Below are 60,948 nucleotides of genomic sequence, written 5' to 3'. Positions count from 1 at the left end.
CTAAAGGTCTTATCCTAAGAAAGCATTTGAAAGATGTATTTTATGCACAAATCATTAATAAACTATTCTATAAAATAAAACGTGACGAAACCTATAATATAATTAACACTGTTTTACCTAAAACAGTGTTTATTTTATTATCTACCCCAATTATTAAATATCTAATAATATACAGACAAATAGAATAATTTATAATAAAATTTAAAAACTAGCGATTGAACACCAAGACATATTACTATCTGTCCTTGAGTCTTTTAGAAGTGATACGCCGCAAGTTTCTGTCTTCGCGACAGGATCGAACCTGTGTCCTCTTGACTTCTTAACTGATGAAATCTTCCCGCAATAATTGCTGCTTTCGCCGAATCCAGAATTACTCCACAACATCTCACCGTTGATTCTTGAGAAATCAAATGACATCGAGTCAAACATCGGAGGCGCAGAGGACCCGTCATTAGAAGCCAAAAAAACAGGTGTTTGTAGATCGCTTTGATCTTGGTCTCTTTTTAAGGTGTTCATCATATTATCACTAGGTAAAGAGTCGAGATTTTGGCTGGCTTCGCTAACCAAATTATTTTCAAGATTGTTGGATATTTCTAAATTGCTTTGAGTGCACGTCCACTTTTCTAATGGAGATGCGATGGGCGTCAGGTAAGTGGTACTGTCAAACTTCTCGTGAATATCTCCAAATACCTTGCTGCTTTGTCCACTAGTGCCAAATTCTTGCTCTGACTTATTATATTGATATTCTGCTACGGAAGGTGGTAACGATTCAAATTCTTCCCCAGTCATAATGTTTACTGATTTGGTAAACTTCTTGTGCCGCTTTGGTTTGGACAATGCAACGCGTTTATTCTTGGACAGTAGTTTCTCTTTCATTCGGTTATAATAATCTTCGTCAGTTTCTCCCATTTGAATGATGCTCGAGTCAAGTGAATTCACAATGTCGAATGTATTTGAAGACATGTGGTCTTGGTTGTTACTCATTACAGAGGCATCCAAGTCTTCAACGATGGCATCGTCCACAAATCTGAGAGATTTCTTGAAACTTGTTCTGGATGAGTTAGATTTTTTTAATATACTGGATAAGTTTAATGTCGCGTCAATATTTTCAAAATTAAGACTAGTTGTTTTGGTAGATGTAAATTTCCCAAACGTCCCTTGGCGATCAGGAGAGGCTCTACGTTTTTGCCGACTGCTTCCGATTTTGAAAGAATCCACCCTCATGAAGGAGAATTTTGATTTCATGGATTTCTTAAAAGAGTTTTTGTCGTCAGTGTTTTCTGTGAGGAAGGGAGTGGCTTTTCTTTTTTCACTTTGTTTTGAATTGTTGCCAAATATGTTCCGGATCATTCCGACGAACTCCTTCTTGGAATCCCTAGAAAAATACAAAAAATGTCATCAATATAAAGCGGAAAACTTGAATGCTGAAACGGGAAATATTCTCGAAGGTAGCTGAGATAAAAGCGTAAATTGTGAGTAAATCGTTTGTTTTCATATTGAGCCCCCAAATTATCTAACACCAGATGCAATATTCCAAATTTTCAATTTTTTAATAAGAATAAAGATTTTTTTTCAACTTTAAAACTCGAGGAGATAACTAATAATGAAAGAATATTTTTTTTTTGTTTAGTAGCAATCGTTTTCTGTTCTCACCTAATTCTGAAATCTTTTTTGTTATTACGGTACATACAGATGATGATCCGATGCTCTGTATGGAACCCGCTTGAACAGCACAGACTTACGGAATTCAATACTTAGTTTATGTAAAAGCAATAGGTATGAAACAATACATGTTTATTATTTCAATGGTGAAAAACAGAGATCAACAATAGTTTTAAACTGTAATATTTTTCCTTTGAACGAATGCAAAATAAAATCAAAATTAAGTTTAAAAATGGGTATTCCAGCAATTTTGTTGAACCTCAACAGTCATTAAATGAATATACTTAAGTCGTCACACAGAAGGATTTTAACTGACTTGGTACATTTATAAAATATTTTAAATGATGCATTTGATAGTCAGGAATTGCTTGCATTGATAATCTTTCGATTCCACTACGTAATACTAGAATCCGGGATTTATATCAGTGCAGAACTTATGGTACTAACTACCATATGTATTCCTCATTTCCCAGAATACTTATGAAAAGAAATAATTATAGCGAGTCAATGGACATCTTGAATTTATTATTAAAGGCGATGCACTACATCGTGTAATATTTTAAATTGAGCCGCTATCAATAATACCCCTTACGTAGATGGCAATAAGGTTTAAATTTCCGATTAACACTATCCGTCTGTTTTGATTTATGCAATAAAAAAAACATGGCCAAAAAGTGCCTTTTATTTTATTTTGTGGATGTTCGGGCATAAACTTTTTTTTTCCGATCATTTTATAAATAACTTAATTTTCCACATTATGCAATAAAATCATAACCGAAAATGGGTTCGTAAGTAGGAGATTTTGAACTTTAAAGCAGTTTTCATAGGCTTTATACATTATTTTTTTCTGGGCTTATAAAAAGACTTATCTAAAAAATACTCGAATATTTCAAAGGCCAAGATGTATTCTACTCGCCGTATTTAATTAAAGCATCTGAAACATTCCTAGGCGACCAAATTTTCGAACCAAAAACACGTGATTTTGCATTACTACGTAGTGCATCGCCTTAAAAAAGGTATTTTAAAATTAGTTTGAAGACATATCACAATGCATCTAACGAGAATAGGGCGTAAACAAAAACGTATTTTTTTCTCATTCAATTTTTTATTGGTTTTAAGAATATATTTCACCATAAATCTAAAGCTTATTATAAATTTATAATAAAAGATGAACTCAATAAAATACAGGTATTAATGTCACTGAATCAATCTAATGTTAGATAAATTTATTAAATTAGGGTGAACTTGTAAAATTCTGTTGCATAAAAAAGATCTTTAAAAAAACAACCTTGATTTCAACTGGAAATCTTAACAACATATGTGATGAAGTGTAAAAAAAATATTCGGTGCACGGCCCGGCGTAATTGACGGACCTACGGTCGACTTTGCCCCAGCAGACCTTGAAAATCGAACTTTCCGTGGGGTTTATTTCAATTATTTCTGATGAACGAATTGCTTAAATCTCAATTGTTTCTTGAGAGATCCCTCGGGAAGTTACTAATTCATCGTCTAAAAAAATAAAATCTAGAGCTTACGACTAATTTTATAATTGAAAAACGTTTTACATAAAATATTGTATTGGGAAGGTTTGTTTTTATTCATCTTAAATATAACTTGAATCCGTAGGGATCCCTTCAGAAATATTAGAGAATTCATCAAAAATAATTAAAATGTGAGCGCCGAGCAAATTAAATTATTAAATATCTAGTTGCGACATTTCGAGTCGAGGGTAGTAAACATGCACAAAATAGGTTTCTAGTAAGCTTGAGTTATTTTTACATTTTATGGATATTTTCTGAAACTTCTTAATTATTTTTAATTAAGAAAAATGGAACTTTCATGCATCTTTTACCATCTCCCAAGACATAAATAGATGTTTTTTGTATTAATTAAATTGAAACCAAATACTATTTATATTTTTTGCGTATTAAACGTGCAACGGAATCCGATAAGTAGATCTGAATTAGAAGGTTCCACGATAACTCAACACAGTGACAATTCAACAGACTTTAAAAAAGTGATATAAAGTCATTAGAAAAGATGAAAACCAAACCTAACCTAACCTACTTAACCCTGTTAATAAAGTTTTTGTTTCATCACTTTCATGACTTTTTAAAGATGTGATTAATTATCATTTTGATGATTTATCCGGTCACCGAATTAGAATAACACCTATCTTTGTAAAATCAAAACATACAATTTTTAATCAATCTACAAAGCACGATTTTTTGCATATTTTATTTCCACAGTTCTGTGATTTAACTAAAACTTAATGTGTGATGTGACCGTTTCCTTTTCTGATTTTTCTGTTTCAGATTTTCGTTTAGAAATCACTAATATTGTCTTCAAGATTTAAAACTTAAATGTTAACATATAGTTTTTTATGTAATTTTGAAGCGTTGTAAAAATTTTTACTTTGTGCAAATATTACAAGTATTGAGAAATAAAAATAAATTAATATTTTCTTACCTTTGTTTTGAAAACATTGTAGATCCTTTAATTTTGTTATAATATCACTTCACAGCATCAGTACGATATTTAATTAATTATAATGTACGAATCAACATTGTCAAAACTTTTATAAGTGTTTTGGAAAAGTAATAATTCAAAGGTTTATTTAATTTTATTTTGTGAACGCGTTTGAACGAAGTAGAGTCGTTCAAGTTATTGTGACAAAATTATTTGTATTAATTGCTGGAAGGCCGATTTAATTTTGGCCGTAGGTAACCATAGGTAACATTAATTTATTTCGTTAATAAAGGTACATTTAACTGGAGACGATTAAGGCGATGCCATACGTAGTAATGCAAAATCATGTGTTTTTGGTTTGAAAATTTGGTCGCCTAGAAATGTTTCAGATGCTTTAATTAAATACTGCGAGTAGAATAAATCTTGAAATAAAAGAATATTTTTTAGATAAGTCTTTTTATAAGCCCAGAAAAAAATAATGTATAAGGCCTATGAAAACTGCTTTAAAGTTCAAAATCTCCTACTTACGAACCCATTTTCGGTTATAATTTTATTGTATAATGTGGCATATTAAGTTATTTATAAAATGATCGGAAAAAAAATATTTATGCCTTAACATCCACAAAATAAAATAAAAGGCACTTTTTGGCCATGTTTTTTTCTTGCATAAATCAAAACAGGCGGATTGTGTTAAACGGGAATTTAAACCTTATCGCCATCTACGTAAGGGTTGTTATTGATAGCGGCTCAATTTAAAATATTACACGACGTAGTGCATCGCCTTAATATCAATGCCTCCGTAGTCGCTGGTTCAAATTCTGGCGTGCGCAAGTAAATTGCATTTGAATTTGTGTTATTTCACAATGAATTGATTTAAATTAAATTAGGTACACGTTTAATATGCGCCCTTTGTTTTATTATTCCATAGTAGTAGATAATAATGAGAAGTGAGTATTTTATTTTCCAAAAATGGAAAATAATTCATTAACAGATATTTTGTTAAAATTAAAATATTTTTTTATTTGGCGGCCATTGTTGTTGATGTAAATGTTTCTAGGTTAGTTATTTTCTTCTTTCTTCTTTATGTGCCGTGTCAGGTCCCCCCGACGTTGGCGATCACTCTGGAAAATGTCTCTTGTTCAATCCAAAATATGAACCTCTGACCCAAAAGCTGGTTTGCATTTTGGTGTTTACTAAAACATAAATAAAGAAGTAGCAAAAAAAATTTTTTTTAATGTTTTTCTCAAAAAATGGCGTGAAGAAAAACGTCAAATTATCAGTTTTTTTAACTTTGAAATACTTACTTCTCATTATTATATAACTATATTTAAAAATATATTACGTGGTATACTTGTGGCACGTTCCAGAGTGGAAGATACTCTCAGTATCGCCCTGGTCTAAGACCAACATTCAGAATTCAAACGTCGCTTAAAATGGTTTTAGCCATGTTTGGTGACTGGATCGGAATAGCCAGGTTCCTCTTCGCCGTATTTTTCTCCTCCCCACTACCTTCAGCCTCACAACAATTGGTATGCCATAGTCTCACTGGCTCCAGACGGTTGGTAGCTGTGTCATAGATGTGTCATATTAAAAAAAAAAACAACTGTTTTTTTTATGAATTAGAATGAATTTATGTGTAACTTCCCGCAATCATCTATATAATCGCTTATAATGTCTTTAATATCTAGCTTTATTGAGCTTCTATCGAATAAAAAGAGATGTCGCTAATGTTCTCTGCGTGTGGACATAATTTTAAATTATTTTCTAAAAATTGAACATTTTTTTATATGATGAAAATTCATAAAATAAAAAAGCCCTGGTCAGATCATCGGTGCGATTTCGTATGAATGGCATTGAAGCCAAATCTAGTGTGAGGGGAAATCACCTTTCAGCCATCTTGTATGACTACTTTTGAACTGATTTTTATGCAAAGTGGTGCATAACGAACTATTATTAAAATATTTAAGACAATATTAGTGATTTCTAAACGAAAATCTGAAACAGAAAAATCAGAAAAGGAAACGGTCACATCTGGGACTCGAACCCAGGACCCTTGTCTTTCCGTGACAGTGCTCTACCAACTGAGCTAATGGGACCCTATTCCCCTCGGTCACTTTTAACTGTATCATACTTCGAATAAGAACTACAAAAATTCGTCATTTTTTCACCGCACATTTTTATTGGCAACTATCTTTATGTATGATCGCAAGATTCAACCCGAACTAAATGCAATCCAGACAGCGTCTTATGGATTGTGTACAACGTCTTATCCATTCTGTCTGGATTGCATTTAGTTCGGGTTGAATCTTGCGATCATACATACACTTGTTGCATGCAATAGATTTTAGATAATTTCGTAATATTCTTCGTAACTTTGTTTCCAAATAAATGATATATGTTAGTAGCCTATTCCAAGTACTCAGATAGAGGTGTATATATTGTTTATATGCGTGAGGATGCGTCATATGGGTGTATGTATACATGTGCTGTTATATGTATATAGGTATGTCTGCTGCTATATACACATGTGTGCTTGCATGCACACATATTAAAAATTATATATATAATTATGTACATTTTTACAATCTAATGCTAATTTACTTCTTTCTCCTTTCTAATTTCTATCTTCTACTTTTTATTACAATTTTTCCAAAATTTTAGCTTCATCTATAGTTATTAATTTCATATGTTTACACTAGATTTCATATTTCATACAAATTAATTACACTCAATTGGTCACCATGAAACAGGCAGCCGCCTAGTATGGTGATTCATTATATCTACTTTATGTAAATTTCGAAACAATGTAACATGTATTAAATAAATAAATAAATAAATAAAAATATCAGTAAAACTGTATAAAGTGTTTTAATTTTGATGATCCATTGAGAGATACCTGAACTAGCGATCCCTGGGATAGTAACAAATATGGCTAGCGTGTTATATATTCTTTATAACACCCTATCTAACTAGAGTGACGAACTACACTGCGCCTCGTAAAAAACGATCAACTGTTAGGTACAACCAAATGGTAATTGCAAAAGGTTCAAAGTGGTGTTAGAACCTTTAATAAAATTGAAAATTGAATAACTTGATGTTAGAACTTCATAATACAAGTATCTACGAAATACAACACAGATGGAACTGAATGTTATTTTGGTTATAGAAATGAGCAAATGAAATGAATTAAATAGAATTTTTCGTTCAAAGGTCACTTTAAAAAGTAATTTTATTTAGAACCTAATTTAACTATGGTGGTGATTTTACATTTAATAATATGTGTACGTATTTACGTTTACAGAAAAAAATACAAATAAGTACAAGTTGGGGCAATTTGGGTAACTAACAAATAGAATACACGCGTTTATAAATTTAATGACATTAAAAAAAAATCGATTAACGGTGCCATAATAAGTTGTTCATTGGCTTTAAGCCCGCAGTAAACACTTAATATGATAAATATTTCGTTTGCGTATATTCGGAAGCGGAGGTTTGGTTTTTGGAATGAGCGCGGCCGAAGCCCTATCGTAAATAAGATACATTACACTTGTCTTTCCAATCCAATGAAGTTGATAGAATTGTGGACTCCAGTTTCTGGATAGGAATGTTCGATTCTCAGTCAAAACTAAAACAACAAAAAATGTAAAAAAAATTTCTATATTTATTATATTATAACAACACAAAACAAAATGAACCTTTGTCTGTCCAACTGGGAAGGATTCCTGTTTTAGGACAGCCAAATTGTGTATTTAGTACATTATATTCTTACAATGAATGGCGATGCTGTCAAAACAAATTTTGAGAAGATTGTTGATTGCATTCGAAGTGACAGGATGGTTTCTTTATCCTTGAAAGAATCGCAAAGATGTAATTTATTACCAGGGTCAATTTGGATAACATTAGTAATTGCATTCAGAACAGATGAATGGTTTCTTTCGGGACATCACAAGTGTGAGATTCTTTCCAGGGCATTTAAAAAAAAAAACATATTCAAACATATGAATAATAGTAAAAAAAAACACTTTTTATATACTAAATACATAACAATATTATTAAATATACTTGAAAACAATACGTAAATGGATGTGTCTGTATAAGTGTATTATGGATTTTTGTTGTACTAAAACACTTATTGCAGTTTTTTGTATTTATTATACGTAAGTCTTATAAACAAAATAATGTCTACACCAGAAGCGTAGTGTTATTCGAACTGATATTATATATATTGTGTCTAGTTAGAATCCCGTAATGTTACTCCAACTGATATTATATTTATTGTATCTAATTGGAATCCCTTTTTATAGGAGACTTGAAGTTAAATCTGGTATAATAATCAATGCTTACAAAGTACATCGATATCAGTTGGTGGAAAGTTTCACATTTCAATATTCTTAGTTGCAAATATATTAAGTAAATAGTTCGCCATTTGAACATGATTACAGTTAAATAAATAGACATTACTGAAAGTAGAAGATTATTAGAATAACAATTTTAATCATATATTGTGTACACATTGGTGCGATGGGCAAATATGAAGATAGTGAACCAAATAATTAGGTTCGGAGTATTATTTACAGCAAGATGAATAGGTACATAACGATTTTGTCTAAATAAAATATAGGTAGGGACTGATAGAAGTCAGTTTTTTGTAGAAACCATCGTAGTTGTAAAAAACCCGGAAACAAACAAAGAATTAAAATTGCAATAAAATAAATCGACAAATAGTCAAGTATTGCCTTAAAATTAAACATTTTAGCATAAATATTTTATTTATTTTTCGGAATAACTTATTGAGTAAAACCTCAAATTTTAATATTTAATTATTGAAGACAATATTAGCGATTTCTAAACGAAAATCTGAAACAGAAAAATCAGAAAAGGATACGTTCACATCTAGGACTCGAACCCAGTTGGTAGAGCGGTGTCCCGGAAAGACAAGGGTCCTTGGTTAAAAAAAAATAGCATCTACTACAACGGTATGTGTGTGAAATTCAAAATATATGGAAATTAAACGCCCATACGTGCTTTTATAAATATTTGACACGTACAAAATAATGTATTTAAATTAGCAAAATTTGCTAATTGAATAACAAAATTGCATTTAAAATTATAAAACACCCATGCCAAAAATAGTATTTATTATTATTATTGAGGTATGTTATTATTGCCTTTTCGTAACTATATTCTGTGCAGTTGAACACAAGCGAAAGATTTGCCAAATGCATGCAAGCGAGTATTTAATGACTCAGTCCTGATATTGTTGTTGCAATTAAAAATAATTTTTGATCCAGTCGTTCTAGTTCGTATTTTGAAGGTTTCAATAAATCAGGGTTGTCAAAAATAAAGTTCAAGTCGGAAACAAATATTCTATCTGATAGTTATTATTATATAATTTTAATTCTTTCATCAGGTGGTTGTAATTTATATTTTCTACAGGGTTTTCCAATAAAAGGTGTTATTTTGATATTTAAAGAAACTTTTCCAGTAAAATATCAATGGTTTCGTTGCTTGTGTGGCACGTAGCGCCGTCTTGTTGAAAGTAAACGTTGTCCAGGTCAATACCATCCAATTCCAGCCATAAAAATCATTAATCATCTCTTGATAGCGCAATCCATTTACCGTTACTGTTGCTCCAGCCTCATTTTCGAAAAAGTACGGTCCAATGACTCCGCCGGACCATAAACCGCACCAAACAGTCACACGTTGAGGATAAAGAGGCTTTTCAACAATAACTCTTGGGTTTTCCAAGCCCCATATGCGACAATTTTGCTTGTTGACGAAGCCACCGAGGTGGAAATGGGCCTCATCACTCAAGACGATTTTTCGATTGAATTCTAAAAATTAATAATAGTTAATTTTAATAATTTCAATGCGTTGTTAAAGCGTGTATCGTTCCATTTTTATTAATAGCGTAGTTTTTACTTGTCAAATGTTAAAAAATGACAGCTTCAAAAGTAACATCTACCGAAATAGCGGGCTAATCAAAATAACACCTTTTATTGGAAACCCTGTACTTGAGTTGGTGATACATAAAAATGATCAGAGCCAAAATTAGTTTCGGAATATGATTTATTAAAACTAAAAAAATAATTGCAACATTTGAGAACCCTGGCATACATTAATTCGAAAAAATTCACAGTCCTGCGAGGCTGTCCAAAACATCATCTCAAATGTAGGAAAAATCAAACAACACAAGAAATCCTGATAATCCGTGATGAAAAACCAATAACCCCAAGAAATGTAATTAAAGAAGAAAGAAGGCGAAATTCTTCACTCATTTTCGGTCTGTAAACAATTTCAATAGAAGTAAAGAAATATTGAGCTTACGAACACGCACCAACACATTTCTATTGGATGAGCTCTTCGGTGAAAAGAAACTACGAGTATTGACAGTTAAGAGCTGTTGGAAAAATACCAGAGCGGCTTCAATCAAATCAGTCCCATATCAATGAATGTTTGGCAGACCCCCGTCATGCGGATGGTGAAACGACTGGCTGATTCCTTGTTGACGAATTGGATGTCTTCCATTTCGAGCGTCTCTTTCTGTAGTAAAGCATCCACATCTGCAACATCCTCAGCCTCTCCGAGTACCGCCGGAAGAAGCAGGAAGGACATCAATAGCCCGTAGGGTAACAGCTTCTTCAGGTGTTCATCAAATATTTCTTTGGGGTAGGCATCCTTCACATCACAGTCCATGTGGTTAAGTTTCTGGCCTAGGCATTGGTGGTAGTAGTCCATCAAGTATTTGAAGTGGTCCTTCCTGGTTTCGTAGTCGGTGCTGGTAAAGATCAGGTAGGCTATGTCTGTTATCGGGGAACAGTGGCGGCCAATCTGCCAGTCTAATAGCCTCACGTCGACAGGCTCGTCTTCCTGGAAGCAAAAATAATGTTTGTTAATTTGGGTAGGATGGTTGAATCTGTGAACAGTTTTTAATGGAAGATGCCAGCATTCCCAAAGTTTACATAGGCCCTCCTGTGTGGTATTAATATATTTTAAAATTATAACTAAACACTGAATTTCTTATTTTTTATTGGCGTTATTTCTGTTGTTGTTGTTGTTATAACGGACATATGAATAATCCCTAAAACTGCGGCGCAAGGCGATTGGTCAAGAGACCAGTTGAAGAGGTCAGAATCTCCTAAAACCAGAATCTCCCGATCTGGCACGTCACGAAGCTGGTGGGCAGTCGCATCCTAACACACCTCACCCGATGAAACTGGGCTAAATCACCAAACGTACATATGGAGTGACCGATTGGTTATCCAATAAATGGTTCCCGGGGCGTCGCATCGGTACCCAAACCCACCTTCCATTTTGCGGGTATTTCCCGTCTTAACCTAAAACAAAAATGAGAACGTCTGAAATGGTAGTATTTATTTCAACACGGCGACTGAGAGTATATGTTTCGTTTGTATAAGTGCTGATATTTGTATACCAACGGCCAAACTTGGTTCTGGGAAAACTGCTTCTAAAATAGTAAACAATGTGCTTGATTTATATATAAACATAATAGCCTAGGATCCCGATGCAACAAAACCTACGTCATAGATGAAACTACTTTGTCGTGAGAATACACAGTGTACTCAATGACGTAGGATTTGTTGCATTAGGATCCCAGTCTATAATATCTTACATATTTGCGTTTCTACGGCCGTTGAGCATACTAAATCAACACCAATGCTCGTTTGAGGCACAGTCAAGGTTATGATAACACTTTTAGCAAACCAAGTTTTTTTATGGTCGGATGCAATGAACAGGTATTACATAGACGCGTTATCCATACCGATTTGAAAGAAAACTTACATCGCCAAAAACCCATTTCCTCCAAAAACCCTCCAAGCAATTTTTTTCGCTTTTGGGAATAACTCATATTATGGTCTCTCAGAAATCATTTTTTCTTCCTTACTAGTATGGTACGAAATACAACGTAAGAAAGATAAAACGCAACGCTTTATGTATAAATTCAGAAGTTAACAATAGAAGAATAAAAATGGGTACATTTAGGAAACCAAAGGTTCCGACGGCAATTTTAAAAACTTTTTACTAATTACTTTTACATGAAACGACAAAATTAAGATGAGGATAATGTTTGTAATACATCTAATAAAATAGGTGTGTTTTTTTTAAATATTTTTTGGTTTTAAGTAAAGTTAGGCATTTAATTTTCATTAAAAATTACATTCCCAAAAATGTATGTTTATTTGTAATAATAAAATTTTAAAGAATATATCCTCACCTTTCAAAAATAGTTTTTAGTTTTTGGATACGTTGGAAAAATTCTATTTATTTGGATTTTATTGTAAAGCGGAAATACCTCTACCTTTTGACAGAATATGGCTAGCGACTGAGAAGTTAAGAAAGAATTTCGATATTTGAAAAAGTTTTATGAATTTCGTCCTAAGTAATAGAAATTTGATCTTACTGGCACCCGGTCACACCCAAAGTACACTTCTATCTGATTTTCTCTTCAGTGATCTTACAGGCGTTTTAGTGTATCATGGTATGACGAAATGTATGATTTCTTCATTCGGATTGAGAGTTGTTGAATTGGTTCTTTAGTTACGTGTCTAACAGAATTCTATTCGTCAAAATTAAATATTCCAAATCAAAGTTCTTTTATGCATCTAATGGTATACCGCAAGGAAGCCATCTTGGCCCCATTCTGTTTCTTGTATTCATAAATGACATAATAAGTTGTTTCGATGGTGTAGAATTTCTGCTGTTTGTCGATGACATCAAATTATACAAAGAAATATCCAATATTAGCGACTGCCAAATCTTACGGTCAAAGATCGACATATTACACAATTGGTGTATCGCTAACAACTTATTCAGACACTAAAATTTTGTCGAACCCCGTTATCATTTAACTACGATATTGACAGCAAAATCTTAGAAAAAGCCAACGAAATTAGGGATCTTGGATGTTTGACACCCAATTAAAATTTGTAAATCACATATAACAAATAACTAATAAAGGCATGAAGACATTGGGATTTATAATCAGAACTATCAAAGAATTCGATTCATTAGAGGTTATTAAAATCGAAGTACGCAGCTTGTTAGGATACAATTAAAATCCATATAAAAAATAATAAACACGTGCAGCATAAATTTTAACGATTTTTTATATAATTCACACTTCACATACCTATTTAACACATAAACCATACATTCTTACCAAATACGCTTAAAATAAATACCATAGAAAATAAAGGAAATATAAATGACGTAACTTTTATGTATAAAATGATTTATTCCAAACTAGACTGTTGCAAAATCGACTTTAAAGCATCAAATCGAACATCCAGGCAAATATATTATTCTACAATAATAATTACAGGTCTAACTACCACACACGCGCACCTTTTTTCGCTTTCATACACTGGAAACAAATTCACCTCAAAAATCGACATTAAAATAAGTTTATCATCATATAAGAAATACCTAAATGATGTTTTTATGTAGCATTATATTATTATTTTGAAGTATCGCGTAGGAGCGATAACATATTTTTTCATTTACTTCTTATTTAATTTACCTGTTTTCACTTGTAAGTTATATATTATCAACATAATACATTAATTAATATTATTTTATGAATTCTGCACTGGATTATTTATTTCTTTCACTTTTATTATAGTAATAATAATAATAATATTTGGCTAATTTTTATAACGCCGTTTTCGTGAAAAATCACCTCCAGGACGTTGTACAAAGATATGTATTAAATAATTAATACTATAACTACTAACTTAATTATAACTAGTGACTTATATCAAGTGACTTACGACTCGGCCCGTTCCCACTTCCGTTTTCAAATCGGAGGCGGGTCCCGTTTTAAAAACGGATGCTCTACGGCCCTGTTCACACCTCCGTTTTAAAACCGGATCATACTCTACGAAAACAAATAATTGTCAATTCAACCAAAACATTTTGTTTGGCGAATTTCCCAATAACTATAAAAGAGCAATTATAACCCCCATTTATAAAACAGACTGTCGTAAAGATCCACAAAATTATCGCCCGATTTCACTTCTCTCGAATATATCAAAAATATATGAAAAAATTGTAAAAAAAACAAATTTGGACATTCTTAGAAGAAAATAAAATAATTAATTATAACCAATTCGGATTAAAAAAAAATACAAGTACTCACGACGCGATAGCAAAAATAACCAACTATTTATATACGGCCCTAGATTCCGATAAAAAATGTCTTGGCATATTTATAGACCTCAAAAAAGCTTTCGACAGCATATCACATAAAAAATTAATAAGTAAATTAAAATCAGTAGGGATTAGTGGAAAAGTCTTAGCATGGATAACTAGTTATTTATATAAAAGACCTCAACAAGTAAAATTACTCAATCAAGTCAGCGATTCAAAATATAGCGACTTTTCAATACCCCAAGGCACGGTTTTGGGACCATTGTTATTTATTATATATGTCAATGATATATTCAATATTTCCAAATATGGAGACATTGTCTCTTACGCTGACGATACAGTCCTACTGCTAAAAGCAAACACCTGGTCAGAACTAAATAACATGGCAAATACAGATATCAATGAACTAAAATTATGGTTTGATGAAAACCTGTTGACTTTAAACTCAAAAAAAACTTATTATTTACCATTTTTCATTAAAAAACAAGAAACACCTAAAGAAATAAACATAATTATCCACTCTGTGAAAAATACAGAAAACCACAAATGCAATATGTTATGCACAAACATAGAAAGCAAGACCGATATTAAGTACCTAGGCATAACAATAGACCAGCGTTTAAAATGGTCCCCACATATAAATATTCTGAACAACAGAATAAGGAAACTAACATATATATTTAGATGTTGAAGAGATATTTTAAACGAAAAATTACTTAGAACCACATACTTACGCTTTCTGTCAATCAATTAATTATACAATACGGCATTATAGGCTGGGGCGGTACATATAAAAATCAAACTCAAACAATTTACATATCACAAAAACTAATAATAAAAACCATATTAAAAAAACCCTATTCATATTCGTCCGAACTTTTATTCAAACAATTTAAGGTCAGAAAATTAAGTGCATTATACTTCTACCATGCAACATTACAAATTTATAAAAACTATATTCAAAATAAAATTGCACCCTTTAAAAATAACAGAAATCTTAGACAAATGTCAATACTTCCTACTCCTAAATGTAAAAAAACAATAGGACAGTTCAACCATGAATATCTCGGAGTTAAATTTTTTAACTCATTACCAAAAATTAGAAACATGAATGTAAATATAAACGAATTCAAAAGCCACCTTAAAAAGTATTCCGAACAGTTGAACTGAATCGTACCAAATATAAACAAATAAAACAACACCCCCATACACACAAGCCCTGCTTATTTATGGGGGTACATCGAATACTTATATTATGTAATTAATAACCTACTATATTGTGTAATTATATTATGTAATTGTTATATTATGTAATTCGTGTATCTTTTTTTTTACTAATAAAAAATAAAAAATAAAAAAAATAAAAAATTATTTGCTCATCCTTCAGTAGACGATCGTGTACAATGGACGATGATGAAGCTCTTGTTGTCATGTGGTACTTATTAAAAAGAAGGAAAACAAATAAAATTTTGGGTGAAAGATTTTCTGTAAGAACTTTTCTAGTGTTAATTGGTGAGTTGAGATGTGATTAACTAAAGTTCTTTAATTATTTTAGAATGTCTATTACTTCCTTTAACCATCTACACTCTACAGGAACGAATTTCAGAGAGCTTAACGCATCAAAATACAAAATTGAGAGAGTGCATTTGTCCTGAAGAAAAGCTATCGAAATTTTTAAGGTAAGAAAACAATTACAACTCAAATATTATTTTATTATGTGTTTATTAAACTAATGCACTATTACGTGCATCGTGCAGCTCATTTAAGCTTTAAAATAAAGAAAAATAAGGAAAGTTAAAAAATATATATATATATATTTTGAAACACGTTGATAATTTTGATATAAAAAAGTTGTGTACACCAAGCGTTTTGTTTTTATTTAATTAAAAATAAAATATTGTAGTTTGTTGGCTACTGGGTCTTCCAATGGCGGTCCGTTAGTTTTTAGCAAGCTAGATTGCTAGGATAAAAAATACGTTTTAATTTATTTACTTAACAAAATAACCAAATACAAGCACGCAGCGTGCCTGCTTCCTTGCGACTTGGAGCGGGCGGGGAGGGGTCGGGGTGTGGCGGGGACCCTGCCGGAACGACTAGGCGACAAGTGTGAACAGCTCCATACAAAACTATGAGCGAGCGAGTTCCGACTCGATTTGAAAACGGACGCGCTGCGCTGGCGATCCATCCGACAAAAAATGCCGGGTCCGTTTTCAAATCGTGTCGGACAAGTGTGAACAGCTCCATACATCCACTACAGCCACTAGGGCATCCGTTTTTAAAACGGAACCCGCCTCCGATTTGAAAACGGAAGTGAGAACGGGGCCAAGGCCTATAACTACTGTCTTAATGACATATATATTTACATATAACACAAGGGAAAAATCACAGAATCAACTTCAAGTGCCAAAAATTAATTCAACCTTTGCCAAAAAACACGAATCCTTCCTAGCACCTTTCATCTTCAACACCTTCCTAAAAGAAACCACTTACTGCAACACTCATAAACACCCAAACAGTTTACTTAAACATTTCAACACATGGTTACTACCAAAGATATTAGACTAATATCTTTGGTTACTACACAAAAAAGGGCATGCATCAGCAAGTTACTAGCAATCCCTTCTTAGTCTAATTCTCATTCCTTATTTACATATATGTGTTATTTACATTTATAGTGATTTACTCTTTCTTATTAAAACTGCTTATGTTTTACGCATGCCTAGTTTATCAATACCTGTTGTTTAAACTATTTTTTGATATGTTATTATTATGAGATTTAGACGCTACCATTTTGTAAATTTAAAGTTCCTACGAAATTCCTGTTTTTATGTAACTCTATATGTATTTAACTATATATGGAATGCTCCATGTATATATTGATAAATGAATTTGTATAAATGTATGTGTATGTGTAAGCAAATATATGTACCCACCTCAGAACAGAAATCTTCTAGTGAGGCGGTTACTTTCATGTTTGTAATTTTGATCATGTTATTGCAATAAACGCCCGGGTTGCCGGCAATTTAAAAAAAAAAATGTAGAAACTTACAACTAACATTAACTTTAACAATCTAATTTTACTAGCGCCAGAAGAAGATGGAAGTTCTATAATATTAGGGTGTTTTTATAATTAATTTTTGTGCGAAATGCGCCCATTGGGTTAACTGTATTTATAGAAGAGTATACTTATGGTATTTCTTAACTAACTAACTAACTAACTAACCATCACGCCGTTTCTCCGCAGGGGTAGGCAGAGAGGACGGACCGCCAAACAACTCGGTCTTGGCACACACTCCTTGCCTCATTCACATTCATACATCGTCTCATACATACTCTTCTATTGTTCTGACTCTTGACATGGCCCGACTCAAGTATCTGATTCACTTGGTCGTGCCATGCCTTCCTCGGGCGTCCCCGACTTCTGCTACCATTCACATTTGCATCGTATATTCTCCTTACACTCCTTTCTTCGCTCATTCGCTCTACATGCCCAAACCATCTAAGCGTCCCTTTCTTGATCTTAATGAAATTAACCGACTGTCTTTACCGCATTATTATATAGATTTAAATAGAAAATTATATGTACCATGTATTATATTAATTTTTTTAAATTATTTTTTTGTTGTTGTTTTAAAAATAAACAACCTTCTGTTGTCACTGTATTATGCAGTAAATCATGTAAAATATGCAAGACGTTTAAATTAATTTAATAATAAAACAACAATGAAATTAAAAGATTTGTGTTTGAAAAGAAATGATGATGCAATAATTATTAGTTATATGAATTCATAAAACGGTCCATTCGTTATTTTCTGCTTTGGCGGAGTAAAGCTGCACGTGTTTAAAATTTTTATATAAATCATTTTTTATTTATACGAGTTGGTTATAAAATTATGCAGTTAGAATTTATTCATAACATTTATTGTTTGATAAGATAAGCCACAACTTTATGATTGACGCTATTTACTATTGAAGTAAGTGTGCAAACACAAGACTTTTTTATTACGATAAATAATATGACGAGATGTCTACCCATTCCCATGCTGAAGAAATTGATTTATTACGTTTGGACGAGATATGAAGCGAAAAAATAGGTTCCACTATTGTTCGTTCAATTAGTCCGATTTGGCCTTCAACGCTACCAACGCTCTAATGCCGAACGAACGTAAAGTATAAAATCTGTTCTGCACGCGCTCACTATCGCATTCTAATATTGGAACATGTTTCGACATACGTCGACTTCGACCCACTCGTGGTCCGAGTGGAATGACTTTTGACGTTTGGCGTATGTAAGTATGCACTTACGACGAGACTCAAGAATAAACGGGTATTTCACTATCTCTGATTATGTTCTGACTAAGCACCAATCCGCGGATTAGTCATTTTTTCGTTTTCACTATATCTGAATAACGCTAACGCTCGGGTTAAAGTTCGATTTGACTAATCAGTGCTCGAACTTCACGTTAGGCGCTATTCCTCGAATCAAAGATGGCGTCAAAACATTCCGAGTTTGACAGCTGAGAAGTGAGTCGAATTTTGTTGAATGAATTTGAATGCTTGTATGATCCATCCTGAATTATTTGATTGTGTTCAAAATAAGAAACAATGTATTAATTCGACACGAATCTATCTAAAATGACCTGATAATCAACATAACATAACCAAAAAAATGCACACTTCGCGGTGTGCGGACTGTGACGCATGACAGCCGTGGCAGTAGATGGAGTAACTGCAAACATTTTGCGATGTTGCCAGACTATTTCGAATGTTATCTATCCGGAAGCTCGAAACAATGGTGAAACGGTCGCCGTTGAATAACGAAGTTATTCTGATCTTTAAAGCCAGCCAACGGATAGCTAGTCAGATATTTAGCCCGACATAGTGAAATACCCCGACCAATGTGTGTACTTTCAACGGCGATTGCGAGCGGCCTGGGTATCCAATCCAGGCCGCTCGCAATCGCCATCGAAAGTAAACACATTGCTTGTCATTCTTATTCCTGAGTCTCGTCGAAGGTAAAAGCCAAACGTAGTTCCACTCAAGAGGATGATTTCGTCGAGAACCGAGTCCCTGATATTAGAACGCAATTGTGCTTCTAATTGTAGGACTATAGATACATAAGATCATAGAGCGGAGAATGGAATTTATTACATGAAAGATAATTATTGAAGATATGGCGCGATCAAGTAAAACAATTACTTATTACAATAAAATATAATTTATAAGTCCCCAAGCAACGCCGGGTAACAAGTACCTATATATATTTTTTTATTTTTTTTTATTTGGTACAATATTTTTTTTTGTTTTTGAATATTTATTTAGATGTATGCAAATTTTTTCATACATCTAGTAGGAAAATATAAAAAATACAAGAAATAACAATTACATTTTAAAAGAAAAAGATAAATACACAAAATTATACTATATAAGATATCTAGGTGACTAAAATAATATTAGTGAGTTCAACAATCAAAAATTATTTTTTACATATAAAGCACATTTTACATTTCGAAGTTTTCCAGTAATGTTGGCCTCACTGAGTGGCTTGCCCGTGCTGAGGCCTTCATTTTATAATATGAAAATATAATCTACAATCTACATAATACATTTAAAGAGAAAAATAATACATATAAAATATAATCTTGTGTGTTTGTGAGTGATGTGTGTTTACATTGGTTTTGTGTGTTACGTGTAGGTTTTATTTTTATTTTATGCTTTGACATTTTGGTAATATTGTCTTCTTTGTTCTTTAATCCATTTTTTAATTTTGTGTGTGAATTTATTTTTATTTTCCTCAATTTTAATTTCAAGTTTTACACTGTTGAATGCTTTTATAGCATGGGGTAGTGTATTTGTCGAAAGCTTGAATTTATTATTGGAGTTTTTATGTTTTCTTTGTACGCTTGTCTAACTGGTCTGTTAGTGTTATTTTGTGTATGATGAAATTTATTTTTTTGTCAAAAATGTAGTTTAGTAGTGTTTTAACGTATAATTGACGTATATCTAGTACGTCACAGCTGTTCTAATTTTATTTTTGTTTTCGGTATTGAATGAAACTTGGAAGCGGAAATTAACCTACTTGCCCAAAACCGATCGAGCTGAAACTCGACAGATGTACTCGTTGTTGATGACAATGAATTCTATCATCTTTTATTGGAAATCACGTCTACAAATGCGGACATATGACATTGCAGCAGTTAATATAAGAAATACATGTCAGTCCTATCCGATCGGCATTTGGCGAGGTTGGTAGAGGTATCGACTACAGTTCCTGGGTAGGAAGGTAATTCGTAGGTCAAAAAAAATTATTAAAAATAATCTTTTATAAATTTATAATTATAGTAAAAAAACTATATTTTGAACGGGTTGATTTTAATTTCTAATAAGATTCCTAAAAGAAAAGTTAAGAGAATTTATTATAAATTTATGTATGTGAAACTGTAAATTCATTTTATTATTGAGGGCCGTGTTGCTTTACCTCCTTTTTCAGTCAAGTTTCGGACAGCATTATAGTATCCATCATCAGGGCAGAATTGAAGTGCGTACTTACATAATATGTAGATGTGATACAGTGTCGCCAACTCCTAACCTTTATGAGCCGGTATTACATTATAATTTAAGATGGTTTTTTTACGTTTACTTTTGGTGTAGCCGTCAATTATCAGATACTATTGAGCATAGCCCCGTCGTCTTTATTGATATTTATGTGATTTTTATGACGATGGACACTGTAATCCTGCCCGAAACGTTGGTTATAGAAGGAGGTAGCGCTACACGTGAAAATTTCAAATCATGTTTATTTGTTGAATTTTAGTATCCTATTCCACTTTTACAAGTATGCTAAAAAATTTGTTCAAATATTACATAACCTAATTGATAACTTATTATACCATGTTAAACATAAACTTTTTTGCTTCTTTTCAAACTTTTAATCCTATAGATTAAGAAGAGACAATACCCTAAAATAAAGCCAGAATCTTAACGACTTAAGTGAAGCAGCCGTGCACAAAAATATATATTGGGCAGTTGAATTTTCCCTATCAAATCTCTAAAATAAAGTGGGACTTTGCCAAATCAAATCAAATTTATCAAATCTCTAAAATAAAGTGGGAATAAAGCCGACTTTGCCCTGGGATTTCTAGAAAATTGATCTTTCCATGGGGTTAGTTTTTATTATTTCTGATGAGCGTATTACTAAATCTCCCACGATTCTTCGGGAAGTTACCAATTCATCGTCTCGAATAATAAAATCTGATGTTAATAATAAATAATTTTCTAACCGTTTTCCATGAAATATTTTAATGACAAAGTCATATTTTTATTAATCTTAATTATAAATATCCTTCATCCATAGGGATCCCTCAAAAACATTTAAGATTATAGTAATACGTTCATCAGAAATAATTAAAATGTGAGCGCCGAGAACACCATCCGTTATTAGAGTCTGATGTCATCTTAAATATCTAATTGAGACAATTAGATCTTTAACTAAGATTTTATTAATGCGTTCATTTGAGATAATTAAAATGTGAGCGAACCCAGTTATTAAAGTGTTATGTCGCCTTAAATTATATGGTACAAATGGAATTTCGTAGATAAGTGGACACGAACGCCAGTAGTTTCAAGGGTAAATTGATTCAGTTACTCCAAGTCAAGTATTCAAGTGTACTCCGATAGTACTCGCCGATAGGATGGACAGATACAAATCTCTGAGTTTGCACAGACTCCTGGCTTCTCTCACATACATCTTCGTATACGTAGATACACTTGTATTATTCTGACTTGACATGACTAAAGTATTAACACATTTTTAATAGCGAATACCGCGTCCACAAATCTATTAATGGAATTTCCTGCATTCACACTTCTTCCAATGTCCTTTTCATTGTTCACAACTAATTGTAATTATGTAAGTTCACAACTAATGTAATTATTCATATGTTCTAGACCAATAAAGTTCAATTAAGTTTTGTTATTGATTTAGTATTTGTACCTACACAATATATTTATAAACATATTCTAACATTTTGTGGTAGTTTGGACTAATTCTTAAAAAACTAACAAACCATAACGCCGTTTCCTCACAGGAGTAAGCAGAGAGCAAGAACAGTCACAAAACTCTGTCTTTACTTATTTGGACAACTTTTTGCTAGCGACTACCGTGTCCACAACTCCTTTATGGTGTTTCCTGAATTCATTTTTCTTCCAATGTCCTTATCAGCATTCCCATCTCTCGTAAACATATTTCCCAAACACACAGACTTATCCACTAGCTTCATTTATTCATCTATCACAACTATACTGCAAGTGGGTTGACCTAATTTCCACAAGATATTGATATAAATTATAAGTCTTACCTCAAATTTAAATAATAGATTATTATTCCAGAAATCTCCGTGACACAATACATTGTATTGTCCTGCACTCTCTGGGTCAACGTACATATCAACTACTTCCGTCATATTAGCGGAGAATTTATCAAGTCGTTCTCTTATAGTTTTGTCTGCAATCCCTCCAAGAGCTTTTTGACGGGCCAATTCCATAAATGGCTTAAAAGCCTCAAAGCCTTTCATGCCCCCAGAGTTATTGGCAAACTCCAGAAACCTTTCTGGGTGATCTCTTTTGAAGACGAAGGACAGGGCGTGGAAATTAGCCATGCTTTTCACAACTAATTTTAAGTGCTTGAGTCCGAGAGCTTCCCTTCTGTTTGCCATCCTGAAGCCTTCTTCACGCATATCCTGAAGGACCAAGTACTCCTTGGATTGCTCTGAACTTGCTTTAAAACATCTAACTCGTTCAAATCTCTCACATTTGGGAACATTGTATTTATCTTCCAAAGCGCACAATTCGGGAAGCATTGTGCTATAAACGAAAACCTCTTTTATATAAACTGACTCAACAGGGAACTTTTCTCTAAACAATTCAGACTGTGGAGGAATCTTCATTATAAGGCTTAGTTTGGTCGTTTCTCCATTGTCTTTCTTTCCACTAACTTGAATCCTACAGATAACACCCAGGTAGTTTTCTCCTTTGCCAGAAGCAGATGTAACACTAAATTGAAAGTCTTTGATATTTTCTTTTTTGATCACATCGTTGATAACACTTTCAAAATACTCGCAAGGAAACTCGATCAACACTTCCTCATTGCTCATGGTGAGGCCGATTCGCGCACAATTTAAGCACTTGTAGAATATAATCTCAAACGTGTTCTCTTGCGGAGAACAAAATAAACAATGACGTGAAAATTCGGCGCTTCATTACTTGCGTCCGGGTTACATATATACAATATCGTACGTAGTATACGTACAATCAGTAAGTGGCGCGAGATTGTATAAAATATGGGTAAGCCTGTGATAAACCACACTATAAGCGCGCTATATTATCGTTGCTTGGCTATTTGAGCTGCCGATATGATGCGTATAGCGTAATGTTTCGCCTATTGCCCTATTGCAAAGAAACATTGCAATAAACTTTTATTCTATTGTTATCTCATTCAATTGCGTCACCATGATTTTACGCTTAAGGCGAAGCTTAATGCTAAATCACTATTTTCGATTAATCTTTATAACGAACTGGTTAACATTATGAAAATCAGTATGCTTCAGATAAATTGAAGGTTTTCCTATCGTTTCCCTTCAGTAGAATACAAATAAAAAATGTAATTACTAAAAAAAATATATTTAAGTAAACAATTAAAAAAAAATTCAATAGAAATGTAGGTATGAACGCATAAAAGAAACAACTTTAAAAAATACAATATGATAGCTAAGATTATATGTGACAATTCCCCTTGATTAACTCTTATGATTTCTTATCAAATTGTTTACAAAATAAATAAAAACCACTTTTGTGCTTGAATTCGAGCGTTTCTAGATTCCGTTTGTCGAGAGATTTTAATTGTTATTACCGTATAATACATTAATGCTATTACCCTTATTCGTGACAATATAAGGCATACCATGAATATACACATTTTTGGCTTGTAGCTTCCTCTTAATAACTCTACGACACGCGTATGCGTTTTTATCTGATACGGCACGGTAGGAGCATGACATTTCAAATTTGGGTGACAATCTCATTCCTTCTGATTCCTAACTGAAGGAAGGGGAAGAGGAAGATTAGGCTATTAGTACCTGACTATTTAGAAGAGACCACTAAACGACTAAACCCGATTAAGAATGCGCGATTCTTTCACTGAGACAAATATTTAGAAATTCTGCGTCGATAAGAATTAATAATTTTGAGAACGCGATATATAATAAAACCCAGCATGTATTGTATTTATTACTATCTGTAATTGCTTTATTCGCATTCATTCATTTTTGCAATGTCTATTTGAAAGAAATTAAATTTTCAAGAGACATTTTGACTCCTATGGCAGGTCGACGAAATTGATAAGGTAAATACCTATCTGTTCAAGAGACAATTTCAAAATTTTAATATGTTTGATCAATTTGATCAAGGAACTAGCGTCATTGATCCCTTCGGCACCGGTGCGTAGTCGGGATACACGCCAAACGCGCGCCCAACATTTGTACACGGTTGACATTTGTCACATGAGAACGGGTCGCTTCTACGATTCGTTCTTAAGTTCAACAGCTCGGCTGTGGAACGTACTGCCGGCCTCTGTGTTTCCTCCCTCCTACAACATGGGACTCTTCAAGACCCATGTTCACTCCTTCCTCTCCACAAAAAGTCCCTCCACACAGCATCCCCAAAGATGACATAGGCCCTGAGGGAAATTATTTTCTTCAGGGCCTCCTGTGTGGAGTTAATATAAAAAAATTATAAAAAGTAAAAAGTGGGTGTGTCAAGCCTACGCAAGACAGAAGTGAAACTTCTAGTTTCAGCTGATGCTTGGCGTGGCGCAGTTCGCTGGTGTCTGAGAGAGAGGAAAGAAGAGAAGAGAGAGAACGTTCGTGAGCGGCTCCCCCACCTCAACAAGGTTTCACTTCAAAAATGCCACAGCCGAGAATCGAACCTCGCTTAACTGATTGAAAGCCAACCACGCTGAGCACCAACTGTAAGCAAAGCCGCATAAATTGATTATATTATGTAGGTTCTGAAAATATGAGAGCTTGTTATGTTTTATAATGTTACCTACATCACACCCAAAATATAATATATTTTTAAAAATAATGTACAATGTACAGAAATAGAATCCCACACAAGATCGCGTAGTGCGCTCTAGCGAACGGATATTTTATCAGAGGGAGATAGTTTTAATTTTTTTTTCTGTAAATTATTACATATTATCAAAATAAATAAATTAATTAAATAAATGTAATACAATTATCATAATATACGGATTAGATAATAATTTTAATCCAACACAATAACGCAAAGCGCGCTCTAGCGGAGTAATGTTTTATCGCAGTGAGATAAGTGTTTTTATTATTTTGCAATATTATTTTCTTTTAAAAAATGTTCTGACCTACTAAAAAATAAGATATTGAATGAAAAAGGCGTTAAAAACAAAAAAATAATGTGCGATGGCCGAGAATCGAACTCGGATCAACTGCTTGGAAGGCAACTATGCTGACCATTACACCACCAACGCCAGTTGTCGGGATGAGCTAAGAAGCATTTATATGTTACTTCAAAACTTTGACTAGATCAAATGAACTTTAATCGGTGGTGGGGGTACCCGCATTTTCGTTTCGGTCATGAGTCGGTTTTACTCCGGTCCTCGAAATTGCATGACGCGCGTAAAGAAGTTTCACTTCAAAAATTTACAAGAAAAAGAACGGGTCGTTTCTGATCGGGATACGTTCTTGAGTTCATCACCTCGGCTGTGGAATAATTTGCCGGCCTTAGTGTTTCCTCTCTCCTACAACACGGTTCTCTTCAAGACCCACGTTCATTCCTTCCTCCCCCGCCACATCCATACAGCATCCTCAAAGATGACATAGGCCCTGAAGAAAATTTTCCGCAGGGCTTCTTATTTGAGGTTAATGTAAAAAATAAAAGTAATTCGTAAAAAAAATTTTTTTTTCTACATTACATTTGTTTTAAATTGTCTTTACATAATAATAAAAATAAAAAAAGTTTGGCTGAGGATTGAACCTTCCTTCCCAGAGACTGAATTCAACCGCCCTACCGACCTTGCCAGATTCTAATCGGGAAGGACCGACATTCATTTCGTATATTGACTGCTGTAATGTCTTCCGATTTCAAAGAAATGTGTATATGTTCGCTTATGTGACACCAATTGATAGAATGCATTGTCATCGACATCGACTCTATCTGCTGAGTTTCAGCTCGATCGGATGTCGGGAAGTGGGTTAATTTCCACATCCAAGATTTGTATTCAGTCATTATCGAAAAGAAAAGTAAAACTCAATTAGATGCATTTAAAACGGAAGACTTCGTTTGCTTTTAACCGCGACCCATTTCTGATTAACTTCCTATGAATATACGTACCAGTATATACACATACAGAAACGTATATACACATATATGTACCAGTATATACACATACAAAACAGTATATTCAAATATATGTACCAGATATACGCATACAGAACAGTATAATCATATATGTACCAATATATCCACTGGAGCGAACATGTCGAATAATTCGACGTTTTTTTTTCTTCTAATATTGAGCATGTCGTATTATTCGACGTTTATTACGTACCACTCGTAAAAATTAAATATAATATTATTTAAACCAGTCCCTGGCCAATAATTTATTCCGTTGTAAAGCTGGTAAAATTGGCTTCATCTATGACAACATCGATTATCCATAGATGCTTCTGGAATAAATATTTGGCGGTTTAAATGTGACGTTTATTCCAAAAATTTTACCTTCGAAGCGAAACTGTTTTGAGAAATCGGTCATATTTACACATCTTTTAAAATGCCGTAAGTGATTGTGTTTTTTGCGTTTAACGCCATAATGTATATTAGTTTAATCGTGATTCAATTATTAATGTGTTTTCAACTCCTTTGATTAAAAAAACGGGTTTTTTTTAGCATATTTTCGATACAAAAAACTAGCTGTCATCTCGTATTTTCCCAAACAAAATGGCAGAATTCCACAGGATTTTATCAAATTACAAAGTATATCCTGAAAGATTGGCAAAGCTTATTGCTATGATATGGGCTTTTTTTAAATCTTTGTTTCTTGTTCTATCACGAAACCCAAAAACATGGATAAAAATCTCCAGTTCTCAGTCACAATTATTTAAAAAGCAGCACTCTGATTTTGACATCGTGAAATAGGCTATCTGTTTAAAACGATCAAATGACTTAAATAAAGCAAGTAGGGCAGTTATTCTTATTGGTAATTGTAAACAGTTAATGTATCTTCCTAATGTAGTACCACTTCTTTGTGGTAAATGTATAAAATATCATAATTTAGTTCATTCAAATTTAACAGGTTCACGTACCTACCAAATAACACAAAATAATTTTCACGCATTATTTTTATCTTGATGTCAGCATATAAAAAAATGATTTTCTAGTATATATTTGGATCTTTGGTTGTAGAACAGGTCATAGAGAACATAAAACGTAGAAAATATTCAATGTGAATATTCAAAATATCCACTGGCGGCAATTTCAAATATACTCACGCACAAAATTCGCGCATTTACAAAGTTTACGATTTTTTTATAATTTTTCTATCAATTATACAAATACAAAATAATTAATAAAATATAGGTGAGTTTATTGGCTACATAGCAGTATATTTTTTTATATGTTTACATATACAAATATGGAGTAATGATTTTTTTAATGTGGTCGGAAATTTTTCCAAATTAACTTTCAAAGGTGGCGAGCAAGTGAAGCTATTTTTCATTATTCTCTCTGTCGCTCCAGTGGCTAAACACGTACAGAACAGTATATTTATTTTATTTTTTTATTTTTTTTTATTTGGGAACATCAACAGATTATTAACATATATAAAAATAAACTAAATAATAAAGATAAAATCCAAAAACAGATTTTCACTTAAAATTATAATAATAATAAAAAATATTTAAAAATATATTTTTTTATAAAACTAAGGGTTCTGTACCCGTGGCCTGAGAGATTTACAAAAAATACAATATTGTAAATAATAAATAAAAAAATAATAGAAGATGTAAGAACACAAATAAATAAAAATTTAAAATTAACTGATATACTAATGACCAGCTAAATTTCAAACATTTAAAGTTAACTGATTTACTAATAACTAATAATTTCAAAAATTTAAAGTTAACTGTTATACTAATAACCAGCTAAAATTCAAAACATAATGTATTGTAAAATTTCAACACAGCAGCAATCAATAAAAACACTACACAATAGCAATAATAACAATATAATAAAAAAAACATATAGGTATGTACCAGTATATAAAAATACAGAACAGTATATACATATATATGTACCAGTATATACACGTACATATCAGTATATACATATATATGTACCAGTATGTAAACATATAGAACAGTATATACACATATATGTGTCAGTATATACACATACAGAACAGTATATACACATACTTTTAACAGAAAAAAATATAAATAAGTTTTGTTGTTTTCTTATTGACGTCTTACCACAGAAATAACAATTTGTAAACGATTTTCACACAGTCAAAATGTCAAAAAGTTAGGATAACCCATGCTCGAAATATTACTTATTTATATTATTGTAAAATTAGACCTTTGCCCAAATAAGAGGAACTAATTTTATATCAGTTTATATTTATGTATTTAAAAATACACAATCCACATTTTTCTTAATTTTTTATCACTTGGAAACCTACGTCCTATTAGCTCAGTCAATGAAGGTTTTGTGTCGGAACTAATTCCCTGGAAGCTAAATTTTTTAACAGATGTTAGAAGACCTTTAGACATATATTTTTACAAAAGTCCCCGACTTTCCCCCTTGTTCTTCCTTCCCCACCCCCTTTTGAATATATTTTTCAAATCCTTTCAGAATGCGCTAATATCTCCTTAATCGTTTTATAAAATCAGATTATTTATTTTTGTTTAGTTTCTAATTAGTTATTCTAAAAAATTGTATTTTTTCATTTTTGCGAGAAAAGCTATACAATCTCTACAATTTATTAGTAAAGGAAAAATATCAGTTTTTCAAATAGTATTTCAGAATATATTTGCACATTACTTTTTTCTGAGCCTGTTAACGAAAAAAAATAAATCAACAAAACTTATAAACGATATTTTGTGCTATAAAATAATGCATATAATGATGGGTTTTAATTTATAATAAGGCACGTAGGCTGTTAATAAGGAGCACGGCGCGCGGCGGCTCGAACGCGCAGCGGTTCGCGGCGCAGGGAGAAATTACAAAAACCTAAGGAAAGTAATGATTAATTGATGTTTTTTTATAGCAAATTCGTCTAACGTTGACGAGTTTTATTGTTATTTACCAGTTTTAGTTCGGAGTGGAGGGGGGAATATAAATATTTTCCCCTGCCCAATGAAGCGCTTTCATTATCCACCAACCGCCGTGCCCCGGTCTGGCTAAAGAGTCATATTATGAGAGGTCATATTATGGATTGATTACTATGCGACTATCTCCACTCATCTTTTTTTCATAAGCCCCAAATATCAGTCGGTCCTCAACCTCGCTATGAGAGATAATTAACATTTTTCAAGTTGCTCCCTGGTAGGAGCCCTGGCAATTGAGTGATACCATTACAAAAATACTGATTCAAATACTGAACATGGGGCCATGACGCTGTAATATTAAATGTTAGATAGCAGTTTCTATGTTTTTACGTTGGCAACATTAGTCCCGCGCAAATTTTTTGTGTTTTCATAATCTGTAGTCGTGGTGTTTTTGGATGTACCATCATGTAATATGTTTGGTCTACATTGATGTCCATTATTAATTGACAAAATTATTTAAAAATTCTATAATTATTTTAATTGTTTGACCTGAGAAACCATTTTGCATTTTCAATGCATTTTGAAAATAGGTATTTTGCATTTTGCATTTGAAATGCTTTTCTAAAAACCATTTTACATTTTGCATTCTCAAATGGAAAAGTTTTGACCCATTTCCATCTTGCATTTCAAATGGTTTTGGGTACCCATTTTGCACATCTCTGCTTACATCATTGACAGTATATATTGAAGTGGAATTGACGAAACTCAATACTTTTGCGCCAGAAGCTTTGTGGAAGTCTGCGGATACACAGTTTGCGAATACATTGATAATCTTTGGATATTTCTTTCCATAATTCTGGACAATCGCGATATAATGCAATTATAAGTAAAATAAATCTCTTGACGCGATTAAACGGATTTATAGACAAAGCAATTGAACAAATTTTGTCACCGAACTTTGGTTAATGTGATAAATATATCTATTTCAGAGCGTAATGTATTCCCAGGTCACAGCGGTGTGGTTCCTTCTGCAAAAAGGATTTCAGAAGATTATGAAGGTATACGTATTATGAAGGTATGTTTTTTTACTACTTGAAATTGAATGAAATTCTATGTTTTGTCCATGTGCATATATATTTGTATCTCCTGTTTCTGTGTTATCTGTATTGTCTGAATTAAAAAAAAAAGTTTTCACATTTCAAACATCTTTATGTTTACAATAATATTTTGGGCTCACGAATGGCTCCGAGAAGGCTCCGAGGCAAAATCATATTCTCTATATTTGGTTATATTGTCTTAACTGAAGATGTGTGAACAATTTCATCAGAAATAAAATTTAAAAAATGAGTATACAAAAACGCCCCTACACATTTCTACCTGATAATCTCTTCGGTGATAAGAAACAATGAGTATTACCAGTTAAAAATATGAGAATGGGGGCTTCAATCAAATCAGTCCCAAATCAATAAATGTTTGGCAGACCCCCGTCATGCGCATGGTGAAACGACTGGCTGATTCCTTGTTGACGAATTGGATATCTTCCAGTTCAATCGTCTCTTTCTGCAGTAAAGCATCCACATCTGCAACATCCTCAGCCTCTCCGATTACCGCCGGAAGAAGCAGGAAGGACATTAACAGCCCGTAGGTTAATAGTTTCTTTAGATGCTCTTCAAATATTTCTTTGGGGTAGGCGTCCTTCACATCACAGTCCATGTGGCTGAGTTTCTGGCCTAGGCATTGGTGGTAGTAGTCCATCAAGTAGTTGAAGTGGTCCTTCCTGGTTTCGTAGTCGGTGCTGGTAAAGATCAGGTAGGCTATGTCTGTTATCGGGGAACAGTGGCGGCCGACCTGCCAGTCTAATAGCCTCACGTCTACAGGTTCGTCACCCTGAAAACAATCATAATGATTATTAATTTGGGTAGAACAGTTTAATCTCTCAACTGTTTTTAATGGAAGATGCCCCGAGGAACTAGCGTCATTGATCCCTTTGTCAACGGCGCATCAGGGGAAACATGCCAAACATTTATACACGGTTAGCATTTATCTTATGAGACCTGGTCGTTTCTACGACTCGTTCGCGAGTTCAACAGCGCACTTTGGAACGATTTGCTGACCTCGGCAACTATTTTTTCCCTCCTACAACAAGGGTGTCTTCCTAGTAGCCTACGAGTTTCTTTTCTCCTACAACAAGGTTATATTCAAAACCCATGTTCACTTCTTTCTTTCCTAAAAAACACCCTCCACACAGCAACAGCACATTCCCAAAGATGACAAAAGCTCTCCTGGAAATTATTTTCCCCGGGGCCTCCTGTCTGGAATTAATGGGAAAAAAATATATCAAAGCCTATCCCTAAATAGCTACAACATCAATGATGTATGTATGTATGTATGTAACAGAAATAATGTATGTATTCATTTTGTTTTATTATTATTATCTTTATTTGTGATTGTATTATAACAATCTAAAATTATGCAAATAATAATCGAATATAAAATTGTGCATGGTAGCTATATTGATAAGATCGCATTGTGCAAATACGCAAAAACGAGAGTGTCTACCACTAATGTAGTTATTTGTATACCAACGGCCAAACGTGATGCTGGGATAACAGCTTTTAAAATAGTGAACAATGTGTATGATTTGGATAAATACATAATAGTATACATACAAGTATCTTAAGTGCCGTTGAACATACTAAATAAATACATAATAGTATACATACAAGTATATTAAATGCCGTTGAGCATACTGAATAAATATATAATAGTATACATACGAGTATCTCAAATGCCGTTGAACATACTAAATAAATACATAATAGTTTACATACAAGTATCTCAAATGCCGTTGAACATACTAAATAAATACATAATAGTATACATACAAGGATATCAAATGCCGTTGGTCATACTAAATAAATACATTATAGTATATATATAAGTATCTCAAATGCCGTTGAGCATACTAAATAAATACTTATGCTCGTTTTAGCCACAGTCAAGGACACAATAACACGTTTAGAAAAACCATTTTTTTATTATTGGACGCAATGAACGGGTATTCCCTAGAAGTGAAATCAATACCGATTTGAAATAAAACTATATCTAATTATTGAAGACAGTATTAGCGTTTTCTAAACGAAAATCTGAAACAGAAAAATCAGAAAAGGATACGGTCACATCTAGGACTCGAACCCAGAACCCTTGCCTTGCCGGGGCACCGCTCTACCACTGAGCTAATGGGACCCTATCCCCTTCGGTCACATTTAAATGTATCATTCTTCGAATAAGAACTACCAACATTATCTTCATTTTTTCACCGCACATTTGTTATTGGCAACTATCTTTATTTATGATCGCAAGATTCAACCCGAACTAAATGCAATCTTTTCTACTATTGGGCCAGTCAAATTGATTATCTTTCAAGAAAGAATTTCGATATTTAAAAAAATATTATAAATTTTTCCTAACGTAATAGAAATTTGTCCTTACTGGCACACCGGACACAACCAAAAGTTCACAACTATCTGCTTATCTCTTCAGTGATCGTACAGGTCTTTTAGAATCGCATGGTATAACAAGATTTGTGATTATTGTAGAATCTCTAAAGAATTAGATTTTATAAAAACGTTTTGAATTGTTAGTTATCGCGCACGGTTAAATTTATTTATTGCATCTCACTCTACACAAATCATGTTGTTTTTCAAAAAAATCAACCTCACTAGGACTAAGCCTATATCGAAGTTAATAATTATTACAATTTACATAAAGTAATACTATATACAAACACAAAATACACATTAATGTAACGTAAAATCAGTCAAGTAAATACAACCATCAAATGGTAATAGTAATAAGGCAAATGATCCCCAGTACTAGTTAGTTAGGTGCATAAAATGGTATTATTATAAGCTTTAGCAAGTTGGAGGATTAAGATAAAGATCCCATGAAATCAAAAATATGTATTAGATGAGTTACCAGATTGGTAATTTGACAGTATATTGTAGCAATATTTTAACTATACCTAATTATTAATCATTATTCCCGAGAAGAAACAAGCAGATAATAAAGACAGGTAGGGTGACATTCAGTTTTTAGCAAATGAGACTTATATAGAATCTTTTATTTAAGAAAGGACAGGGATGAAAAAATGTTAAGACAATATATTTGTATCTGTCAATATAAACATCTTAATTAACTTTGTCAATTTAACTAAGAAATTGGTAGACTTAATATTTTTTTAAGTAAGGACAGGGATGTAAAAATATTAAGACAAAATATATGTATCTTTCATTACAAACATCTTTATTTACTTTGTAAATTCGAAGGGTTTGACCCATTTAAAAGCGCGGGAGAAAATGGAATCTTTCCAACACTTCTACAGAGGGGCCTAGATTCAATTTTACTTCCGGTGACTAAGATCCTGAGGGCGTGCTGCGCCCTCGAATACATCCCCATATCATGGAGGAAAACGAGGGTAGTGTTCATACGTAAACCTGGGAGAACCGACTACGACCAACCAGGAGCATTCCGTTCAATTAATCTCACCTCCTTCCTTCTGAAGACAATGGAGAGAATAATGGATAGACACATAAGGGACGGGGCACTAAGGGCAAAACCCCTCCACGAGTTACAATTTTCGTACTAGCCAGGCAAGTCGGTGAATGCGGCACTGCACAGGTTGGTGTACAAACTGGAGCAGGCGCAGGCGACTCTTCTTGGGTATAGAGGGAGCATTCAATTGCACCACTATTAAATCCATTGATGAAGCGGCAAAATGACATGGACTCGACAAAACCACCAGAAGGTGGCTGAAGAACATGCTCTCAGGCCGGATACTTACGGTGACAAGGGGTGAGGTTAACATCAGAGTACGGATGACATGAGGGTGTCCACAGTGAGGGGTCTTATCACCCTTTCTGTGGAGCCTAGTGGAGGACAACCTCATCCGGAAACTCAACAACAGAGACCTCTATACACAAGGCTATGCGGATGACATTGGGACCATAATAAAGTGTTGGAATGCAGACACAACCATAGGCCTCATACAATCAACACTGGCAACAGTGAAAGAATCGTGTGAAGAAACAGGGCTGTCGGTCAATCCAGACAAGACAGAACTAGTAATATTCACACGCAAAAGAAAACTAAAGGGATGGAGGAGTTAGAACTCTCGAACACGGTTAGGTACCTCGGAGTCATTATAGATTCCAAACTGAGCTGGAAAAACCAGGTGGAATCTGTGGGCAAAAAGGCATGTTCGCTAATGTGGGCAACTAGGCGGATCTGCGGTAGAACGTGGGGACTCAATCCTAAAATGATGCGATGGCTGTACACAGCCGTTGTAAAACCAAGGATCATGCATGCAACCATAGTCTGGTGGAGAAGAACAACATTGAAAACAGTGATGGTCACACTCAATCACATACAGGGACTCGCATGCAGATGAATCATGGGAGCTATGAGAACCACTCCAACACTAGCCATGGGAGTGCTCCTGAACCTACCCCCACTAAACCTAGAAATGGAGGGGGCGGCGATAGCGACAGCCTACAGGCTACAATGCAAAAGTCAATGGATAGGTGAGCTGCCCAAAAACAGTCATACAGAGATCAGAACAAGACTGAGGGCAATTTTTTATTTTTTTTTTTATTTTTTTTATTTATTTTATTTATTTATTTATTGTTTGTTTGTAAATATTACATAATACAATTAATGAACTTAAAATGTCCAACTAGGCGATTGCCCGTTTTAGGACATTCCAGTATGATAAAGTTTTTACATGTAATATATGGTACATTATAGTGTTGACTATTCTGTTGTTAAAAAAAAAAAAAATACATATGTATATTCATACTCTAGAATACTTCTAGTTATATCACGACATATTTTACTATTATTTAGCTGACATAATAACTGAATTAACATAACATAAGCTGAATTAATAGATAAAAACAAGAAAATGAAACTGAATTGAAGAAATTCTGTTGGTAAGGTAATACAAATGTATATTCATTTTTTTTTTTTACTATTGTTTAGCTGATATATTAAACTAAAGAAATATTAATATATAAAACAAGGAAATGAAAAATAACAAAAAATTAAAAATGAAAGTAAAGAAGGAACTTTTCCTTTAAGGAAAAATATCACGAAGAATTGAACAATTTTCGAACTTTCTTTATGTAAAAATACAGTTCCTGTAATGCTAATATAATACCAATATAAGTTAAAATGTAAAGAAGAATGTAAAGAAAAACAAAATTTACAATTTAATTACTGTTTTTTAGCATATTCTCGCATTCAACTCTCCCCAAGACCAGAAGCCAATTGTTTACCTGCATACGCAGAATATTAGTACTCTTTGCCTTCCATGCATCAGGTATGAGATTGAGCAGTTTAGGGCCTAAGTATGAGAATTGTCTCTGTGCTAAAGATGAGGAAGTGGTGGGCGGAACTGTTGGGTTTTTTTTTGCATGTCTTGTATTATGACAGTGGTTTACGGAAGCTAAGTAGTGCCTCTGTTTTTGAGTATGTAAAATGATTTTCCTCATGTCTTACATCAAGAACACGAAACTCTGCGAACAATGAATCGCTGGGGTACCTGAAAGGTTTTTTCAGTATGACTCTTATAAGCGATTTCTGGGATTTAGCTAAGGGATCGAGTATGGTTTTGGCACAACCTCCCCAACCTAAGGAAGCATAGTCTAGTATGGAATTGCACATTGCAAAGTAAATTCGTTTCAAATCATTTAGACATAGAATATTTCTTATTGCTATAAACAGATGTGTAAGTTTCCTGACCTTTGTGGAAGTAAAGGCTATGTGTTTGTCCCATCTCAGAAATTTATCAATGATAATTCCTAGGTATCTTATATTGTCCACACATTCTAAGGTATTGCATTTACATGTAATAGTGTCGTAACAATGGTGTATTCTAATGTTAATAATTTCTTGTGGTTGACCCGCTTGAGTTGAACTGAAGCAGATGAATTTCGTTTTATCCGAGTTTAGAGTGAGGAGATTACTATCTAGCCACTGTTTAACTTTGTTTATGCCAAATTCAGCTTTAATGCAAGACTCATTCCAGGTTTTGCCTTCGAATAAAAGTACTGTATCGTCAGCAAATGTAATAATGTGGTCTGCAAATGAAGTATTACATAAGTCATTTATATAAACATTAAACAATATGGGACCTAGTGTACTTCCTTGCGGTACGCCATATTTAATATTGGCTGGATCACTTAGAGTACCGTTAATATCCACTCTTTGGCTCCTGTTTTCTAGGTAACTAACAAACCACTTGAAAATTTGACCCTGTATCCCAATTCGCTGTAGTTTATTCAGCAGAATTTTGTGCGAGATAGTGTCGAACGCTTTAGCTAGATCTAAAAAAAGTGCAATGCATTTACTACCTTTATCTAGATTGTTAGAGATGATTTTTGTCAAATTAGCGATGGCGTTTTCAGTGCTTAAACCTTTGCGAAAGCCGAATTGTCTACTAGAAAGGATGTTGTTATTTTCGAGATAAAGGATGAGACGGTTCTTTACAATTTTCTCCATAATTTTAGAGACAGAGTTGAGCAAGGAAACAGGCCGGTAATTATGTATCAGTGATTTGTCCCCACTTTTATGTAGTAAAATGACGATTGACTGTTTTAAATGGTTAGGGAATTTCCCTGAATTAAAGCTTAGATTCGCAATGAACGCAATCGGTATGGCTATGTATACTTTAATGATTTTTAGAAGATTTGATGAAATCTTATCGGGACCACATGCTTTTGATGATTTAAGGTCGTCAATTATCTTCATGACTTCGTAAGTTGAAGTTGTGATTGAGTCTATTTTGTGACCGATCCTAGGGATAGTTAAATTGGCGAGAGCGGTTTCTGATTTCTTACACTTATCGAGAATTTTTTTCGCAAGTGTGTCACCCACAGATGAAAAGTAACTATTTGCAAAGTTTGCCATATCTTTGGGGACTTCAGAGTTTGATGTGTTAATGTATAGCGATTTTATTTCAGAAGATTTATTGATTTTGGATTTGGTTATGTTGCGAAAGGTATCCCAAAAACGTTTTGGATTGCAGTTGTTTTCGTAAATGAGTTTTTTATAATAATTTTCTTTCGCCGATGTAATTAATTTCTTACACAAATTCCTATATTTTTTATAATAACATTGTAATACCAAATTCTCAGGATATATTTTTGCCTTTTCATGAAGATGATTTCTTCTGTGAATCGATTTAACTAGCCCCAGGGTGATCCATGGTGTGAATTTAATTTGTTTATTAGATACGGTTATATTACTTGTGTGTTTTGATATATACTCGTGTAGTTTGATAATAAATTCTTTCATTGCTAAGTCAGTATCTGATTTATCTAGAACATTTAGCCAGTTTTCTGCGCTCAAGTCCTCAATTAACTTGTTGAAATTAGTTTTAGCAACGTATTTAATTTTCGAAGAAGTGGGAGGCTTGTTTTTAAGACAAAGAGATGTTGTATAGTGGTCTGAAATAGTTGAGTGTATAACAAAAGTGTCAATAAAGTTAATATTTTTTACATTGATGTGATCAAGACAGGATTTACTCGAGCCCTGTTCACGAGTAAAGCTGTTAATAGTCTGTGTGAAACCATTTTCCGCGAGTAGACATAGATAATCGATTGATTGACGGTGGTAGTCAGGGATAGTGTTAATGTTTAAATCTCCCATTATAATTTGCTGTTCAAATTTTTTCGCATTGTTTAAAATTTCTTGCAATGAAGAAAGGAAGGGGTCAATATTGATAAAGGAAGGAGATCTGTAAATGGCAAATATGCATATGTTATTATTCAATACTATTTTCATACAGTTTGATTGTGCTAAAGTAATTTCCTCTACATGAGCTTTAATTCCGTCCTTGATGTAGATAACAATTCCACTGGATTTATTGAGGTTGGTTGTGGTGTGATATTCAGAGTAATTGTGGATTGATTTTACGGTGTAGTATTTATTTAACCAGCATTCGGTTAATATTATAACATCGAAAGATGAATTAAATTGATCAAGAAAAATTGTAAAGTCATCTAGATTTGAAATGCTTCTAATATTCTGGTGTATGATTTTTAGACTATATGAGTCCCAGTTATAGTTGTTTAAATTCTCCAGATCTCGAATTATATTCATATTAATGCTAATTACAGAATCATTGTAATTATCCGAAGGTAACTGAAACATAATTATGATTAAATTTACTATGATGTGTGGTGGTGAACCCGTAGTTCTTTTGCGAAAAGTCTGCAAACAAAAAGTTAAAAACGAAAGTGTAAATTACTGTGTTGTTAATCGGTGTTTTATTAATATATTGTATAGTAGAATGTGAGTTCTGATTATTCGAGTATGATGCGTATTTTACTTCGAGATGAAAGTTGAATCCACTAATTATATTAGATGTAAAAGATGTTATAAAAGATGATGGTGTTGGTATGTTTCGTATAGAGCAATCTAAGCAGTTGATGATTATGTAGATATCTGTCATGAAGGCTGCAAATACAAAAAATATGAAAACAATAAAATCAATAAAATGGCCAAATGCAAAGTATGTGCTGATTCTGTAGAGGAGTTGATGCGAAAAAAAATGCCAAAAAACAATAATTAAATACCATAACATGCGAAAAATGCAAAGAAGAACCAATACTAGGACATATTTATGTAAATTAAGATTTTTTCCAGATTTACATAGATTTGTTGGGAACATAATCTTACAAAGACTCTCGCTGCTTGTGATACGTACATATGAGTTTGATTGAAGCACAGAGAGAGGAAATAGAGAGAGTGCATTATTATGAGATAATGAGAGAACATTATATAACATGAATGATAATGTTGATACATAGTATTCCCACTTAAAATATATTTTAACTGTAAAGTGCATACTATAGTGTATAATGCTCCTGATTATAATTGTTAGGTGTGATAAAGGACAATAATTAAATTTAGTAACATGTGAAAAATGCAAAAGTATGATTAAAAATGTGCGAATAAAATATGTAAATAAAACAGTAGTAAAGGTTTTTGAGAAATACAAAAACATTATTTTGACAGAGCTCGAGCATTTGTAGTTAATGTAAATTCTGTAAATACAAGTGAATATAATAAAAGTTAGCCAAAATAAAAAGATTATTGAAGAAAATAAGAGCATCATATAGTGAGTAAATAAGATATTACTACTCTGATTCCTACGAGAACATGAAGGAAGAATAATATTTACCCAGTAAACAGATATTTTAAAGAATACTAAAACAGCGTGGTTTTTGTTGCTTAGAGGAAGAGTATGGTTAGAATTTTTAATTGTAAGATTCGCAATTTTTATAATAATTTTGATGTTACTAGGGAAAGCTACTAATGAAAGTAAGAAAGAATTATTTTGATAAAAATTAGGTATTATGCTTAGGGTGTGTGAACAGTATATAGCGGTAATATTCAAATAAAAACTTGTAGTGAAAGTATTATTTATGGAGATATATAATTTTTTTTTAGAGAGAGCTAACGAAACGTGAGATACAGTCAAAGGAGGTAAAGTATAATAAAAATAGTGAATGCTGATATAAACAATTTTCACACTGATAATGTTGCTACATGAAAGAACTCCTAAAAAGAGTAGGAATGCATTATTTTCAATTAAAACATTATTATTTATAAAGACAAAGAAATAACTCATGAGAAAACTTGCGATGAATATGATATTATCCATTATTATTTATTGAGTTAGTTTATACATTTGAATATAAACTAATATAAACAAGATCATATTTCATTTTGTAATTTTACATATTTTTACAATAAATATAACATTTCTTTTTAAATACATTCATTCTTCCTTCATTCTTCAGACTTTCAGGCATTTCATCATACATTTTTAGTCCTTTGTACATTAGGCAGTTCTGTGATTTTGTTTTTTTCATATGTGGCAATCTAATCCTATTTACATTTCTGGTTTCGTAATTATGAACATCTCTATTAAAAACAATTTCATTCTTAAAATATTTTGGCATTTGGTTGTTCATGATTTTATGTACAAAAATTAACACATTAAATAATAGTCTATTTTTTATAGAAATCCAATTTAGCTGTTCTCTCATTTGATCTATGCTTGCGTATTTTCCTTTTCCTAGTATACATCTCATAGCTCTATTCTGTATAACATCTAGCTTGTTCAAATTTCCTTCATTGGCTAAATACAACATAGTAGAGCAATAATCTAAATGTGGAGCAACTATAGTTTTATAAATCAGCTCTGTAGTGTTTTCATTTAGTTTATTTCTTAATCTTCTAAGAAAATTGACTTTTTTAGATACCTTCTTTAGCACATATTCAAAATTTGCTGCGAAAGTTAGTTTTGAATCTAGTATCACACCCAGGTACTTAATTTCATTTACTTTTTCAATTTTTTCGTCATTAATTGTCAATTTTAACTCTGTGTTATGCGTTTTGTTGCCTATTTCCATATATTTTGTTTTGTTGACATTCAGTTTTAATTTGTTTAATTTCAGCCATTTCGCTATATTTTGTAGGTCTTCATTTAATTTATTGATTGCATCTATGTACTCTTCACATGAAATATAGATTAATGTATCGTCTGCAAATAATCTAATTTTGCAATGTTTTATGGTTTTAATTATATCATTAATGTAAATAATGAATAGAATTGGACCTAATACCGACCCTTGTGGAACACCGAGGTTGTTTTCTATCGGTTCTGATTCTGAGCTTTCCACTTTTGTTAGCTGTTTTCTTTCATGGAGATATTCTTTGAAAAGATTTAGAGCTACTTCAGAAAGACCTATATCTTCTAATTTTTCCAAAAGTTTTTTCCTTTCTATCGTTTCAAATGCTCTTTTAAAATCTAAGAATGTTGCAATGGTGATTTTTTTATTATCTGTTTCTTTCTTCCATGTATTAATCACAATGTTTATTGCAGCTTCACAAGAGTTATTATTACGGAATCCTGATTGTTCGTCACATAATATATGATGTTTTTCCAAATACTCAACGAGTTGTTTCTTTATTACAATTTCTAGTACCTGTTCGTATTTTGGTAACATATTTATAGGTCTAAATTCTTCACATTTTCTGGTATTAACAACTTTCGGAATCGGGATCACAATAGATGTTTTCCATGTGTTTGGAAATTTTCCACTTCTTAACGATTCATTTATTATGTTCAGTAGATGAGGTCCTATCACTGGCATTGCATCCTTTAAAACTGTAAAACTTACTCCATCTGGACTCTCTTTTGATTTGGTGCTGTTTAGAATCTGTAAAAGATATGTTTCATCAATCTCTTTAAACACAAGTTTTTCTCGGTTTAGGGGAACATTTCTCACGCGGTTGTCTTCCTTCAGTATTGGTATACTCTGATGTAATTCCGTTATGCTATTTACAAAATATTTGTTGAAGCAGTTCTGTATGCTACCCTGTATCTGAAGTGGAAATTCAATGTCATGTTTCATCCCTTTATCTTCAGTTTGCATTAATCCTTTTATGGTTTTCCACATTTTTTTAGTGTCTCCTTTTTCACAGATAATTTGAAGTAATCGTTCTTACAAACTTTCAGTTGTTTTGAGTATTTATTTCTTGCATTTTTGAATGCTTTCCAGTCTTGTAAGTTTCTTGAGATTTTTGCAATTTTGTACAGTCTATCTCTTTCATATTATATTGATTGTAGTTCTATGTTATACCATTTATTTGTTCCTCTTATTTTAGTAGTTTGGATTGGTATTAACTGGTCGATTATTTCTTGAAGGTTATTTATTAATGATTTAGCCTTTTCATTAAATTCCATTTGATGAAGTTCATTCATATCACCCAGAAGTTCAATTAACCTTTCACTGTTATATTTTTTATAATTTCTGTATTTTATTACTTTGCTGGTTTTCGTATTAGTTCTTTTTGTGTTATCTGTAATGTGGATAAGGTTATGGTCGGTTATTTTTGGCTCATCTAGAACTTTTACATTCAAATCTAATCTGTTGGATATGACAAGGTCAATTAACGTCCTGGATTTATCCGTTATTCGTGTCTCACTTTTAACAAGTTGTTTCATTCCCGATGCTTGGATAATTTTTTTAAGTCTTTTAGTATATGCATCATTCAAATTTTTGAAATTTATATTAAAGTCACCAGTTAAAATATTATCTTCTTCCTCTTCTAGGTTTTGGGTGCACCAGTTCTCTATAAATGATAAAAAGTCTTTTGTACTTGCATTTGGAGAATGGTAAATTACTCCGTATACTCCTTTCTTATATCCAGAAGTTATCCTGATCGCTAGTATCCAGCAGTTCTTTTCGTATTTTGTGTTAGAAATAACTTCAAATATTATGTCTTTTTTGATAATTATTATTGCTCCCTCTGTGTGTCTACTGTAGGAATCACAGCGTATTGTTGAATATCCTTGAAAAGTAACTTCGCTGTCTTCAATTAGCCCGACAGCTGTAATGAACAAGCCAAATACTTCTTCAGACGGCAGTTTGAGGTGACCTACCCCACAAAGGAGGAATGGGACACCTCCAAACACTAACTAATCTGGTTCACAGATGGGTCCAAGATGGAGGAGGGAACAGGGCCGGAGTCTGACTGCGGGGATCCCAGAGAGAACTCAGTATACCTCTAGGAACACACTTTACTGTGTTTCAAGCTGAGATGAAAGCCATCTTGGCCTGCGCACAGGAGAATATACGTATTGGGTACAGGAATATAAACATAAGCATATGTTCCGATAGTCAGGCAGCCCTAATGGTACTAGGAAGTGACTGATGCGACTCCAGACTGGTGATGAAATGCAGGACTGTTCTTACAAAACTCGCTACCATCAATAAAATAACCCTAATCTGGGTTCCACGACATAAAGGTATTGAGGACAACGAGCGGGCTGACAAACTAGCAAGGAAAAGGGCGAAAGCACCACTTGTAAGATCCGGGCCGGCCTTAGGAGTAGTATCTTGCCACAGAAAATTACATATTGATAGGTGGGTCAAATCCCAGCACCTCAAATAATAGGAGAGGGCACCTGGAATGAGACAATCCAAAGTACTCATAAAAGTACCAGACCCTAGATGAACCAAGAAACTACTCGATATGGACAGAAACTCTCTGAGGGAGCTGGTAGGACTACTAACGGGACACTGCCATTTCAGGAGACACATGCAGATATTGGGAGTAGAAAACACCAATAGATGCAGGAAATGTGAAGAAGATGAAGAGACTCCAATTCACCTATGGTGCCGATGTCCTTCTCCGGTGGGAACTAAGCTCAGATACCTGGGGAGACATTCAGTAGAACCAGAAGACGTAGCCACATTTCCAATGACAACCCTGGTGAACTTTATTAAAGGGACAGGGTTTTTGTTAAAGGATTGAGGTAAAATGGGAGATAAATTAATAGGCCTATAGAATAACTGCTCACGGGAACTACGTGTAAACCGTCTCCGCTTTAAAAAAAAATTGTAAATTAAACTAAGGAATTCGTAGACTTAAATTTTTATTAAGTATTTTAATATATGATTTGGAAGAATATTAAACATAAGTGGTGACTTATTTAATTAGTTTCTTTGACCAAAAGATGTTTTAGTATGTACCCCCACAAAGTTCAATGTAGAGCCCATTCTAGTTGCACGGGTTTGTTGTGTTCTTTCTGCAAATTTGATATTGATAAAAAAATCGACGCAGTATTTGAGTGATATACAGCTTTATATTTGTTTAATGGTAAACTTATCTTTAATTTTTATTTTCCATTTACAAACTTACACTCAATATTAAAAAATGTCAAATTATGAGTTTTTTCAGAATAAAAAACCCCATCAAATATAGTTATACACTGAACAACCACATTTTATTATCTGTACCTGAAATTAGGGACCTCGGTATAATCTTTGATAGTAAATTATCATTTACTTATCACATTAATGTCATTACTAGTAAAGCAATGAAAATGTTGGGCTTCATTACTAGAATATCTAAAGATTTCAAAAATATCCATACATTAAAATTACTTTATACAACTCTAGTCAGAAGTCAATTAGAATATAATTCATCTATATGAAACCCTTCCTACAAAAACCATGCAAACTCCATTGAAAGAATCCAACACAAATTTCTCAGAACAATTAACTTCAAATTAGGAATTCCCTCTGACGACATTGATTACGATTCAAATTAATGCATCTCTTATCGTTAAAACATAGAAGAATACTTGATGATCTGATTTTTTTATTTAAAATAATCAATCACAGGTTTGACTCCCCTGAATTAACTTCGTTGATAAACTACCACGTTCCCTGTAGACCAACTAGACTCAAGTCACCTTATTATTGCAACAATACTGGAACTAACGCAGAACAAAATTCAATAATCCATCGCTTGCACAGATTAGGCAATGAATATTCCAACATCGATCACGCTGATTGTCTATTATCATATAAAAGATGCATAAAACAAAAATTGTCGAGTAATACCATACCATCATAATAATTATGTACTTCAGATTAAAAACTACTAGTACTCGATAGGTAGAAGCTGATATCAGTGCGTTATATATCACAGTCATCATAGGTACTATGTAAAACTTTATCGGACTGTCAAGCAGTGTCGCAGATTATTATTATACACGCGATTCTCCCGGTAGATTTACGTAATTTATTACTTTTGTTTCGTTTTCATATTATAATAGTATATATTTTATTCCTTTCATTTTCTAATAGTATACACCTTTCTAATATCTTTTATTTTATTTTTTACAAACTCTTAATGCCTTTTAGACATTTTATAAGCACTTCATTCTTCCTTATACTACTTTATTGTATATTATTACATACAATTTCTTACTTTGACTTAATTTTATACTACAGATTGCTACTTATATTATATTTATATCTCTTTTTTTTCATGATTTTAACCTTACTTACTATCTACTGATTATACCATTATACTTACATTTATATTGTTGCACTCCTTATGTTGCTGTACTATTCTCTGTAATTTAGTATGTGAATGGCACATGTTGTGTCGTACATGTGAAAATAAATAAATAAGGCAAGGCTTTTTAATGCATAGAACAAAGAAAAAAAATATTATAAGCAATATCATTGCTTAGTAAACTGTATGCATTGGGAGTGAGAGGCAAGTTGTTGGATTGGTTCTCGGGTTACGTGTCTAACAGAAATTTATTTGTCAAAATTAAATATTCCAAATCTAAGTTATTTCATGCAACTAGTGGCCTACCGCAAGGGAGTCACCTCGGCCCCATTCTCTTTCTTATATTTATAAATGATATTGTAAATTGTTTTAATGAAGAAGTTCTGCGTTTTGCCGATGACATCAAATTATACAAAAGAATATCTAATATAAGCGATTGCCTAATCTTACAGTCAAACATCGGAAAATTACATAATTGGTGTATAACTAACAACTTATTCCTCAATATTGATAAATGTAAGACATTAACATTTTGTCGAACAAATATCCCACTATTATTCGCATACACAATAGCAAGCGAAATGTTAGAAAAATTCAACGAAATTTGGGACCTTGGAGTTATGTTTGACACTCAATTAAATTTTGTAAATCACATACAACAAATAACTAACAAAGGTATGAAGACGCTTGGATTTATAATCAGAACCATCAAAGACTTCGACTCGTTGGAGGTTATCAAAATCGTGTATCTGTCGCTAGTACGCAGCTTGTTAGAATACAATTCAATAGTGTGGTCCCCATACTACCAGATTCATATAAAAAATATTGAATGTGTGCAGCACAAATTTTTACGATTTATTAACTTCAAATCACACATACCTATTCAACACATAAACACATTCTTACTAAATACACTTAAAATACATTCTCTAGATAACAGAAGAAAAATAAATGATCTAACTTTTTTATTTAAGATTATTAACTCCAAACTATGTAGACTGTTGTGAACTCCTGCAATTCATAGATGTCAGAGTACCTACTCGAGCAACTAGGCAAAATGCATTATTCTGCAACAACAACTTTAGTACCAACTATCACATACATGCACCTATTTCTCGCTTTCACACACTTGTAAACAAATTCACCTCAAATATCGACATATTTAATATAAGTTTGCCTGTGTTCAAGAGATACCTGAATGACATTTTTATGTAGCATATTGTTTTCTTGTAGATACAGGGTGCGCCAGAGAAACTTACTTATTTGAAAGTTCAATAAAAACAAAAGCACTGTAGTTATTGTTGTAATTCTTTTTTTATTTGAAAATGCAATGTACTAAGTTTTTTTTCATACTGTCTTAAAAATTACATCTTTTAAATGGCGACCCTCATCGCGCATACACTGGTTAAGTCGTTTTTTGAAGTTTTCGTCCACTCTTCTCAGCATATCAATCGGAATATTGGCAATAGCATCAGGAATGTTGTTCTTCAGGTGATCTATGGTTTGTGGTCGATCGACATAAACAAGGGATTTCAAATAACCCCATAAAAAAAATCACATGGAGTCAAATCCGGAGAGCGCGCCGGCCATGGGAGATCGTCTTGGAGAGAGATGAGGCGGTTGGGGAAATGTTATTGCAGCAAATTCATGCCCGCTGCTCTCTAGACCACAGCATAATGGCAACTGACGAGAATGGGAAACAAACTTGGGGACGTTCTCCTCCAGATGCGCCCCCTCCCGCCCCTCTACCTGCCCAACTCAACGGTCAGGAATTTTTTCAAATAAGTAAGTTTCTCTGGCGCACCCTTTATGTTGTGAACTTAAAAAAAATGTTATATTTGATTTTTAAAAATAAAAACCTTCTCTTGTCACTGTATTATGCAGTAAATTATGTAAAATATGTATAATTTAAAAGCCCATCAGGGCGTTTAAATGAATAAATGAATAAATAAATAAATAAATCAATATTTCACCAACAAACGTAGATATAATATGTCTCGACGCCATCTAGTGAGAAATTCAACAATAACAAAGCCTTTCCTACAAATTAAAGTTGGTTGTTTACAGGTGAAAATATTATATTTTAGTAATTGTTTATTGAAGTACTAGTACATATTGAATTATTTGGCGTGTTGGAAATAAGCCGACGTAGCTCAGTGGTCTAGAGCACCTGACCGGAATTCAGAAAGTGATGGTTCAATTACCGTCGGAGGCATTTATTTTTACTCGGGAGATATTTTCAATTTGTATTGACATTTCATAACGTTACATTCCTAATAAAGTAGGTTAGATCGATAACGGATTTTTTTTGTACATAAATTTAAGCATCAATTTTTGAGTAATATTTGGTGGCTCTATATTGAACATATATTTATATTTACTCTAATTAAATATTTTAGTTTTAATTATGAAAAAAAAAAAATTACCGGTTGTATTTTTACAAGATTTAGAAAAGAAATGTTAAGAATACCGATTACAAATTTATATATATGAAACTGTCCAAAATCACATGAGCCAGAACACCGCACCGTAAATTTAATTTACTATAACAATTTTTTGTTAATCGAGTTTGATAAATTCATTTTCCTATTACACTTTTATTAAATAGGCTAAAAAATTAAATAAACGTATATTTCAAATACAAACGTATGTTTACATGACCTAATTGTTAACTTATATTACTAGATTAAACATAAACTTTCTTGCCTCTTTTCAAACCATAAGTATTGATTAATCTCGCTTCGCTCACACTCACGTAACATACTTCTAATAATATTATTATCTAATCATCGTTTGAGATGGGAGAATAAGAAATTAACATTTTGTTGGAATCAAACTTAATTGTTGTATATTAAGCTAGAAATCCGATTAAATAATATCAATCAAATCCGCTACCAGACAATACTAGACAATAGAAATAAACCAAGATATAATCTTTATAATACTGTTCGATCAAGATTCTATCAAAAAACTGTTCATTTTAAAGATTTTAAAATTGAAAAATATTTTCCAAATACACAAACTTATTCACTAGCTTCAGTATTCATCGTTCACAACTATATTGCAAGTGGTCTGTCTTACCTCAAATTTAAATAATAGATTGTTATTCCAGAAATCAGAAGAAAAGACTTATTCACTAGCTTCAAGTATTCATCTATCACAACTATACTGCAAGTGGTTTGACCTAATTTCCACAAGATATTGATATAAATTATAAGTCTTACCTCAAATTTAAATAATAGATTATTATTCCAGAAATCTCCGTGACACAATACATTGTATTGTCCTGCGCTTTCTGGATCAACGTACATGTCAACTACTTCAGTCATGTTAGCTGAGAATTTATCAACTCGTTCTCTTATAGCTTTGTCTGCAATCCCACCAAGAGCTTTTTGACGGGCTGATTCCATGAATGGCTTCCAACCCTCGAAGCCCTTCATACCGCCAGAGTTATTGGCAAACTCCAGAAACCTTTCTGGATGATCTCTTTTGAAGATGAAGGACAGGGCGTGGAAACTAGCCATGCTTTTCAGAACTAATTTTAAGTGCTTGAGTCCGAGAGCTTCCCTTCTGTTTGCCATCCTGAAGCCTTCTTCACGCATGTCCTGAAGGACCAAGTACTCCTTGGATTGCTCTGAACTTGCTTTAAAACATTTAACTCGCTCAAATCTCTCAGATTTGGGAACTTTGTACTTTTCTTCCAAAGCGCATAGTTCAGGAAGCATTGTGTTATAAACGAAAACCTCTTTTATATAAACTGGCTCAATTGGGAACTTTTCTCTAAGCAATTCTGACTGCGGGGGAATCTTCATTATTTTTTTTTTTTTTTTTTTTTTTAATTTTTATTCCAGACCTCGGGGAGGGTGGTGCAATCCCACGAGCTCCATATTATACATAGAATATATATAAAGTAAATATAAAGAAATATTGTAAGATAATACATACACAATAAACGAAAACAAAAGACCATAATAATTATGCAAAAAAAACATAATGAGATTAAAGTTCAAGTAAGAAAATATCTTTTAAAATATCATTTTTATCTATGACATCAGGATTTGGCTCCATCGCTTGTAAATAGGTCCCTGCCAGAAGTGCAGTGCTGCCATCACAAGACCGTTTTCGCTCGCGGCTAGTCGTGTTCGAAAGCTGGTGATCCGTTTTTTCATTAGTGCTCGGAATCCGGGAGTACGCCCTTCTACAAACATCTCAGTGGCACTGCAGTACCAGGACAGCCCAAAAAGTATTCGGTAGGAATTGTTGTACTGTACTTCCATTCTTTTTAGAGATGCTTTGTTGAAGTTGGTCCACAGCTCCGAGGTATATAGGCTCGTGCAGTATGTGTTAAAAAGTTGCCTTTTTGCTTTCGGGCCACACTTGTTAAATCGTCGAGAAATCATATTTGCTCTGATGCACAGTGATCTTCTCTGTCGCTCAATATCCATATCATCATTGAGCTCCGCTGTTACGATGTGTCCTAAGTATTTGACCTCCGGTTTTTCATTTATTTTTGTGCCGTTTAGGCTGACGGGTAGTACTTTTGTAGGGCCTGCGCCCGTTTTAAATACAAGTAACACAGATTATAAGGCTTAGTTTGGTCGTTTCTCCGTTATCTTTCTTTCCAGTAACTTGAATCCTACAGATAACGCCCAGGTAGTTTTCTCCTTTACCAGAAGCAGATGTAACACTAAATTTAAAGTCTTTGATATTTTCTTTTTGGATCACATCGTTGATAACACTTTCAAAATACTCGCAAGGAAACTCTATCAACACTTCCTCATTGCTCATGGTGAGGCCGGTTCGGGCACAATTTAAGCACTTGTAGAATAGATACCCAAACGTGTTTCCTGGCGGAGAACAAATTAATTAGTGACGTAAAAATGCGGCACTTCATTACAATAAGGGTATCATTTAAAATATCATACATTCGATCAGTAATTGGACCGAGATTATATATATTTTTTCCACAGATTGCAAGAAAATTCATTGAATTGTTATCTCGTTCAACAGCGTCATCGTGATTATTATAATTTACAGGCGCGCTTAATACATCTACGACACGCTTATGCGTTTTTATGTGATAAGGCAGAAGATAACCGACTGCTCGGAGCCGGTTGGAAAATGACATTTTAAATTTGGGTCACAATCTCATTTCTTCAGATTCTTAACTGAAAGAAGAGAAAGAGGGATACATATTTAGAAAGTACCTGACTATATTTATAACAGACCACTAAACGGCTGAAGCCATTATGTTTCGATTACGAAGGCGCGCGATTCTAATAGTTTCTTCCAGGTACGAGGTGTAAATAAACAAATCATAATGTTTAAAATATTTTTAAACCCTGCCAAAATGAGAATTAATAATTCTGGGGAAGCGAGAGACAATAAAACACTACAAGTATTATATTTAATCCTGCCTCAATGAGAATTAATAACTCTGGGGAAGCGAGAGACAATAAAACACTACAAGTATTATATTTAATCCTGCCTCAATGAGAATTAATAACTCTGGGGAAGCGAGAGACAATAAAACACTACAAGTATTGTATTTAATCATGCCTCAATAAGAATTAATAACTCTGGGGAAGCGAGATACAATAAAACACTACAAGTATTGTATTTAATCATGCCTCAATGAGAATTAATAACTCTGGGGAAGCGAGAGACAATAAAACACTACAAGTATTGTATTTAATCATGCCTCAATAAGAATTAATAATTCTGGGGAAGCGAGAGACAATAAAACACTACAAGTATTGTATTTATTACTAACTATCTTAGCTTCATTCACATTCATGATTTTTTAAGAAATTATATTTTCAAAATACATTTCGTCTCCTATGCCCCAGGCAGGTCAATAAAACTAACTGTGTTCTATCTGTCGTTTCTACGACTTGTTCTTGAGTTCAACAGTGTTTCCTCTCTCCTTCACTTTCACTCTTGTTCACTCATTAAATATCATATAGGTATTTAAAAAATAAAAACAAGTTATTTTTTACTACAATCTGTTTTAATAATTAAATAATGATAAAAATTTTGGTTTGGCTAAGGATTAAACTATCTCACCTTGCCAGATGCCGAGCTGATACAATCGACATTTATTTCGTCTATTAACTGCGGTAATGTAGTCCGATTTCAGAAGAATGCGTACTTGTCCTCGTGTGTGTACGTGATCGACAGCCAAAGTTGATATAATGCATTGTCATCGACAACATGTTTATCTGCCGAAAATAACAGTTGAAATCAAATACATTTATTCAAAACTAGGCTTCGCACGGGTGCAATGCACTAATGTGGCATTATTAAAGGCCGAGCGACACATGCACAATTCCATCCATTTTTAGCGCTTTGACATTGACAATTTTATAAGTCCAAAAAGTGATTTTAGCAATAAGTTAACTTTACATGACATGCTTTATTTTTTATTGACATTTTATAAAAATATAAATTTTTGGCACACCTTTTTTACATTATATTGGCTGTAAATATCATTTTTAATCTTGAATCAGACTATACTGCCAGTAACTACATAATGTATTTATGTACAAAGTTTAAAGGTGTACTTTCAATATTTTACAATTTCAGTAGAAAAATATTTTGCTAAGAAGTTACACGCGAAAAAACTACATATATCCATATGAAAAACACTCAGCGCTCAAATCGAAACCTGCAACATTGAATGTTTGAGCCTTGTGTCTTGTTAATGGTTATTGAAAAATACAGTTTTACTGGAAATATCAGTCGTTTAAATTGAAACGGTAAATCCGTCGGTATTAAAGGAATCCGGGGAATTAAAGCAATTTCTACGGTTCCACATCCGGTCAGTATTGTATACTCGATTATAAAAGTTTTTTAAAGATTTTTACCTGCAAACGTGTATCATTGCACAATTTGGTTGGATTTAAAAATTTTGGTTTGATTTTTCGTTGGACACCTTATTTTCAACACCGATTTATGTGGGGGGCGTCCAGAGGGCAGCAAGGAATTGAGAAATTACGTGAGAAAATGAACAGCCCCTTCAATATCTAGTGACAGTGTCTACAGAGTAGCATGCTTGCATCTGTGCATCAATCTTTGAGAGAATCAAGTTATTTATCTTTTCTACTTAATCATTAGTAGGTGACAGAATTGCTCTCTCCTTGAACCAGGAAGAATTTCCTCTTATTTTACTTTTCCCTGTAAGCAACATATACATTCAGATTCATCCTTCCATTGTACCTATTTCGATCGGTGAGTAATCGATGTTTCTTTGTACGGAAGATTTTCTGGCTCTCTGGGATTTATGCCAATCCCGATCAAGACTAAGGGGAGCCTCACGTTCAACAGACAATTATCTATCTCTTCGCGAAGAAGTACTTTCTCTGCTATTTGACAGCCAGGTATCCCTTTCTTCTTCGTTTTCGTCACTAAGACGTACCAAACGCATTCTTTTTGCATTTCTTGTAGTACGACCTATATTCAACTTACTACGTTTTTGAGACATAATTTAAATACAAAACTGTGATCAGGAAAATAAACGACAAATAACAAAAATAACAACACTTAAATAAGCATAACTTGTCCTTGAAAACCAAATAATATTTTCAATAAACAACCCTACACAAAAAACTACGATATACTTGTTATCGCGACAAAGACAGGTACTCGCCGCGGCGGCTTTTGTGCTTGCGGCAAATAGTTTTGTTGCAAGTGATTTTTCAAAATGCCAAATCTTCCAAGATATTGATTTAAATTGTATGTTAAACAAGGCAATTTTAATAAATATTAAATGCTTAACATAACTAACATATTTAATTGGATGAGAATAGAAATTTTATTGGTCAAAATAAAATTCGCAAATAACATATAAAATATGTAGAAGATAAAAATGATTACTGTGCGTTATCCTATTAGATAGACAAATACCACTTTCTGTGAAATTTTATCTGTAGCCATAGACATGTGAATATTAGTAGACCTGCCCTAAGTGATTAAAAGCGTATTATCCCCACTCCCCATACCGGTTCCATTGGAGCCGGCTGGGCTCGCGTATGGCCTCAAGTGAAATTTGAAAACGTGACGTCATCATTCTTGTGTGAACTATGGTCGAGGCATCATCGGTTCATTTTACGAAATAACACGGCAAAATGTTGACTTGTGATATGAAAACTTGTAAAAATAGATGTGAAAAAGAGAATAAACCCAATTGTCGTATTACATTCCATAAGTAAGCATTATTTTACTTTATTTTAAGCTTATTCACACCGTATTATATGGATCAGTTTTAGAAACATATACTATCACATCACAATGTAGCGATTCTCAAGTGTGCTCATCGTTGTTTACTGGGGTAAGTAAATTATGAAACATTTGTAAAAGTGTCTTAACTAAATACTCTGAAACTAACTACGACTCTGCAAACAGAAGAAATTTACTTTGCCGAATTTGGTCTTCGCAAATTAGTTCATAACGTGGCGAGTAATTTGCGCTCCCATGTAAAAATGTCTATTCATTCAAAAGCAGATTTTACTTTTAAGAACTAAATGGTGATATTATAATGCGAGATTCCTATTTACTGTCAGATTGATTTATTGACGAATCACAGTCAGCTTAACCCCCTTCGTTCTTCAACAGTTGATTTTACCCCTCGCCATTATCTTCTCGTCTATTAATTCCTATGTCTGTGTCTGTAGCCCTTTTTAAGATATACAATTCCGTAGTACATTATTTTGTCGTATCTTCTAAGGTTTAGCCAGCGTTAGCAATAGAAGCGCCCCAAAAAAATTGACTTGATTACAAAACGTTAACTTTTCTGTACTTTCTATAAATATAAATGAGGCAAGAAGTGTGTGCCAAGACTGAGTTGTTTGGCGGTCTGTCCTCTCTGCCAACCCCTGCGGGGAAACGGCGGGATGGTTAGTTAGTTAATATGCGTGTATTATGTATATAAACCTTTCGGAAGAAATTCTCTATACGATAGTAAAAGCCGATTTAAAATCTTTATAAGCGCACAAACAGACAGACACGATAAGCGACTTTATTTTATAGTATTTAGAGATGAAAGATAAATTGAAGTTTCTGAGAGCACTCGACACTCCTTTGAAACTTATCAATCAGTTAATCTTTTCAATTGCTGAAAATACATTATTACACAAATGGGAACTTTCTTATGCACATTTTCTAAATGGGTTTGTTTATCAGTTATATGGAATGATAAGCATGACGAAGTAATTACCGATTCAAATAATTCTTTTTTTACTGACGCAATAAAGGCAGAATAAAATAAATTCACCATTTAGAATCGAAACGTCGCCTTAACTGGCTTTAGTTGGGTTTGTATCCAAGTACTCGCCAACCTTCCCCCTCTCCATCTCCCTCCCCCCCCCCCCCCCCCCCCCTCCTCCCACTTTCAGCCTCACAACATAACCCAATTGGGAATGCCATAGTCTCCCTGGCTCCACAGACGGTTAGGAGCAGTTGGAACTCTTGTCCAGTATTCACATTTAAAAAATATATATAGGTACAAAAAAATAAAACCCTAATGTTTATTAGGGTTTTATTGTTGGTCGACCCGGTCGGTGGCCGAGTTGAAATCGCGCTTGGGTCCCACCCAGGCGTAGTGTGTTCAATTCCTCGGCTGGCTAAGTCCTCCATCACAACACAAGCAACATTTTCCGCTTTCTGTGGTGGTAGTAGGAGATTTTCAAATATTTTCAGGTTATTCGTAACCCGGAAATGTTTGCCTTTCTTTAAAAAATAAATATTACACTGGAAGCATCAAATCATTTTTTCTCCAGTGCGGTATTTCCGTAAAAAAATAATTAAAAAAAACTATTATCTTCATGATTGTCTACACTAGGATGCACATCACGAACGGTCGTTAAGGCGAAGCCTAATGCCAAATCATTATTTTGATTAATATTTATAATGAATTAGTGTACATTATGAAAACCAAAAAATATGCTTTAGATAAATTAAAGGTTTTCCTATCGTTTCGCTTTATTAGAATACAAATAAAAAATAAATTACTCATTATAAATGTATGTAATGTATGTCTTTATAACAAATTGGCTTGCAATATGAATACCAAAAATATGCTTTAGATAAATTGAAACTTTTTCTATCGTTTCCTTTGAGTTGAATTCAAATAAATATTTTGTCACTCAATATAAAACATAAATTTAAACTACTAAATGTATTTTTTCAAAATAAATGTATGAACGCATAAAGGAAAAAACTTTTAAAAAATACAATATTATAGCTAAGATTATCTGTGACAGTTAAATCACCTAACGCGTTGTATGTACTCGAACAAATGTTTTAAACACATTGAAATAGTTGAAAACATTTTATTCCTTCATGCCATTAGTGTTTGCGATACAACTGGAGCTCCGTTCGGTCAAGATAAACACAAATTTTGTAATATTCTTCTCAAGAACCACTCAGTGAATGAACTTGTTCGTGTATTTCAAGATCCAAAAACAAAGCCAGAAACAATCACTTTGGCTGCCGAACAATTATTTGCACTTTTGTATGGCGGCAATGAGAAATCAAATTTGGAAAATTTAAGGTACATCATTTTTGTCAAAGGAGTAAAAAAGAACAAATTCAATTTATCCAGGCTACCACACACCAAAGATGCAGTCCAGCAATAAGCTTCAAGAACATACTTGCAAGTGCAGACTTGGCTTGGTCACGATAAAGATTCAACTGAATGGGGGTGGAAAAAGATGCTGTTGGGTTACTAACTCCAGTATCGATGTTGAAGGAAGCTGCACCTCAGGCCTTGCTGAACTTTATATGATTTCAATGCAAAAAAGGTTGCGTTGGAAAGTGCATCTGCAGAAAGTCGGGTTTGAAATGATCCCTACTCTACATTCATTGCAATGGCAACTCCTGCGAGAATGCTGTAGAAGCCTTCGTTGATGACGATGACGAGGAATATGATGACCCAGTTGCCACAAATTTGGGTGGTGAGACAGATGAAGAAGCTATTCAGGGCCAGGAGTAAGAAACTATAGTCAAAGGCTCGTACATCTATCTAAGCTGATTTACCATTAATTTTAATTTTTGTTATGCTGACAACTTAACTAAAAAAGAAAATAATGTAAATTTTACGAAAATACCAATTTTTCTCTTTTTTATGTACCTTATCATCTTAATTATATTAATAATCTTAAATTTATGTTGTGATTACGTTGATAGGCATATCAGACCTAGCTGCGAGTATGAATGTAGTGGCTTGGCCTAATTTAGTGGTCTTCCCATTGGGAATATATGGCGACCGATATGCTGAAATAGGCCATCTACTATATTTATAGCTAGGTCTAACACAGGCATGACGATTGTTGTCAATGTATATGTTCTTACAACAATAATTGTTAAAGAAAAATAAAATTAAGGAATGAAATTTAAAACACTTTACCTCTGTTTCAATTTTTGGCCTGGTTTTGGTGGATTAGAGCTTGGATACGTAATAGAGTTAAAAAACATAAATTATATACCTATTTCTTTTATGAGATTTTATTTTCTACAAAATTAGTTTTAAAATTTTTTTCACAAAACTGTACTGGAAACGAGGTATTTACAAAAAAACAAACCAATTTTTTTTTCAAAAATATACCTACCCATCTTTACGACTTTCTACCTCGTTACCTATTAGAGGAAGAAGAGAGTTTTTTTTTTCAAAAGTTGTAGGTAATTTTATGTTCTACTTTAATTTTTTTACAGCTATTTTAGCCTAAATTTGCATTGGAAATGAGATATTTGGGAAAAACTAGATTTTGGCGCGATTTCGGCCGATTTTTTCAAAATGGCGGCGCGGGCACAGGTGAGCCAAGGTCGGAAATTCAGATTTTAAATCAGGGGACCAGTTTATAAATAATATTAAAAAATGGGACTACCGGAATAATTACGATCGTGAATTGCACTGGACTATTTTCAGCAATTGTAAAAATAAACTGATTGATAAGTTTCAAAGGCGTCTCGAGTGCCCTCAGAAACTTCTATTTTTTATCTTTCTTTTTTAGATAAAATATTTGAATTCAACTTTTATTTTCGATAATTGAGGAATGCAAATTTTGGAAGCAGAAATTAACCCACTTCTCGACATCCGATCGAGCTGAAACTCTGCAGATAGACTCGATGACAATGCATTCTATCAACTTTGGGGGCTAATCACATTCACGCCCTCGGAAAAGCACGCATCCTCTGAAATTGGACGACATTATCATAGTTAATATACGAAATAAATGTCGGTACTATCAGCTCGGCATCTGGCCAGGTCGGTAGCGCGGTTCCTGTGAATGAAGGCTCAATCCTTAGCCAGACCAAAGTTGTTATTATTATTATTTTCTTTTTAAAATAGATTATAGTAAAAAAAACTTGTTTTTATTTTTTTAATGCCAAAAATATCATATTTCATGAGCGAACATGGGTCTTGAAGAGATCTGTGTTGAAGGAGAGAGGAAACACTAAGGACGGCAAATCGTTCCACAGCCGAGCTGTTGAATCCAATAACAAGTCGTAGAAACGACAGATACAACGTAGTTATTCTTATAGACATGTCTGGGGCACAGAAGACGAAAGGTCTAAAAATATAATTTCTTTCAGATCAACATTGAAAAAATCATGAATGTGAATTAAGCTAAGACAGTCAGTAATAAATACAAAACTTGTAGTGTTTTATTCTCTCACTTCTCCAGAGTAATTAATTCTTATTGAGGCAGGATATAAATACAGTGAAACCTCTATCTATCGTTCCTCGAATAATCGTTTTCCCGGATGTATCATTTATTTCTTCTAGTCCGAATTCATTTCATACAAAAATAGATCGCATCGATCGTTTCTATGTCCACCCTTTTCCCGCATTTATCGTAGGAATTACGTCGCGTATTTGACATATTTTGTGTGTGTTAAAACGGCGCCAGACGGCACTCGTTACGATGAGCGAAACTTTTCATAGAGAAAGAGAAAGAATAAGAGTTTGTCGCCGCCGTCAGTCGCTAGTTGTCGTCAGTTGTTGCTCCTTGCGAAACGAGCTGCCTGGCATAATTGGGTTAAAGATGTGGGCAACGCCAACCCGTGGGAAATCCACAGCGCAATTGAAAAATCCGTCAAGGGTTCGGATCGGTATTTGTCTAGTCTAATTGGGAAGATTGATGGGAGGGACGCTGAGACTGTGGACGTGGCCTCTACTCTCAACACACTTTTGGGCAAGTTAGTCCCTGTAGAGTCAGTAATTGGGGAAAGTGACCACCAAAAACAGATTAGAAATCTGGCACGGCTTCCACCCAGAGACCTCGCCCAAGAGGATAGAATCACTCCTGTCACTAGAGCTGAAATTGGTGCTATAATTAAGGGTTTGGGTCCAAAGAAGGCACCAGGGCATGACAGACTTAATGGCGAGATAGTGAAGCATGTCTGGGTCCACGCTAAAGAGGAGCTCTTTCAAGTGATGGAATCGTGCCTGAGAAGAGGAATTTTCCCTTCTGAATGGAAGAGGGACTCACCGACGTAAAGGCTTATCGCCCGATAACCTTGCTACCAATCCTCGGCAAGATCCTGGAAATACTAATTCGGCAGCGACTTCGCAGTACACTTTCACCGTCCAGTGAACTTCAATTTGGTTTCGTCCCGGGTAAATCCACCGTGCACGCCATTTCGTTTGCGCTTAACTGGGTGAAGGTCTGCTCAAAGAGGTACGTTGTAGCAATCTTCTTAGATATAACTGGTGCCTTCGACTTCGCGTGGTGGGACATGATACGCACAAAGGTTAAAAGTAGGAATTGTCCAAAACGCCTGATTAAATCGGTTGACAACTACCTATCGGGACGAACTGTCTCGATATCCCATGGTGATTTTACTATAGAACGCGAAGTAAATATGGGCTGTCCCCAGGGCTCCGTTCTGGGACCTGAATTTTGGAATATTGACTTTGACGACTCCTCTAGGTTACCCTTGCCTGAAGGATGTATCATGATCGACTACGCGGATGATAAGATGTATCTTGTCTCGGGGAACAGCAGAAAGGAAATTGAAGAAAAGGCTGGTGATGGTTTGAACACCCTCCTTAAATGGGGGGAGAGGAATAAGATGACCTTCGCTCCCCACAAGACAAAGGGTCTCCTGATGAAGGGCTCTCTCAGTAGAAAAAGAAACCCTACCATCCGGATGGGAGAAACCAACATCAAATTTGCAGACACGGTCAAGTACCTAGGTGTAACACTCGATCGATCGTCCTCATTTCTGGCTCATGTTAAAGATGTTTCAAGCAAGGCTCAGGCGCTGTTCCTAAAGCTGAGGAGACTCTCCACCGCTGAATGGGGACTACGCAATCCGGCACTACGTGCTCTGTACAGGGGCGTATACGTTGCGCAAGTTTCGTATGCTGCCTCTGTTTGGGAGCACCGTCTGGATAACTGCCTTATACTCCTCGCTCTTACTAGGGGCCAGCGAACTTCTTTGCTGGCACTATCTGGCGCATACCGTACTGTTGCTTCGGACGCTTTGCTAGTTTTGGCCGGCATTTTGCCAATCGATCTGGAGATAAGGGAAGTCTTAACCAAGCAGAGACTTTCCAGAGGATCCCGGCAACCCATCTTGGTGTCGTTCTGACACCAGGTGGACCAGGAACTCTCCCTGGACTGCTTCGGACGATGAAGGACCTTTCGCTCAAAGAGTGGCAGGTCCGTTGGGATAGGTCGAGCATGGGAAGATGGACCTTTTCCTTCTTCCCATCAGTTAAACTCAGAATGGAAGGGGCCTTCCTCAAACTGGACCATCAAATGACGCAGCTCCTCTCAGGACATGGGGAATTCAGGGGGAGGCTTCACAGCCTTGCCCTGTCTACCCATCCCAATTGCGCTTGTGGCAATACTTACCAGTCGGCCGAGCACATTCTGTGGCACTGTGAGATCTTGAAGGATGCCAGAGACGAAATGATAGACGGTCTGAATGTCCCCATTAGACCGGTGTGGAACACCGATCTTGTTTCTAACAGAGTTAATTTCGAATGTCTGAGGAAGTTTACTAGGATCTGGGTTGAGAGATGGTCTGTGCTTAGAGTCGCTGACTAGTGTGATAACTGAGAACCCCTGGTGTATTGCTCCTGCTCCATGACTAATTCTTTTACAATTCTCCGATTATTGTTTATGCATTCTGTTCTTCTTATTTTTATTATTTTTCTTTCCTTACTGTACCAGCTGCTTCAGATGATTTTCTTTCGTTTACATTTCTTTTAAACAACTTGTATCCTATTTTCTTCTAATTTTCAGTTTTCTTTTCTTATGTTTTGTGTCTAAGGTAGACACACTGTCCTTTTTACAGACATTGCAGAAACTCTTTATATATCTTTGCTTAGCTA

The 60,948-nt window shown here is 33.8% G+C and overlaps 2 protein-coding genes across 2 annotated transcripts; both read right to left on the bottom strand.

The window, feature by feature from the left end:
* Positions 1-7,691: 7,691 nt before the first annotated feature.
* LOC149426007 (uncharacterized) lies at positions 7,692-23,513 on the bottom strand. The gene is made up of 2 exons (XM_089645480.1): positions 22,659-23,513; positions 7,692-11,001 (listed from the first exon to the last, which is right to left on the bottom strand). Exons 1-2 carry the CDS (start codon positions 23,451-23,453, stop codon positions 10,561-10,563), a joined length of 1,236 nt encoding a protein of 411 aa, XP_089501606.1. The 5' UTR covers positions 23,454-23,513; the 3' UTR covers positions 7,692-10,560.
* A 7,526-nt stretch (positions 23,514-31,039) lies between these two features.
* LOC149426006 (uncharacterized) lies at positions 31,040-49,330 on the bottom strand. The gene is made up of 2 exons (XM_089644066.1): positions 48,830-49,330; positions 31,040-31,544 (listed from the first exon to the last, which is right to left on the bottom strand). Exons 1-2 carry the CDS (start codon positions 49,328-49,330, stop codon positions 31,104-31,106), a joined length of 942 nt encoding a protein of 313 aa, XP_089500192.1. The 3' UTR covers positions 31,040-31,103.
* Positions 49,331-60,948: the final 11,618 nt, after the last annotated feature.

This window comes from Hesperophylax consimilis, chromosome 2, assembly GCF_061612785.1.
Source record: "Hesperophylax consimilis isolate HC1 chromosome 2, BYU_Hcon_1.0, whole genome shotgun sequence".
NCBI classification, from domain to species: domain Eukaryota; kingdom Metazoa; phylum Arthropoda; class Insecta; order Trichoptera; family Limnephilidae; genus Hesperophylax; species Hesperophylax consimilis.
Note: the sequence above shows the minus strand (reverse complement) of the source record. Positions and strands in the feature narration are given on the sequence as shown.

Excerpts from the sequence above, each read along its gene's own strand:
- LOC149426007 (XM_089645480.1), bottom strand. The coding sequence starts at position 23,453 with ATGAGCAATGAGGAAGTGTTGATCGAGTTTCCTTGCGAGTATTTTGAA. Across the intron at positions 11,002-22,658 it reads ATCTATTATTTAAATTTGAG|GAAGACGAGCCTGTCGACGT; the intron begins GTAAGACTTATA and ends TTTTGCTTCCAG.
- LOC149426006 (XM_089644066.1), bottom strand. The coding sequence starts at position 49,330 with ATGCTTCCTGAACTATGCGCTTTGGAAGAAAAGTACAAAGTTCCCAAA. Across the intron at positions 31,545-48,829 it reads ATCTATTATTTAAATTTGAG|GGTGACGAACCTGTAGACGT; the intron begins GTAAGACTTATA and ends GATTGTTTTCAG.